Source organism: Lithobates pipiens, unplaced genomic scaffold (assembly GCF_037356315.1).
Source record: "Lithobates pipiens isolate NorthernLeopardFrog02 unplaced genomic scaffold, aLitPip1_a1.2 Scaffold_22, whole genome shotgun sequence".
Taxonomy (NCBI): domain Eukaryota; kingdom Metazoa; phylum Chordata; class Amphibia; order Anura; family Ranidae; genus Lithobates; species Lithobates pipiens.
Window position 1 is genome coordinate 124,967,891 of NW_027507784.1, and position 72,089 is coordinate 125,039,979.

Below are 72,089 nucleotides of genomic sequence, written 5' to 3' on the forward strand. Positions count from 1 at the left end.
CTGGTGAGTTGAGCTGGGATTTTTCTTTTGGTGTAGGATACATGCTCCCCCATACCAAGAAGCACCAGGTACTTTTTACAGATGAGACAGCGGAAGGAGCATTGTGAGCACCCGCTGGCATCAGCGTTGGTCACAGGTTTCTAAATAACGATTATTATTATTATTATTATACAGGATTTATATAGTGCCAACAGTTTACACAGCGCTTTACAATATAAAAGGGAGACAATACAGTTATACTACAATAAAATACAAGAGGATTAAGAGGGCCCTGATCAGAAGAGCTTACAATCTAATAGGGCGGGGCAGGTGGTACAAAAGGTTGTAACTGTGGGGAATGAGCTGATGGAAGTGGTAAAAGATTAGTTAGAGGCGTGATAGGCTTTCCTGAAGAGATGAGTTTTCAGGGATCGCCTGAAGGTAGCAAGAGTAGGGGATAGCCGGGCAGGTGGAGGTAGCGAGTTCCAGAGGATGGGAGAGGCTCTGGAGAAATCCTGCAGATGAGCATTAGAGGAGGAGGCGAGAGAGCTTGAGAGACAAGATTGGTGATGTAGCTCGGGGAGTTGTGAATGGCTTTGTATGTTGTGGTTAGTATTTTGAATTTAATTCGCTGGGTGATTGGGAGCCAGTGTAGGGATTGGAGGAGAGGGTTGGCAGACACTGAGCAGTTGGTTAAGGGGTATAAGTCTGGCAGCAGCATTCATGATAGACTGAAGAGGGGATAGCCTATGGAGAGGCAGGCCAATGAGAAGGGAGTTGCAATAATCAATGCGAGAGATAACAAGGAAGTGAATGAGGAGCTTGGTGGTTTCATTTGTTAAAAAGGGGAGAATTTTAGAGATGTTATGGAGGTGAATTCTACAAACTTTCGACAACGATTGGATTTGAGGCTGAAATGACAAGTCAGAGTCTAGGATTACACCTAGTACCCTGGCGTGAGGGGAGGGACTGATTGTTGCATTGTTGATTTTTATGGAAAAGTCATGGAGGGGGGCACGGGGGGGGGGGTATTAATAGCTCAGTTTTAGAGAGATTTAGTTTAAGAGAGTGGTGCGACATCGATGCTGATATGTCTGTTAGTAAGTTAGTAATGCGAGAGGAGACTGAAGGAGTGAGGTGAGGAGTAGACAGATACATTTGGCGTATAAGTGGTATTGGAAGCCGTGGGTGGTTATCAAATGACCAAGAGAGGAGGTGCAGATAGAGAAGAGAAAGGGTCCAAGAACAGAGCCTTGGGGGACCCCCACAGAAAGGGGCCAGGGAGAGGAGGAGATAGAGTTGTAAGTTACACTGAAGGAGCGCTGTGATAAATAGGCAGAGAACCAGGATAGAGCAGAATCTCGGAGGCCAAGGGAATGTAGTTTATTGAGAAGGAGCGGGTGGTCAACAGTATTAAAGGCCGCAGAGAGGTCAAGTAGTAGGAGTATGGAGTACTGGCTGTTGGTTTTAGCAGTTAGTAAATCGTTAGTGAGTTTTAGTAAGGCAGTTTCCGTGGAGTGCTGCGAGCGAAAGCCAGACTGTAAGGGGTCAAGAAGGTTATTTTCACTAAGGTAGGAGCTAAGACGATTGTAGACTAATGCCATGTACACACGATCAGACTATCCGGCCGACTTGGTCCGCCGGACAATCCGCCTGTGTGTGGCCTCCGGCAGACTTTTTTTGCCCAAAAGTCCGGCGGACTTAGAAAGTAGTTTTGACTCAAAAATTGTCCGCTGGACTGCGAGTCCGGAGGACAATCCGGCCGTCTGTACGCTAGTCCGCCGGACTTTTGAAATGAATGGACTTGCTCACACGGAGAAAAGTTCGTTCATTTTTAATGCGGCTCTAGGTAGACGGGACTAGCGCAGGAGGTCAATGTCGCTGCCTCCATGGGTGAGATTGACACCTCGCTGGCACCGTTACCTGGTATGGACTTAAAGGGGAAGCCCTACGCTGAAAAAAACAGCGTAGGGGTCCTCCCCCAAGGTCCATATCAGACCCTTAGCCAAGCACACAGCCCGGCCGGTCAGGAAAGGGGATGGAGACGAGCGAGCGCCCCCCCCCCCCCCCTGAGCCCCCACCCCAAAGCACCTTGTCCCCATGTTGATGAGGACAAGGGCCTCTTCCCGACAAATTTTGTGAAGAAAGTGTAGCGCTTATTTGTTTTTACAAAATTATGATGTGACCAATATAACCGGTGCATATATTAAACTGTGTGAACTGATAAGCACACCAAACACTCTTTGCTGTATGTGATGAACAAACAAAGCTGAAATGTCCAAAAAATGAAAACATTTTTAAAAATAAAACAATATGAAAACAAGTAAAAAAGTTATCCGAAATTTCTGTGTATGACACGATGAAGTGTAAATAATCCTACACCTTCTCCAAGAAACGATCATACAATCACCACGTGAGCCCTCCACCACACGAAATGGAGGCTTACCAGACTTAATGGATCCTGCTCAAAATTATATTTGGAGGATCATATACGCTTGTAGATATACATAAGCTTTTTCGGTGTTGCCCTTTTCTGGAAGACTTTCAAGTGTGGCTATTTCCTCTACAGAATGTCTCCATCCATATGGATCCACATAGGTAATTGGGCATATATAAAGAGAGGAAGCAGGGACCACAATAGTGTAACTCCATTTTTTCGTTTAAAATAATTTAATAAAAAATTATCAAACTCACGTGTACAAAGAACATAAGCGCTTTTTCAATAAAATCTCAGGCTGCAATGAAGTCACGACGCGTTTCGTCATGAGCAGACGTCATCTGGGGTACAACTTCAAAGCAGCCCTCCAGTTTATATAACCAGACCCCCAATCAGGCATAGATTCCGTCCATCAGTGTCACCACATTGCACTTCCGGTATCCCAATATGGCCGCCGGCGTGCGTTCCATGCCTCTTTTTGATATTTTAAATATAAAGGGTTAGTCAAACAACTGGTAAATCCCATATTCATATGTGTGTATGTCGAACCATTATAAAGGCCCGACATACATCATGTTGGCATTTTTCTTAAAAGTATACTATAATTCTGCATCTATAAACAGTATAAATCTTCCAGCCGATCCTCATACACCGGCGGAAGTGAAGTGGGCACCATAACGTCACTTCCGCGTGTCTCAAACACGGAAGCGAACGTCTTGGAGCGCGCCATCTGCGTCCAATGGAACGCAGGCGCAGACAATGTAAGTTATCCAGCCGATCCTCATACGTCGGCGGAAGTGAGGTGGACGCCGCAACGTCACCTCCGCGTATCTCACACACGGAAGTGAACGGCCTGGAGCGCACCATCTGCGTCCAATGGAACGCAGGCGCATACAGACATCCCGGCGCCGCAACGTCACTTCCGTGTCCCCGGACTAAAAAATAAGCATATAGCAAAAACGCAACCCCATACCTAGGGTAAGATACAAACCCGTACAGGGTAAAACGCATCACCTATGTATACTAATAAAGAAAATATAAACAAAGTGCATACTCTGCGCTGAAGGATACAGCCAATACGCATCACTCAAAAAAGTAAATAGCAAAAATAAGATAAAAAAGCATTGAATGCACTGACGCTACTTCAAATAAATAACACAGTGCCCGTAGCTGCACATTAGCTTATCTGACCATACTTAACAGGAATACTAAGTTAGAATACAAGTTTCCAAAAAATATTTCCAATAATTTTACCTGGCCAAATCATATAAAAATATTATTATAGATAATATAACTAAAAATACAAACCAAAAATTAAATGTAACCGAATCTACTCAAGTTGATAATTATTACATTATACCACCCTATATAAAGGATCACCCACGTAATATCAATCAAAAAAAATCCAAAGAATCGGAAGAAAATTTTTTTTTAAAAGATTCAGAGAATGAAAATCCAGAGAATAAAAGATATAATGATAAATTTTAAAATATATATAAAGAGACATAACCCAAAAAAATATATATATGCTCAAAAATAGAGCTCTGTTGGTATTATGGCCCAATCCAAAGGAGACCGGAAGTCATATGCACTGACATATTAGGTGGACCAAACCTTAATCACTTTTAATCACATTATAATACTAATAAAAGTACGCTCTCCCCACATATTACCACCATATATAGCCAAAAAAAAGAGGAAAAAGGAGGATGTATAAATATATATAGGTGTAAAAAGTGTCAAAGACCGACATCAACCATCATTAATGAATGCATTAATATCCCACTCCACGTTTAGGCCAAACGGGGAGTAGGATTTAATAGTGTATATCCAGTAGGTCTCTAGTCTGGATACGCCCCTGGTCATGGCACCCCCCCTCCAGGGTGGCGTATACTTATCAATAACCAAAAACTCCGTTCCAGTAGGGTCACTATTATGACACTGCTTATAGTGTCTTGGAACGGTGTGTTTTGAGTCCTTACTTTTGATAAGAGCTATATGTTCGCCTACCCTGATTGCAAATGTTCTAATTGTCCTCCCTACATATTGCTTGCCACATGGGCAGGTGATTAAATATACCACATGCTTAGTATCACAAGTACAAAAGGGCTTAATAGTATGTGTCTTGTTGGTAATTGTAGATGTACATTCAGTAGCTTTACGTCTCCCCAAGGTATTATATCTACATAAACTGCACTTTTTACAGGGATGAAATTCCATCATGTTATGAAAAAAGGATGGACGATTAGGTGGATCCAAGACATTGGGGGCTATACTGTTTTGTAAGGATGGAACTCCCCTAAAAAGTACTTTAGCTTGTTTCGGTAACCTGGGGCCTAAAACAGAATCATTCTTTAATATACCCCAATGTTTATTTATGATAGATTTAATCTGTCTATGTTGTAATGAGAATGTTGTTAACATAGACCATCTATAGGTATCGTCAGGTTCACTTTGTGCTCTCTCTACAATAAGGTCCTCTCTATTGATTTCCGCAACTCTACATACAGTGGTGTGAAAAAGTGTTTGCCCCCTTCCTCATTTCCTGTTCCTTTGCATGTTTGTCACACTTAAGTGTTTCGGAACATCAAACCAATTTAAACAATAGTCAAGGACAACACAAGTAAACACAAAATGCAATTTGTAAATGAAGGTGTTTATTATTAAAGGTGAAAAAAAATCCAAACCATCATGGCCCTGTGTGAAAAAGTGATTGCCCCCCTTGTTAAAACATACTATAACTGTGGTTGTCCACACCTGAGTTCAATTTCTATAGCCACACCCAGGCCTGATTATTGCCACACCTGTTCACAATCAAGGCATCACTTAAATAGGAGCTGCTTGACACAGTAAGGTCCACCAGAAGATCCTTAAAAGCTACACATCATGCCGAGACCCAAAGAAATTCAGGAACAATTGAGAAAGAAAGTAATTGAGATCTATCAGTCTGGAAAGGGTTATAAAGCCATTTCCAAAGCTTTGGGAATCCAGCGAACCACAGTGAGAGCCATTATCCACAAATGGCGAAGACATGGAACAGTGGTGAACCTTCCCAGGAGTGGCCGGCCGCCCAAAATTACCCCAAGAGCGCAGCGACGACTCATCCAAGAGGTCACAAAAGACCCCACAACAACGTCCAAGGAACTGCAGGCCTCACTTGCCTCAGTTAAGGTCAGCGTTCATGCCTCCACCATCAGGAAAAGACTGGGCAAAAATGGCCTGCATGGCAGAGTTCCAAGGAGAAAACCACTGCTGAGCAAAAAGAACATCAAAGCTCGTCTCAATTTCTCCACAACACATCTTGATGATCCCCAAGACTTTTGGGACAACATTCTGTGGACCGATGAGACAAAAGTGGAACTCTTTGGAAGGTGTGTGTCCAAGTATATCTGGCGTAGAAGGAACACTGCATTTCATAAAAAGAACATTATACCAACAGTAAAATATGGTGGTGGTAGTGTGATGGTCTGGGGCTGTTTTGCTGCTTCAGGACCTGGAAGACTTGCCGTGATAAAAGGAACTATGAATTCTGCTGTCTACCAAGAGATCCTGAAGGAGAATGTCCGACCATCTGTTCGTGTACTCAAGCTGAAACGAACTTGGGTTCTGCAGCAGGACAATGATCTTAAACACACCAGCAAGTCCACCACCGAATGGCTGAAGAAAAACAAAATGAAGACTTTGGAGTGGCCTAGCCAAAGTCCTGACCTGAATCCTATTGAGATGTTGTGGTATGACCTTAAAAAGGCCGTTCATGCTCGAAAACCCTCTAATGTAACTGAATTAGGACAATTCTGCAAAGATGAGTGGGCCAAAATTCCTCCAGGACGCTGTAAAAGCCTCATTGCACGTTATCGCAAACGCTTGGTTGCAGTTGTTGCTGCTAAGGGTGGCCCAACCAGTTATTAGGTTTAGGGGGCAATCACTTTTTCACACAGGGCCATGATGGTTTGGATTTTTTTTCACCTTTAATAATAAACACCTTCATTTACAAATTGCATTTTGTGTTTACTTGTGTTGTCCTTGACTATTGTTTAAATTGGTTTGATGTTCCGAAACACTTAAGTGTGACAAACATGCAAAGGAACAGGAAATGAGGAAGGGGGCAAACACTTTTTCACACCACTGTATTTCCCTATCCAAAACTACAACATCATACCCCTTATCTTCAAATTTCTGTTTAAGGTTTCCCGCTTGTACTTTAAATGTATCTAAGTCTGTACAATTCCTCCGAAGGCGTAGAAACTGACTTCGTGGAACCAAATTAAGCCAGGATCTATGGTGACAGCTATCGAGAGGGATAAAGCTGTTCCGATCCGTCTCTTTAAAGTGTGTTTTAAACACAAATTTATTATTCACTATTTCAATTTCTAGATCTAAAAAATTGATCTTAGAGTTACTCATCTCAAGTGATAATGAAATACCCCTATCATTGTGATTCAGGATGTCAAAGAATTCTCTTAGCGATTCAGGTGTGCCATTCCATAGGAGGAGGATGTCGTCTATATATCTTACCCACAAAACCAATGAAGGGCTATGGTGGGCATAGACGACATCCTCCTCCCACTTTGCCATGAATAAATTGGCAAGGCTGGGGGCGAATTTAGCCCCCATTGCAACACCTCTCTGCTGTAAATAATAATTCTCGTTAAACCAAAAATAATTATGCTCGGTTGCAAACTCGAGCAATTCAATAAGATAGTCACGTTGAAACGGCGCTAGAGAATCTTCTCGATCCAAAAAATATCGAACAGCTTCTATACGACAACCCTGGCCGTTGGTTGTGCGGCGACTTATATAGGGACAAGGAGCGGGGTCACCGGGTGATGTCCCCACCCCTTATGATGTCACAGCCCAGCATCCCCCGGGCCCGTGACATCATAAGGGGTGGGGTCACCATATGACATCATCCGGTGACCCCGCCCATTGTCCCTATATAAGTCACCGCACAACGCGCCCCTGTCAGTGCGGCCAGAGAGAGCATCGAGTCAACATCTCAAGGAAGAAGAAGAAGAGAAGAAGAACAGAAGAAGAGAAGGCGACGGCGGCGACAGAAGACCGGGCCACCGCTAGTAAAAGAGCTGGAAGAAGGAGCGGAGGCCCGGCAAGAAGAACTGGAGAGGGCGGCAAAACCCCCGAAGAGGGGGACAAGACCCCCGAAGTCGGAAGAAGACCCCCAGATGGCGGCAGCGACAAAGAAGAAAGCCGGGCTCCTCCGCTAGTAAAAGAGCTAGTAAGAGCTACTAAAAGAGCATAAGATAGCGGAGGAGGCCGGCAAGAAGACCCCCAAGACGGAAGAAGACCACCGGAGCTGTGCAATAAATTATTTTAAAAACATGTGTTGTGTTTTTTTTTTACCCTTTTTTTCACCAGGTGAATTTCACATAGGGTGGGGGGCCGGTATCTGGGGGCCCCCTTCTTAAAGGGGGCTCCCGGTTTCCGAGAAAGCCCCCACACGCAGACCCCGACAACCAATGGCCAGGGTTGTCCAGAAGAGGCCCTTGTCCTCATCAACATGGGGACAAGGTGCTTTGGGGTGAGAGGGCCGCAGGGCCCCCCCTTCCCCAAAGCACCCCCCCCATGTTGAGGGCACGCGCGGTCTGGTACAGCTCAGGAGGGGGGCGCTCGTTCGTCCCCACCCCCTTTCCTGACCGGCCGGGCTGCGTGCTCTGATAAGGGTCTGATATGAACCTTGGGGGGGACCAGTTTAGAGGTGAATGGGAGCAATGAGACGGGTCTTAATTTGTTCAGGTTGGTAGGGTCCAGTGAGGACTTTTTAAGTATGGGAGTGATCTGCGCATGTTTTAGAGGGGAGGGGAAGGTGCCACTAGAGAGGGAGCGATTGAAGATGTGAGTGAGGGAGCATAGGATAGAAGAAGAGGGTGGCCGTAGTAGTTGTGAGGGAACAGGATCCAAGGGACAATTGGTTAGGTGGGCATCTGAGAAAAGTTTTGTAACCTCTTCAGTAGTAGCCAATTCAAAAGAGGAGAGTATTGAATGTGCTGTTAGACCAGGTATGTTGGATGGGGAAGATGTACGCACAGTGGATGTGTCCTCACGAATTGCACCAATCTTGCCTTTGAAGTGATTGGCAAACTCTTGGGCAGTGAGTGAGTTAGTGGGTAGAGGGGGTGGGGGACGAAGCAGAGAGTTAAACAATGGTTACAACTGGCAACTGTTCCTGTTTGGCCTTGGGAACAAACAATGCAGCAACGCTGCAGACAACTCCAGCAATGGGATATCAGCAGTAAAAGAAAAGAAACATTTTTTTTTGCTATAACCCTCAGTGAGCCTCAGCAAATGGTGTCTGATGCCATAAACTGTCAAAACTGTCAAAATTAGGAGACTATCACCTCTAGGCACCTTTAATGCCGCGTACACACGACCAGACTTTTCGAGGGATTAAGTCTGACAGACTTTCGACGGAGTTCTGACGGAGTTCCGACAGAGTTCTGACGGACTTTTCGAATGAGCGGACTTGGCCACACACAATCACACTAAACTCAGATGGATTTGAACGTGATGACGTACGACTGGACTCGAATAAGGAAGTTCATAGCCAGTAGCCAATAGCTGCCCTAGCGTCGGTTTTAGTCCGTCGGAATAGCATACACACGAGCGAATTTCTCGGTAGGAACTGGGTCCGGCAGAGTTCTGGCGGAAAAATTTGAAGCATGTTTCATTTTTAAAGTCTGTCAGACTTTTGCGAATCAAAAGTCCGTTGCAGCCCACACACGATCGAATAGTCTCCTGGAATCATTCCGTCAGACTTTGGATGTTGAAAAGTCCGGTCGCGTGTACGGGGCTTTAGGCTTATGAACCGTATCAGGCTGTTCATACTGTTTGGGACATGTTAACGTTTTAAATTTGCTTCCCTTTATAAGTCATAATTCAAGAAGTTTTAATGCTCTCCTATAATTAGTATAAATAAACTTCATCTCCTTAACTGTAAATTCCTGCCCTTTCCCCAGGGCAGACGCCTCTTCGGGAATCCATCCCACTTGAATTTGTGCCACCACAAAACTGTTCCTCAGATTCTGCCCATTCATGCAGCAGGTAACGTGAATTTAACGAGCTTACATGCCAGGACATATGTAGTTTAAGGGCGAATACATCATAGAAATGGCACTTACAGGTACTGCTGTTGGCGTTGTAAATAATGTAAATAAGCAGTGACTCATGCCCCGAATTTAAGATATATTTTAGCGTTCTGAAATTTGTGTTAACCTCCAAAAGGTCATTTACTTGTATCAATATGGCACAGTGCCTAGGGAAGCAGTGTAAGGGGACAGCGAGCCTGAAAAGGTACAAAACTGTAATACGTTTTTCCTTATTATGTGCCTCTTTTGCCTACCTCTAGAAATTTATGGATACATTTAGCAAAAGAGATGTAGAGAAATGAAAGTTTAGGGAAAGATAAGAAGCAGGAGGGTCTTTAAAGTTCTGGACATGTGAAATCATCTTTCAATTAGGGGTACATGGTACCCCATACTCATTCACATAGGGTGGGGGGCCAGTATCTGGGGGCCCCATTATTAAAGGGGGCTCCCAGATTCCCGATAAGTCCCCGCCTGCAGACCCCAACAACCAAAGGCCAGGGTTGTCGGAAAGAGGCCCTTGTCCTCATCAACATGGGGACAAGGTGCTTTGGAGTCGGGGGCCCGCAAAGGCCCCCCTTCCCCAAAGCACTCCCCCATGTTGAGGGCACGTGGCCTGGTACGGCTCAGGAGGGGGCGCTCGCTCGTCCCCACCCCCTTTCCTGACTGGCCGGGCTATGTGCTCGTATAAGGGTCTGATATGGACTTTGGGGGGGGGACCCCACGCTGTTTTTTCAGCGTAGGGCTTCCCCTTTAAGTTCATACCAGGTGACGGGGCTAGCGATGTGTCAATCTTGCCGATAGAGGTGGCGACATTGACTTCCTTCGCTAGTCCCATCTACCTGGAGCCGCATTGAACAGACTTTTCTGTGGGCAAGTCCGTTCATTCCAAAAGTCTGGCGGACTCCTGCCATAGTCCGGCGGATTGTCCGCCGTACTTAGTCCGCTGGAAAGTCCGGTCGTGTGTGGGCAGGTCCGCTCGTTCAGAAAGTCCTGTGGATCTCCGCTCCAAAGTCCGGCGGTTTGTCCGCAAGACTAAGTCTGCCGGATAGTCTGATCGTGTGTACGCGGCATTAGACAACCATTTCAATCTGGCATATGTTCTTATCCCACTTTATTCAATGTAGCACCGGCTCCTGACAAGCATGCGCTATATGTTTTTGGAAATTAATATTCCTGAAACCACAGTTAGGTTTTAGGGCTAATTTTGCTAAATTATGGTTTCAGTACCAGTCTGGCTGGATTGCACTGAGTTCTCCTTAACCGCAGGTGTTGCTGTCACCACCGGCAAGTGGTAGAATGCAGTTTAGCTGGGTGTATTGAGTGCCACGTTTTCTTGGAACAAGCCCAGTGGGAGTGTTCTCCTGCTGTGCACTCTGGGAGGTCTCCCGACCAGCCCCCATGGCCCTCCTGGCCTGGGGTGCGGATCCATGCAATTCCAAGTCTCGGAGCTGGATAGCCCAAGGAGAAGTTACTGCAGGGACAGGTCTGAATGGATGTCGAGGCCTGAGGATTCAAAGGTGGTCCGGTGCTGTCTCATCTAAGGAGAGGCCCAGCAACTGGAGAAGCATCCGGGGGAGGACTCTTGAGGAGGTGGCCATGCACAAGGCTGGTTTCTCTGATGGAGCCTGGAGGCTCAGTTGAAGGACACTTCATGGACTCACATTCATACGGTATCACTGGTACCGTATGATAGTTTGCTAAATTTGTCTATGACCCTTGGTTACGCTCAAATCTGTGGCAGAGACTTTTCTCAAGTAATCCATACTCAAGTCTGTGGCAGAGACTTCGCTTTACTTAACACCCTACCTGCTGCTAGGCCTAGTGAGAGGAGGTCTATCCAGGGCCATTTTTAAGGCAGGGCAAAAGGGGCAGCTGCCCTGGGCCCTGTCATTGTTGTGGGGCCCAAAGCAGCTGCTTCATACTTGCCAACTATCCTGGTTTAAATTCCCTCATCTCTTGAGGTTTTAGTCCCATACTGTATCCCAATATCTCAGTGCGAAGTGCTGCTACTAATGCTGCCCGGCTCTGCCCTATTCTTGTGTACAGGTGACTCGCCTGTAGACCCTGTGTTTGCATCTAAATTAGCGGCATTCATATGTAAATAGTGGCAGCCGGCAGCATTGATATGTATATCATGCCCCCCCCCCCTGAGGTCATATCCACAGTAATCTCTAGAAACCAATCAACAAGCAGAAATCATGTGCTGTAACCTCTAGCAACTAATCAGTGAGCCCTGTGTGCTGTAACCTCTAGCAACCAGTCAGTGAGCGGTAATGATACACTGTAACCTCTGGCAACCAATTGCAATAGCTGCCTTATCTGATTCAGTAAACTGATTTTGAGTCTAGCTGCTATTTATTGTATGTCTCAGACCAGGTAGAGAGTAAAACGGCATGGGGGGGGGGGGGGGCCACGAAAAGTTTTGCCCAGGGTCCAATCAATATTAACCACTTCCATACAGGGCACTTAAACACCTTCCTGCCCAGACCAATTTTGAGCTTTCAGCGCTGTCGCACTTTGAATGACAATTGCGCGGTCATGCTACACTGTACCCAAATGAAATTTTTATCATTTTTTTCCCACAAATAGAGCTTTCTTTTGGTGGTATTTGATCACCTCTATGGTTTTAATTTTTTGCGCTACAAATAAAAAAATACCGAAAATGTTGAAAAAAAAAATGTTTTTTTTTGTTTCAGTTTCAAAACTTTGTAAATAAGTACGTTTTCTCCTTCACTGATGGGCACTGATGGGGCTACACTGATGGGCACTGATAAGGCGGCACTGATGGGCACCAATGAAGTGGCACTGATGAGGTGGCATTGATGGACACTGATAGGCGGCACGGATGGGCGGCACGGATGGGCGGCACGGATGGGCGGCACGGATGGGTGACACGAATGGGCGACATGGATGGACACTGATAGGTGGCACAAATTAGCACTGATAGCTGGCACGGATTGGCATGGATGGGCAGCAGAGATGGGCATGGATAGGCGGCACAGATGGGCATGGATAGGCGGCACAGATGGGCATGGATAGGCGGCACAGATGGGCATGGATAGGCGGCACAGATGGGCATGGGTGGGCACTGATAGGCGGCACAGGTGGGCACTCATAGGCGGCACAGGTGGGCACTCATAACAGGTGGGCACTCATAGGCGGCACAGGTGGGCACTCAGGCGGCATTGGTTTTATACTGTACTAATGGATCCCAATCAGTGCCAAACAATAATGCATGCCAATCAGTGATGCCCATTGTGGGCACTGATTGGCATCCATTATGGGCACTGATTGGCATCCATTGTGCTGACCATTGGCATCCCTGGTGGTCTAGGGAGGATTACCTTATCCCTGGTGGTCTGGTGGCGTCCCTGGTGGTCCAGTGTGGGCATCCTCGGGGGGGCTGTGCTGATAATCGATCAGCACAGACCCCCCCTGTCAGAGGAGCAGCCGATCGGCTCTCCTCTACTCGCGTCTGACAGACGCGAGTGAGGAAAAGCCGATCACCGGCTCTTCCCATTTACACTGTGATCAGCCGTGATTGGACACGGCTGATCACGTGGTAAAGAGTCTCCGTCGGAGACTCTTTACCGAGATCGTAGTTGCCGGGTGTCAGAGTGACACCCCGCAACAACGATCGCCGCGATGCGCGCCCCCGGGGGCGCGCAGCGGCTCATAATCCTGAGGACGTCATATGACATCCGGTCAGGATTATCAAACCACTTTGCCGCCGTCTTTTTGTAATAGGGCGGGCGGCAAGTGGTTAAAGACGGCCCTGGGTCTATCTGGAGGTTGTGAGAATCCATCTGTGAAACGGTTATTCTCTGGATTTCTTCAAGACTTTCTATTTTTGCAGTCCAAAAGTACCTGAACTTTCTCCTAACCCTCTACCCTTCATTAAGAGACTGTTATCTTTTAGATATATAACCCAAAAGAAGATCCAGTGTCAATTTCTGCATTTCTTTGGGCCATCTACCACAGGAAACCCTAGACAGAGACGAGGTCAAGAAGGTAACGGTAAGCCCAATCAAACCAGCAGCTCCTTCGGGGGGTCAGTGCTACATCAATATTTTAGGAAGATGTAAACCCTAACTGAATTACATTTAGGATAGCCATATACTAGGCTGAACTAGAAAAATCCATAGATTCCCCCACCCACGCTAAGCTGCATGGATGGACACATTTCCCGCTGTTGGCTATTGTATTCTGTCAGAATACCCAAACAGTGACTGCAGCTTATTGGATGCAGTCACTGTTCAGTCCACCTGTCTCTGCCTGGCTCCATTGATTTCTTAATCGATGTTTGCTGAGCTGGGTTGTGTCAGGGGAGTCAACTGTGACTTGATCAATTTACAAGCGTTGGACAAAATTTGAGCAGTGTATGGACAATTTTTTTTGCAAAAGTACAGTACATCATAAAAAATGCTATTTCCTGACCGACTCCATGGTAGCATATGTATGGGTTAACCCCGCCTCCACTCCTCCCCTATTACTCTGAGCCAAAGGCTGCATTTTTGGAACGGTTTGGTTATTCGACCACCTGAAGTTTTTTTGAAGACAGGACACGATACTCCGATAAGCCTTAGCCCAGCTATTAGCAGGGTATGAAGTGGGAAAATGGAAGAGGCACTGGAAGATCTGAAGCCTGGCCATTGGCAGGCAAGCATCGCAATGGACAGATAGCCCAGCTATTAGCGGGTAGTACAGCGTGATCAGCCTACCTGTCGCTGTTTGATTGTGGAAGCAGGATTGAAATGCAGATCTGTGTTCATGCAGAGTGCGGTAATGTATACTTTTATATTACATATTCCATGTCAGCAGTTTGTGTGTTTTTCTATTTGTCTGTTTTCCTCCCTGGCTCTAGTGTCATCCAGTCTATGGCAGCTGGAGTGCATTGGCGTTCCAAGCTGCTGCTTTCTCTTCTGGCTGGGCGTCCCTGGGTTTCTCCTGCCAATGGACTCAGCGTGCGGTGGCGTCATTTTAGTGGAGAAATTCAATCAGCGGTCAGTACTGTTGATATTGGGATTTCTCTGTGGGAAGCTTGTAACAGTTTCCCTAAATGCTGTGTACAATATGTTGCCTCTGTGTGATTCTGCTATGATCTGATCACCTGTGCAGGTTGTCTGTCCGTCTGTGCAGTTTCACAATGTGGATATTTCACTGCACCCCTTGTGGCCAGCCCTTGTGTAGAAGGAATGAGAGGGTGGGTTTAACCCTTTCCTTTATTTGATGGCCTGGGTACTCTGTTTTTTTTTAACCATTTCCTTTCTATCCTATTTTGCTTTTTTAAATCCTTCTAGGTCAGATTGACAATACACGGCATGAGATGATAAAGACCTCATTAGGTCACAACATTCCTCTTCCAGATGTATTTGGCATAGGTCATCGTCATGGTCCAGCCTTCATAGCAGAAGCTATGAATCCTCCTTTACGCACCCAACACTATGTCAGACACTCCAAGAAGAGAGTCTGCTGGGGATGCGGGACTCGGGTCTCAGAGGGCAAGTCTCTGTGTGAACTATGCACTAAGCCCAGGCGGTTGGAAAAAGGAGATAGTGATTTCCAGAAAATGGAATCTCTGGTGAGGCACATGGTGCAAGAATCCCTTAAAGAGTGAAATACAAGCCACATGCAATGTTCCACAGCTATTGTGGCGTGTTCTCCCACTAGGATGACCAGGAACAACTGAAACTGTCCCAACCAAGCCATCCATCTATGAAGACCTCAGACAGTGGGGCATAGGGAGATGAGTCTCTTTACCCTCGTAATGCCTTTTAGTCAAGGCAATGATGGGTGCATTTACATGAATAGAACCTGTAGAGTCTCCTGCAAAAAAGAGGAAGTTCTGTAAGCACCTTGGGCTTTGTTTCCCCTGGTGCGACTTGTCATGTGACTTTGGACACATTGGGTCACATGACAAATCACAGCCCATTGATTTCAATGGCACTTGTTCCAATCTATGCGACTTAAAGTTGTAGCGACTCTTGAAAGGTTCTTGCACTACTTTGGTGAGACTTTGGATGCAGCTTTGATCCAGAGACTGTAAAGTTGGTTTGGGGCTGCACTTAGAATCATATCAGGATCGCACTTCAAAGTCGCACTGTAAATCGTGCAACTTTGGGGTTGCAATAGAGGAGATGTAGCCCTAGAGAGAGTGTCCTATTTTCTCCATTCCTAATGGAACTAGAGGACATCATTTTGGATGAGTGGAGCAAGGTCACGAGATATACCTCCCTTCTGAGAAAACATGACGCTTTTTCTTGGAAGATGCAGTCAATAGCCCGAAAGTCGGCCTGGGCTCTTGTGGCCATGTTGAAAAGGATGAAAATGTGGATGGAGAATGTATTCAAGAGCATTTTCAGAAACGCTCCTGAATATTTCAGGAGCCGGAGCTGGTGTCGGTTTCCATAGTGAGGCTCCGTCAGTTAGTGAGCAAGTGAGTGCTATGGCTAGGACCTGGGCTCCAGTGGGGAGGGCTTCAGTGCGCAGTGAGCCACATGCGGCTAAGTCATTTCTGGCTGGATCACGCATATAAGGCGGCAGTAGTTGTTACTGCTTCGACGAGGCCAGGACGAGCTGCATTCAAGGCTGCTGCATCTACTTGTGTATGGTCCATCTTCCTTGAGGTGATTTTCTGTGGATTAGGTTGGTTGGAGGTCCTAGCAGTATATGCTGATTTGACCTACTAGGCTTTGGTATGTTTATGGGCTGACATGTTGAGGTAATCGTGTTACTGTATGAGGAAGGGTGACTGGTTGGCTACTTCTGGGATATAGGGCATCAAGGGGTGGTGCTGGTGATGGGGACCAGAGGTGAAGTGTATGGCCATATGGGCAGACTAGGATGTGGTTCTGTGAGCGTTATGGTAAGTCTGGGGATTTGGGAGAAGTGAGGGGCCAGTTTCCATTGCTTCTATGGACACTGGTAATGGGTTGGGACTATGGCAGCCTTTACCGGGTGATATCATTGACTGAAGCAGGCGGACATCTGCGTGGGTGCTGTTATATGCAATTTGTAAGTTATGGATGTGGATCATATGGTGGTGGTTTGGTTGGTTGCAAATCAGTAGCATGGGCATAGGATTGTGGATGTTTATGACTGCATGTTCTTCTAGTTGGACTGTGTTGTGTTCTGGTTAGTTTCCAGTATGATCATTTGTCAATGTTTGTGACATGCAGGTGTTTATGCCCATCTTGAATATCCTGGGGGATTAGCTGCCCTCTAAGTCATTCACACAGTGAGTGTTTAATGGATATATGTTATTGTAAGTTATCATAAATGACTAGAATCCATGATGATGGATCTCCTACATTTCGATATCCTAGATTTGTATTGTTTTATCATTTGATGCCTGCCCTAATTCGACTTGGTCATAATCCAATGTCCACCAGACTAGGCTAATAGCTCTGAAACTATTGACATTAGTCGTATGATGGTTTGTTTTCTCCGTGATGCCAGAAGTTATATACAGTTAATATTTTGTAATTGGTGAGCACTAATGTTATTATTATATACGCTTGTAAGAAATGTTAAAGATGTTTAGAATTGTGTAAATGAGATAATGATGTATTTTTGTAATTTGACTGACAAATTTAGATGCATGTAGCTTTGCCCTGAAGAAGCGGACTTGAGGCTCTGCAAAACATGCACAGGCACAGCACTCTTGAAGTTTTAATTGAGATCTAAGTACCTTACTGGCAACTGCCATATGTGGTTCATAGAACTATTTGTCAATCTTTTATGATATTATTTATGAATTTGTATTAAAATGTTATTTTGAACAATTATGTTTCCTTGTGCTTACCTCAGTAACAATGTTACATCCCTGAAAGTCCTACTACATTTATGGGAGAGGGATCTACATAACCTCAATAATGAGAGCAAGTCCCCTGGTGACTGCAATGGAGAAAACTTTTTTGCCATTCCATTGATCCATTTCCTGGTTCCCAATCATGTCCAATGCTAGCAATACGAAATGGGGAGGCTTGCTGCTTGTTGCGGATAGCTCAAGGCAGGCGGGGCTGTCAAATTCACAGATTGTGTTGAACATTCTGAAACTATGGGCAGCCTTCTGCACCCTACAGGCCTTTCACCATATAAAACATCAGTACTCTTATGCTGCATACACACGATCAAACAATCGGGTGGAAAAGTCCGGCAAACTCAAGTCCGCCGGACAATCCCCCCGTGTGTAGCCTACGGCTGACTTTTTTGACCCGAAAGTACGGCGGACTTAGAATGTAGTATTGCACTCCAATCTTCCCGCCAGACTTGCATTTCGGCGGACAATCCGGCCGTGCGTATGCCAGTCCGCCGTACTTTTGAAATGAACAGACTTTTCCCGCCCGGAGAAAAGTCCGCTCATTTTGAGCGCGTCTCCAGGTAGGCGGGGCCCGCGAAGGAGACGTCGCTGGCCCCACCACCTGGTATGGACATAAAGGGGAACCCCAGCGCTGAAAAAAATCGGCGTGGGGGTCCCCCCCAGGTCCACATTAGACCCTTGTCCGAGCACGCTACCCGGCCGGCCAGGAAAGGGGGGGGACGAGCGAGCGGGCCCCCCCCCTCCTGAGCCGCACCAGGCCACGTGCCCTCAACATGGGAGGGTGCTTTGGGGAAGGGGGGGCCACGCGGCCCCCCCACCCCAAAGCACCTTGTCCCCATGTTGATGAGGACAAGGGCCTCTTCCCGACAACCCTGGCCGTTGGTTGTCGGGGTCTGCGGGCAGGTAGATTATCGGAATCCGGGAGCCCCCTTTAATAAGGGGGCCCCCAGATACCGGCCCCCCACCCTATGTGAATGAGTTGAGGGCACGCAGCCTGGTACGGCTCAGGAGGGGGGGGGGGGGGGGGGCGCTCGCTCGTCCAAAATATTCTAGCAGATTTCTTTCCAGAGTCCAACAACAATGAATGGTCTCTATATGTGGAGGTTTTCAGGCACAGATGCCCTGATGGATAACTGGAAATGCAGTGGAACCTGAGCATTTCTTCCAGTCCTGGTCATCCTTGGGTTTCTACAAAGACTCCAAATAGAGGTTGTGGAGGTAGTGGCAGTGATGCCTTCCATGCTTCCCCTTGCTAGCACAGTTCAGCTTCCAGAACCCAGTGTACCTTCTCCTCAGGCCAGACCTTCTGTCACTGGGTGCAATTCTATATCCATGTCCAGCACGGTTGGGTCTGATGGTCTGGTTCTTGAGATTGGAGGTCCTCGGCTGCTCCTCCAGAGTTATCTCCGCTGTCTTGTCTACTAGAAGAATGAACACAAACAAAGTTTACGAGAGAATCTTGTCAAAGTTTGTTCAATACATGTCTGCTGCTGAAAGATCTTGTAGTAATCTAGAAGTTCTAAAATATTCTAGGCTCCCACCAATTGGCTCTAATGGTCAGCTCCCTTGGAGTTTAAGTGTCAGCTTTATCGTCCTCCACAGGTGTATCCCGGTCTCGGGGGCAGGGCCGATCCTGGATGTGTGGGTGTGCACACAGCCCGCCTCTGAAGCAAGCACCCACGTCTGCTCCCATAGCAAGAAGCTTGCTATGGGGGTCAGACACAGAGGAGGAGGAGCAGAGAGTGGCAGTGGGGTAACCCAAGAAGAGGAGGTTCAAGGGTGGTAAGTATAACATGTTTTTATTTTATGTATCCTTTAGAACCACTTTTATATATACAGTATCTTTATTAAACTTTACATTCAAAGAATGCTTAATTTGCAGCAATTACATCATTGCAGACCTGTTCTACCTGTCAGATTTTAAAGATATTAAGGGGAAATTCCAATCTACACCTTCTGTACCACTTCCTGGAGTGAAACTAGCTTCCAGGAAATTCTCTTTGACCTTACAGTAAATCTCCTTTCACAAGAACTTGATATGTTTTAGATCTTATTATTGTGCCATTAATGAGAGCACTATGAACTTCTATTTCTTAACATTCTACAGCCTCAGACTGGCACCTGGCACTCAGCACCGCTGCCTATCAGAATACAATGTTTCAGCAGGGAAGATTCTGATTCAGTTTTTTTTTTTCATTCGGGGCACTGGCTAAACAGAAAGAAAAATAGTCATGCGTAGCCAGTTATGTATAGCCAGCCTTAGTAGTACATTTATAGTTGTAGTCCTTCTGTATGATACAAAATACACCTGTAGCTCTTGCGCCTCCGAGAGCCTCTGGATTGACGAGTTCTTTTGCTCTTTCCAGTGGTGACTGGCCTTAGTGTACCCCGAAACTCACTGATTCACCTGTAGCGTTACGTGGGCCTCTTTTAAAAGGGGAAGAAGGTTCTGCAATGGAAATTTAGTTCAAACAATAGCAACAATTACAGTATTAAAGCGGGAGTAAACCCGCTGACATTTTTTTATTTTTTAGACCTGCAAGGGAAAAGGCATAATGAGCTAGTATGCATCGCATACTAGCTCATTATGAAATACTTACCTTAGAACGAGCCCCCGACATCTCTGCCGATCCACGCCGAGGGAGCTGACATGTTCCCTCAGCGTGTCTTCCGGGTATCGCGGCTCCGGCGCTGTGAGTGGCTGGAGCCGCGATATTGTGCATGTGCACGGGAGATTTCTTTCCGGCAAAGTCCAGCGTCTGCCGGGCTTTCAGCCGAAAATCCCCTGTGCACATGCGCCCCTGCAGTCAGCGGCTCATTGCGAGGGGAATATCTCCTAAACCATACAGGTTTTTTTTACCTACAGGTAAGCCTTATTATAGGCTTACCTGTAGGTAAAAGTAAAAAAAAACCCTATACAACCGCTTTAAATCTTATACTTGTATACTTGTAGCACCCTGATGTTTAGGCAGGGTTGCTCCTAAATTAACCTGCCAGGTGTAGTTACCTTGGCTCATCGTTAGGGATCAATTGATTCCACCCTATTGCCACATACACACGATCGGAAATTCGGCCAGCAAAAGGCCAATGAGAGCTTTTGGTCAGAAAATACGACCGTGTGTATGCTACATCAGAATTTTGCTGGCCGAATTCCCACCAGCAAAAGATTGAGAGCAGGTTCTCAATTTTTCTGTAGGAAAAATTTTCGAGCAGAAATTCCGATCATCTGTAGCAATTCCAACCTGAAAAATTCCTACACATGCTCAGAAACAATTTGACGCATCCTCGGAGGCATTGAACTTCATTTTCTCAACTCGCCGTATTGTTGTACGTCACCGCGTTCTTGACGGTTGAAAGTTCAGCGAACTTTTGTGTCACCATGTGTATGCTAGCCAAGCTTGAGCGGAATTCCGTCGAAAAAAACATCCAAAATTTTTCCCACGGAAAATCCGCTCACGTGCACGTGGCATTAGTCTAGAATTGCTGCACTTCTCTCTTCTTCCGCTAGGTGGCCAGGTACCTGGTGACATTAGATAAGACAAAGGCAAAGCAAGGACAGATTAGGAGTATATGGTGTATCTCAGCCAATGTGCTGGGGTTTTCCTAAATCCCTTGGCCTGCTGGTAGAACCTATATATTTTGGTGGAGTCAGGTGATCACTGTTCTATGCCACCTAGAAGGCTGTCTGGGTGGACGTGTGTTGTATTGCCCAGGCTGCTAGGCCGGAGTTTGGGCCTATCCCAGGCACATCTGGCTGCTAGGCTGTCTGATGGCCTATCCAGAAGCAAGAGAGCTGCATAGGGTTGGGATTGCGGCATGCAGTCCATCCAGAAGTGATGGTTCTGCCAGTGAACCTGTCGTGGTCAGAGGTAGAGGGGAAGCTGTCGCCACTAAAGGACCAACCACCTTATTACCAGAGACCACAGTGAGTAGCTGAAACAACTACCAGAGCAGTATTCTCACCAACTGGGGATGGTGAAAAATTGGGTGAGTCAAGCCAGATAAGGAGCAGGCTAGTGGGGTGAAGCTTGAGAAGTTTTTGGAGTGTCAAGCCAGGTACCCAGCAGAGAAGTGGGGGCGATACTTGAGGAAGATACTTAAGTGAAGTTTGGAAGAGGGATTCGGTGGCAGTTAATCAGCAAGTCTAGTGAGAGAGACTGCGAGCTCAGTGGGTTGAGAACCTGCAAGATGCGACTGTAGAGATAGTAAAGGAGTTTGTTACAACTTGTGTTAGGAACTGTTCTAAGACTGTTGCCATAGGAGACAGCATTCCTACATATGCAGATGTGGTGTCTTGCTGGATGCCTTTCCCTGCATGGCTGTCTACCTGTAGAAGTCTCAGAGTCTGCTAATTAACATTGCAACTACTTAAGGTTGTCCTGGCCCTAACCCTCTCTCCCAAAGTTCTGTTCAAGAGAAATAAAATCTCTTTGTATTCAAGAAGTGTCTGGCCCGCATGAATCTATCTTGCATTACACCCACTATGCCTTATAACCCACTCTATATGGATGGATGTCAGCAGATCTTGGCTCTGGAGGTTCTCATTACCATTAGACTAAAGGAGGCCTGGGTTTTTGCTACATACATACATTGACAAAAGAAATATCATTATGAAATGGGTAAAATAGAATATAAGAAAACACTGAGGGAGACAATCAACAGCATGGCCTGCCAACACTTTTAAAGCCCTAACTAAGCCACTGGCCTTATGGATGAGTCTGTCAGCAGTGGGCCCTTAGCTCTCTCAAGAGCACTCACTGCTAAGGGAAAAGTATTTGTAATTCACTATGTCAGGGCCTGGTCTTGAACCCAGAACTTCTGCTGTTTCTGACAGTAATTCTACTCCCTGGGCTACCTAAGATGCTGGACAGCTCCCTGTCTGATCCATTGGACAATCTTGCATTGTGCCTAGTTTTCTGCTAAACCTTAAACTCTTTGCTCCTACCATTATTTTAAGCCATGTCTCTGCACTTCCTGTTTGCCAGATGATTGTGCTCTCTCCAGCCAATATCCTGCTCTTGCGTTTCCTGCTGCCGTCCATATTTTTGCTACCACTCGCTACCGACCTTTGGCTGGTTTATTGACTACGCTTCTTTCTAATCCTTATCTGCTACTGGACCTCAGCTTACTCACCTCCTGGTGGGAGAATCCTGAAGACCACGACCTGGTACTAACATGCAGCCAAACACATTTTCACCATCATTAGCTCTGGTGAACACAAGTTATTACTTAGACTCTGCACCTCAGATGAGCTTGTATCATCCTCAATGGTAACCTGCTTGTATACCTATCTGCTAGTCAAGTTCCGTTACTGCTATAGCAACTGGGCTTTGCCCTGGTCATGACACACTATGATGGGGGAGTGTGGTTGAAGTGGTTGAAAACCCTTACATATAACCAGTAAAGTGACTAGACTAAGATGATACACAGAGATTAAACAAATCCTCCTACATACCTTGTATCTGTTTATCTGTCACCTGTTCTGTACAGCCTTCTACAACACACAGAATTTACACAGGATCAGTAAGCATCTCTCAGGAGCACAAAGCAGGGGACATGGATCTGAATTCACACACTGCACAGCTAAGTGTGCCCTGATTGGACACACCCCCTCCTCACACTGCACAGAGAACTAACACAGCTGTGGCTGTCAATCACAGGCTGTGTGTTGGTGCTCTCTCCCCCCACCCCATTTTTCTTTTGGCGTGGTGAAAAACCTGTCAGAAGTCAGTCCACACCAGTCCTCCCTGACAACCAGGTGAGAGGTTGAGCCACACTAAGAAGAGGCTCCCCTCTAATGCCTGTGCTTTTTTCCTCTATGGAGTTCTTAGCACAAGTCCCGAACAGGCTATTTGGGGTTCTCTTTTCTGCTTGCAGAACGTATTAAAGTACAGCAGCTCAGTTCTCTCCATCTTTCTGCAGCAGTCTCCTCCACGGCAGTCTCTACTTACAATTCCTCTGCCATGATTAACATAGGGCATCAAATACTCCTCCAAGGACCTTTTTTTTTTTGCTCTACATTTTTTCTCAAATAAATGATTTCTGCAGCATATTTGGCAAGTACAGAATCACAGTATATATAAAATAATATGCAAAGTGGTTGAAGGGAAGCTTCAGAATGGCAAAGATGTTCTTATTACAAATTATGTGAGCAGACTGCAGTTCCTCTTTAACCACTTGCCTACAAGGCACTTACACCCCCTTCCTGCCCAAGCCATTTTTCAGCATTCAGCGCTGTCGCACTTTGAATAACAATTGCGCGGTCGCGCTACACTCTACCCAAACACATTTTTTTTTATCATTTTCTTCACACAAATAGAGCTTTCTTTTGGTGGTATGTAATCACTGCTGGGTTTTTTTTTTTTTTTTTTTTTTAAAGACAACATTTTTGAAAGAAAAACGTTTTTTTTACTTTTTCTGTCAGTAACTTTTGTAACTATAAAGTAATTTTTCGCGTTCACTGATGTGCGCTGATGAGGCGGCACTGATGGGCAATGATAGGCTGAACTGGTGGGCATTGATGAGGTGGCACTTATGGGCACTTATGAGGTGGCACTCATGGGCACTGATTAGGTGGCACTGATGAGGAGCCACTAATATGCCGTGCTTATGGGCAGTGATAGGTGGCAGTGATGTATGGCACTGATGAGCACTGATAGGCGGCACTGATGGGCATTGTTAGATGGCACTGGTTGGCACTAATAGGCGGCACTGGTGGGCAATGATAGGTGACACTGGTGGGCACTGATAGGCAGCATAGATAGGCGGTACTGATGGGCATTGATGGGTGGCACTGATGGGCGACACTGATGGGCATTGATTGACAATAGTGATGAGCATTGATGGGCAGCACATAGGTGGCACTGATTACCAGCACTGACTGGCATCACTAATGGGCACTGATTGGTGGCACTTGTGGGCAGTGGTGGGCACTGATTGCTGCCACTGGTAAGCACTGATAGCTGGCATTGGTGGGCAATGGTGTGCACTGTTTTATGACACTGTATTGCACAATTGTAATGAGGGCACTGATGATCAGTGCCCTGATTACATTCCTACATGTCCCCCTGTGAGAAGATGCAGCTGATTGGCTTTCCTCTCCTCACACTTTCCCAGTGTGAGGCGAGGAGAGCCGTTTACCGGCACTTCCTTGTTTAACCATGTGATCGCCTGTGTCCAATCACAGCGGGTCACATGTAAAGAGCCGTGGACGCGGCTCTTTACAGAGATCAGGGTCGTGCCGTGTCCAAGCTACACGGTATGGGCACGATCGCCGGGCTGGGACGCCGCCATATAACGGTGTCCCAGAATGAGAGCTTCACCGCCTCGCTTTCATTTGATGGTGGGCGGGCAGCAAGCAGTTAAATTAATCTTTTCAATGTTGCAGATGAGGACACTGGTGTACCTGCTATGTCCTAAAATAAAACACAATAACAAATTTCTATACTAGAATTAGCTGCAGAACTGTGAAAGTTAGGCTGACCATACATTATACAATTTTCTTGTACAATTTTCCTTTAGATTTACCAAAACCAAATAATATGAGGTCAAGCCTAAACACTTTCAATTTGTATTTTATCAGGCAGACCTTTGCACTAGATAGTTGAAGGTAAATCTAAAAGAAATTGAATAAGAAAATTGTATAATGTATGGCCAGCTTAATCTTCCAAAAACAAATCTATACACTAAAAGGTGGCCGGAGCCTTTTACATACCTCCCAACTTTCTGAGATGGGAATGAGGGACACCTAGCAATAGTACAGTATGTAGGCATAGGACACACCCCCTGTCATACCCCCTTAAAGGAGAGTTGTACCAAAAAATATGATTGGTTAAACCCACAGGTGCTTTTTTTACCACTACTATTCCTTTATATTGGCTTTTAGAATTTACAAATGCAGCCATTTAGAAACTGGATGAAAGATTTAGCACTGTAAATCATTTTCTGATAGATAAGTAGTGCATTATATATACAACTATATAGATCAGACCAAAATGAGGGAGAAATGAGGAGGATAGGGGGACAGATTGACTTTGTTCCAACTGAGGGACATTCCCTTGAAATCAGGGACAGTTGGGAGCTATGCTTTAAGTTAATAGATTTGTAAAACTGTAAGAAACAACAGGCGCAAAAGTTGCTCTGGATTTAGCACAACATGTTTTGTTTGTTCATATGCATTCTGAAAATGCTAGTGGCCTTCTGAAACTGCTGGTTGCCTTTGTCTGACTTCAGTACTTGTCAAAATGAAGGTCAGCAATGCCAGCCTCTATTACTCTCCCATGACAGGTTCCAATTAACAAAGCTGCCAGCTACAAATTCTTATCTTGCGCAGTTTTACATCTGGATCATCTTTTTCTGCTCTGGACAGCTTTGTAAGAAATCTTCTGTTCTTGGCTGATTCCTTCTGATGTGTGGAATAACTTATACTTCATAAAAACAACTCTAGATACCTATGTTTCTTGAACAAAATGTTTAGTGTAGGCCATTTGTGAACCCAAAAAGGACTTTTGGAATACCAGCACCTTGCAAACTAAAGAAAGACACATTTTTGCTAAAGCAAATACCAAATTTCTGTTCTAACCAATTATATTTTTAAACATTTTTATCATTAAGATGCCAGAGAAATATTTGAGAAAAATTTGCATTGCAATACTGTGTAAAAAATACATTATAAATCTGTCTGTAGCACCCCCTAGTTGTGTTGCTAGAGTGCTAGAGTTTTTGTGTTAGTGCAGGTACATTTTCAGACTTGGTTGGCAGTCAAGCCTATGTGTGTTTTTCTGGGTTGGGCAGAGATCCAGGGAGAGCTGGATGACTTACAGGCAGCATCACTGAGATCTCCCCCCTACTTCTAGAATATACTGGAATCTTATCTTCTAGAAGAATGGGAAGGGAGGTAAGGTGGAGCTGCTGGGGTATTCTGATGGCCCTGACCAATCCCCAACAGAAGGGTTGACAGGGGGCATGCCCCCTCAAATACTCTGGGGCAGTGTGGAGTTCATTTGGAAGATGGAAATGGAGTGTTAGGCTGTTGGGGCCTTTGAGAGTATCTTATCTGATCTGCCTAGATGGGGGGGCATCCCCTTCGTTTTTGTTTTTTTAGTGGACTGGATCAGAATGGAGGTAGGCAGGTGTAAATGGACACAAGTCTGTTTACACCAGCCAGTCCATACAAGTGAATGGAGGATCTGATCAAGTCTAATGGAAAAACTGACAGGGGCACCTGATCGGATGCTTTGTATGAAAGGGGCCCTAGTGATTCAAAATCTTTTTTTTTATGATATAGGCAAGCAAAAATGCAGCTCAAACAGTATCTCCAGTAATTTATCATAACAATGTAATTTAATAGATAGTAAAGTTGACCTATACTTACTGTAAATGGTAAATTTTTACATAATTACATTGGTCCAGCTTGATGACACCACTCCACCTCATCCAATCAGAGAATGCTTTGGATTCATTCAGAAAGTGAAAAACATTCTCTGAATGGCAACCATGCCAAGCGGCTGCCCTCCTGTGTTTAGAAGGCATCAGGCCAGATGCTCAGCACAGGACCCAGAAGCTAGTAGAGATCACTGAAGTAGCGGTAACTACTTCAGTGATTTCCAGCTGTCAGGTGCGTTGGCCAGGTATGGTATATACAGTGCCTTGCAAAAGTATTCACCAACCTTGGCACTTTTTGTGTTTTGTTGCCTCACAACCTGGAATCAACATGGATGTTTGAGGATTTGCATCATTTAATTTACAGAACATGCCCACAAATTTGAAGGTGTTTTTTTTTTTTTTTTTTGTTTTTGTTTTATTGTGAAGCAAACAATAAATAGGACAAAATAACAGAAAAAGTCAATATGCATAACTATTCACCCACTAAAGTCAATACTTTGTAGAGCCACCTTTTGCAGCTATCACAGCTCCAAGTCAATTTGGATAAGTCTCTATGAGCTTGCCACATCTTACCACTGGAATTTTTTCCCATTGCTCCAGCTCCTTCAAGTTGTATGGTTTGCGCTTGTGAACAGCAATCTTTAAGTCTGACCACAGATTTTCTATTGGATTGCGGTCTGGGCTTTGACTAGGCCATTCCAACACATTTACATGTTTCCCCTTAAACCACTCAAGTGTTGCTTTAGCAGTGTGTTTGAGGTCATTGTCTTGCTGGAAGGCGAACCTCCGTCCTAGCCTCAAATCACACACAGAGTGGTACAGGTTTTGCTCGAGAATATCCCTGTATTTAGCACCATCCATCTTTCCCTCAACTCTGACCAGTTTCCTGTTTGCTGAAAAACATCCTCACAGCATGATGCTGCCCCCATAATGTTTCACTGATGGTGTTCTTTGGGTGATGTGATGTGTTGGGTTTGCACCAGACATTGCATTTTCTTTGATAGCCAAAAAGTTTAATTTTAGTCTCATCAGACCAGAGCACCTTCCTCCATACATTTTGGGAGTCTCCCACATGCCTTTTCGCAAACTCAAAAGGTGCCATTTTGTTTTTTGCTGAAAGTAATGGCTTTCTTCTGGCCACTCTGCCATAAAGCCCAACTCTATGGAGCGTTTGGCTTATTGTTGTCCTATGTACAGTCAATCCAGTCCCTGCTGTGGAACTCTGCAGCTCCTCTAGGGTTACCAGGTCTCTGTGCTGCCTCTCTGATTAATGCCCTCCTTGCCAATTCATGAGTTTTGGTGTGCGGCCGTCTCTTGGCAGGTTTTCTGTTGTGCCATGTTCTTTCCATTTGATTATGACAGATTTGATGGTGCTCCTAGGGATCGTCAAAGATCTGGATTTTTTTTATAACCTAACCCTGACTTGTACTTCTCAACAACATTGTCCCTTACTTGTTTAGAGAGTTCCTTGACCTTCATGGCAGTGTTTGGTTAGTGGTGCCTCTTGCTTGCAGCCTCTGGGGCCTTTTCAAAAAGGTGTGTATATGTAACGACAGATCATGTGACACTTAGATTGCACACAGTTGGCCATCATTTCACTAATTATGTGACTTCTGAAGGTAATTGGTTGCACCAGAAATTTTATGGGCTTCATAACAAATGGGGTGAATACATACACACATACCAATTATCCATTTTTTTTTTCTGAAAAATTGTTTTATGTATATATTTTTTTAATTTTACTTCACCAATTTAGACTATTGTGTTCTGACCCATCACATATAATTCAGATTAAAAAAACACTGAACTAAAGCTGAATGCAATTTTGTAAAACATTTCCATACTTGTAATTCCTCTTTAAATGTTAAGGTACCCTATGTTAATAGTCTTGCATGAATGAATGAATCAATCAATCAAGAGTCACATGACAAGCACTGAAGGCATTCTGGAGCAGTGTTTTCTTTCAGGAATGATACTTTAGCACTTTCATTACTCCACCAGTATGCCTTCCAACTGTTCCAAATTCCAGAGGACAGTCCTAGGATTTCAACAAAATCCCATCTTCCCACAGATCCAGGCTGCATCCCAGATTCCAATAGATCCACTAATTTATCTTGCAGGGACACACTATGCTGGGCATCCAGGGCACGTGCCTTGCATCTCTTGAAGGGTGCCCTGGGTCCCCAATGCCACACTGCAGCAGTCAACATCTCTCCCCACTGTCTGCCTGTCACAAGAGCTCAGAGCTCAAGAGAGCTTTTCCTAGGCTCCACCTCAGCTCTTATGTGTTATGTGACACACCATGAGGGGGAGACTGGTAGAAAGGACATCTCCCAGCATTGAGCCTTGCTGTATCTGAGGTCTGTAAGTTTCAGGGACAGATAGTGAAATTGCACTGGAAAGACATAACGACTTGGAGGGGTGACAAAGATTTGTGCATTCATACTCCTTGACATTTTCTACATCTTGTCATGTTACAACCAAAAACATAAATGTTTTTTATTGGGATTTTATGTGATAGACCAACACTAATAGGGAAAAAAAATGTGAAGTGGAAGGAATATGATAAATGGTTTTCAATTTTTTTTACAAATAAATATCTGAAAAGTACTTACCAGTACCAGAGAACTTAGTGGTTGTAAAGTAATTTTTTGACTTTTACCTACAGGAAAGCCTATAATAAGGCTTACCTGTAGGTAAAAAAAAATATCTCCTAAACCTGTATGGTTTAGGAGATATTCCCCTCGCAATGCGCCGCTGACTGCAGCGGCGCATGCGCACAGGGGATTCTCGGCTGTAAGCCCGGCAGACGCCGGACCCTGCTGGGAAGAAATCTCCCATGCGCACGCGCGGGAATGACGATATCGTGGCTCCGGCCACTCACAGCGCCGGAGCCACGATACCCAGAAGAAACGCAGAGGGAACATGTCAGCTCCCTCGGCGTGGATCGGGCCAGATGTTGGGGCCTCATTCTAAGGTAAGTATTTGCGGTGCATACTAGCTCATTATGCCTTTTCCTTTGCAGGTGAGAAAAAAAAATAACAAATTCAGCGGGTTTACAACCGCTTTAACAGAGCACCTTGAACAACTAGCACATGAGAGTCACCAATGAATTGTAAGAGCAAAACAAAGGCTACATGAACTATATTGGCGGGCAAGCATAGATACCCAAGTACTAAATCTTGCCTTACCTTACAGATTCATGGCAATTATACTGTAATACATTACACCACAATAACCAGTGCAGTTTCCTGATTCTGATTGGGAGCTGCTAGCTATTGTAATGGTAGGTTCTTTCACAGAAACATCTGTGGACTGTTAATTTGCCATAACAGGGATAGATCATTACAGTAATATTGTACTATTACAGTGATGGATTATTATAGTAAATTTCCAGAAATTGCATTTGTCCCAAATATAACATCTGCTACTGTAACTATATTTCTATCCACTGTCTTCACCGGGGAAAGGTAACCCAAAAAGGATCTTGGGCCTGACAACGGACAACAGTTTCTTTCATGTGCATAGGAAATCCTCAGTTTTCTTACCCCAAAGCAAATGGAGAGATTAAAAGATTCAGCAGAAGCCTTAAGAATTTCTTCAGGATGCAAATCTTACAGAGAAATCTTGGAAATTTTTATTACAGTCCCTACATGTCTACAGAATGCCCAGACATGCAACTACGCAACACATTACAGCTTAACTACTACACGGCAGACAAATGTGCACTAAACTACATATTGCAGACATACCATTCCCACAAAGTCCACCTCTGAGGTTAGCAGTTGCTAAGATTGCAAAAAAAAAAAAAGAGAAAAGTAAGTCATATACTGATCAGTAATGTGGTGTGAGAGAAGTACATTGTCAACCTGGACCTTGAGTTAGAGATAAAGTGGGAATAAACAAACATTTAATACCTTTAATACGGCTTACCTGTAGGTACTGTGAATGTCTCCATGCGAGATATTTACACTGCATGCAGCCACTGATGTCACCGGTGCATGCTCTCTGAAGGGACAGCATACCTGTGCCATCCCTTCAGAGCTCCGTGCCACGTTCTATGACTCCCACACATTATGTGCCCAATCAGACTGCCGGAGGACACAAACCCGGAAGGAAGACCGGGTGAAGATGGAAGCCCTGTTATGCAATTGTCTTGCATGGTTTAAAAAAAACAAAAAACGTGTGTTTTACTACCGCTTTAAGAAACCTGGTTTACTAAAACAGGTACAATTTAAATCTACCAATCCACTTAGAATGTCAAGCCAAGAGGACCTTACACCTATGAACGTTCTAATAGCCAATTATGGTATAAAAATCATCTTACACCTGTTAAGCAAGACTTTTCAGACGTTTAATTTGATGGATAGTTCCTTATTTCTACTGATAACAATCAAAATGGAGACCAAGGTCCATAAAGACAAGGGTGAGCAAGTTTGGAGGAACTTGACTGCCATGCACAGTCCTGACCTCAACCCAATAGAACACCTCTAGGATGAATTAGAGTGGAGACTGCGAGCCAGGCCTTCTTGTCCAACATCAGTGCCTGACCTCAAAAATGTGCTTCTGGAAGAATGGTCAAACATTCCCATAGACACACTCATAAACCTTGTGGACAGCCATCCCAGAAGAGTTGAAGCTGTTATAGCTGCAAAGGGTGGACCAACTCAATATTGACCCCTACAGACTAAGACTGGGATGCCATTAAAGTTCCTGTGCGTGTAAAGGCTGGTGTCCCAATACTTTTAACAATATAGTGTATTTCTGACAATCCAATATAAGATTACTTGAAAAATCCGCTTTCACATTGTGAGGGTTTCCTATCTGCTGGCCATGTCTTTCCATGACTTTCTGGATTCTGAGCATGCCCTGCTGCTTCTCCTCTGCTGTTTACGTTCAATTTATAAGGACTACATATCTCATGGTATCTGTCAAGTGTATACCCAAGTGTATCTACAGTCAAAACGTAAAACCATATATTAATTTCTACATCATAGTTCAATGATTTCTAGCCTACTCCTATTACTCTGAATGATCTTGAAGTTTGCAAGCTTACTTTGTGAAGTTCCCCACAAATTTACTTCTTTGAATTGTGTGAATGTATTCACTATGCCCATTGAGTAGGCACTGCTGTATCACACATTTCACAGAGCCTGCCTTCTGATCTACAGCGGGGCTGAGAAGAGGCGTTTCAGTAGGCAGAGTCAGTACAGGACTCACTGCTTGCAGGCAGCAAGGTACCATGCAGGGTTGCCAATTGTCCATAAATTTAGAGACAGTCTGTACATTTCAACTCATTTATAGGCTGCCCATAAATGTCTCTTATGAACAGTGGCCCTCCGTAAAAAATAATATGGCTGCGGGCTGACATTAGAACTGTGCATGCTCAGTTCCAAAGCCAACCAGGCTTGGGTAGGCTCATACAGTGCCTTGAAAATGTATTCAGACCCCTTGAAATTTTCCACATTTTGTCAGATTACAACCAAAAACGTAAATGTATTTTATTGGGATTTTATGTGATAGACCAACACAAAGTGGCACATAATTGTGAAGTGGAAGGAAAATGATAAATTGTTTTCAATTTTTTTTACAAATAAATATCTGAAAAGTGTTGCGTGCATTTGTATTCAGACTCCCTGAGTCAATACTATGTAGAACCTCCTTTCGCATTTTGGGTATATCTCTACCAGGGGTGGACTGACATGGGGCTCACGGGCAATAGGAGATTATGGGGCTCCCGGGCAATAGAAGATTATGCCCCCCCCGGGCAATAGGAGATTATGGGGCCCCAGGGCAATAGGAGATTACATGGCCCCCAGGCAATAGATTATGGGGCCACACAGTATACTCACACACACATACAGTATACACACAGACACACAATATACACACACAGTATACACACACAGAATACATGTACACACACTGAAAAGGTACTGGAGAGGCGGGGCAGCTATAATCTTGGGATTTTTTTAAAAACACTGATTTTTACATATTGTCCCTGGTTTTATTGAAGCTGGCAACCCTGATGGGGCCCCTTAGTGGCATGGGGCCCTCGGTGCCCGAGTGCCCAAATGGTCAGTCCGCCCCTCGTGTCTACCAGCTTTACACATCTAGAGAGTGACATTTTTGCCCATTCTTCTTTGCAAAATAGCTCAAGCTCTTTCAGATTAGATGGAAAGCGTCTGTGAACAGCAATTTTTAAGTCTTGCTATAGATTCTCAATTGGATTTAGGTCTGGACTTTGACTGGGCCATTCTAACACATGAAAATTATTTTATCTAAACCATCCCGTAGTAGCTCTGGCTGTATGTTTAGGGTCGTTGTCCTGCTGGAAGGTGAACCTCTGCCCCAGTCTCAAGTCTTTTGCAGACTGTAACAGGTTTTCTTCTAAAATTGCCCATCCATCTTCCTAACCAACATTAACCAGCTTCCCTGTCTCTGCTGAAGAAAAGCATCCCCACAACATGATGCTGCCACCACCATGTTTCACGGTGGGGATAGTGTGTTCAGGCTGATGTGCAGTGGTAGTTTTCCGCCACACGTAGCATTTTGCTTTTAGGCCAAAAAGTTCAACTTTGGTCTCATCTGGCCAGAGCACCTTCTTCCGCATGTTTGATGTGTCCACCACATGACTTCTCGCAAACTGCAAATGGGACTTCTTATGGATTTCTTTCAACAATGGCTTTCTTCTTGCCACTCTTCCATAAAGGCCAGATTTGTGGACTGCACCACTAATAGTTTTCCTGTGGACAGATTCTGTCACCTGAGCTATGGATCTCTGCAGCTCCTCCAGAGTTACCACGGGCCTCTTGGCTGCTTCTCTGATTAATGCTGTCCTTGGCCAGCCTGTCAGTTTAGGTGAACAGCCATGTCTTAGTAGGTTTACAGTTGTGCCATACTCTTTCCATTTTCGGATGATGGATTGAACAGTGTTCTCCGTGAGATGTTCAGAGCTTGGGATACTTTTTTGTATAACCTTCTTCTCCACAACTTTATCCCTGACCTATCTGGTGTCTTCCTTGGTCTTCATGATGCTGTTTGTTCACTAAGATTCTCTAACAAACCTCTAAGAGCTCCACAGAACAGCTGCATTTTTACTGAGATTAAATTGAGATGAAATTACACACAGGTGGATTCTATTTACTAATTAGGTGACTTCTCAAGGCAATTGATTCCATTAGATTTTAGCTAGGGTTATCAGAGTAAAGGGGGCTGAATACAACTGCACGCCACAAGTTTCAGATATTTATTTGTAAAAAAAAATTGAAAACCATTTATCATTTTCCTTCCACTTCACAATTTAGTGCCACTTTGTGTTGGTCTATCACATAAAATCCCAAAAAAATAAATTTTGGTTGTAACATGACAAAATTTGGAAAATTTCAAAGGGTATAAATATTTTTTCAAGCCACTGTACATTCGTCTGGATGGGTGCATGCGCACATCATGGCACCGCCTGGCTGCGTTTTTTAATGGACGGCATTTGGCACTCTGCAGAAAATCTGTGGGCGCGCCTCCTGCCATTGAGACTGGACCTGGCTTGCACCTTAAACCATGGCTGGAGACTGTGGGGACTCCCACCACCACGGTGCTGTAAGCACGGCCACACAGAGTCCTGGAGACCAGACCCCTGTACCATCCATTAATGGCTGCTGGAGATTCCAACCACTCCACTGTGAACACAGCCACACTAAGTCCCAGAGACCGGACCCCTGCACCATCCATCTATCCATGGCTGCTATGTAATGTCCACACTTAAGGACTGAGGAGGCACAGCAGTTACCAGACAAGAGCTGCAGTGCCTGATAAGAATTTAAAGAATCACAGATGTCCACAATTTTTGGCTATCTCCTGTATAATGTTCACAGCATTTAACCATTTCCTGTATCCTGTCCGCAGCCTCTGACCATCTCCTGTATCCTGTCTGCAGCCTCTAACCATCTCCTATATCCTGTCCACGGCCTCTATCCATTTCATGTATCCTGTCTGCAGCCTCTAACTACCTCCTGTACCATGTCCGCAGCTTCTAACTATCTTCTGTATCATGTCCACAGCTCTAACGATCACCTGTATCCAGTCTGCAGCCTCTAATCACCTCCTGTACCATGTCTGCAGCCTCTAAGCATCTCCTGTATCATGTCTGCAGCTCCTAACTAACTCCTGTATTATGTCCGCACCCTCTAACCATCTTGTATATACTGTCCGAAGTCTCTAACCATCTCCTGTACCATGTCTGCAGCCTCTAACCATCTTCTATATCCTGCCCACAGCCGCTAACCATCTTCTGTATCCTGTCTACAGCCTCTAACCACCTCCGTAGCCTCTAATCATCTCCTGTATACTGTTTCCAGCCTCTACCCCCTCCTGTACCATGTCTGCAGCCTCTAACCATCTTGTATATCCTGTCCACAGCCTCTAACCATCTCCTGTACCATTTCCACAGCCGCTTGCCATCTCCTATATCCTGCCTGCAGTTGCTAACTATCTCCTGTATCCTGTCCGCAGCTTCTAACCCCCTCCTGTATCATGTCCATAATCTATGACCATCTCTTGTCTTGTTTATTGTCTGAAGTCTCTGAGGGGGAGTCTGGATCAGAGTCACCACCGGGATGGGGGTCATGAGAGGAGTCAGCCGTGTGTGGGCTGTGAAGAGGAGAATACAGGATGAAACCAGAGCCGCCATGCTGGAGCCTGGAGAGGATTGTCTGACTAAGCCCTGCACGGTGCACCTGAGAGGAGGTCAGTGGCAGTGCCACAAGGCCTGTCTGACAGGGGGTCACTGATGTAAGGGGGGAGTGGATACAATAATTTAGTCCCCCCCACATCAAAGTTCCCAGTGTTCCCCTTTACATCAGAGTCTGCAGGATTCCCCCTTACAGTGCAAGGGGGAACTCTGCAGACCCCAATATAAAGGAGATCTCTGATGTAAAGGGCAATGCTGTAGACCCTGATGAAAAAGGGGTACGCAATGGACTCATATATAGGGTGGTCTCTGGTCACCAGAGCCCCCCTTTACATCAGAGTTCACCTTTACACCAAAGTCTGCAGTATTCCCCTTTACATCATAATCTGCAGCGTTCCCCTTGCAGACTCTGATGTAAGGGGTAACTCTGTGCTGGCTGGGTTATATTAACCTGACCTTCATGTAAATGGAAAAATGGTTTTTGACATTTGTTATAACTTAAAAACATTGCTAATAGCACTAGCTACGGGTTTGTAGCTTAAATATTGATATTTGCACAGTTTTGCACTTAAAATAGCCAGTTTATGTACTGTTTTGATGTGCCTGTAAAAAATGTGGCTCTGTCAGAAAATGTCACGTTTTTTGTCAGTAAAAAATTGGTGCTGTTTGTAAATTTTGGGTGTCCTGTCAGTAAATTTCACTTCATTAGTTGGCAACACTGGAACCATGGGATATGTTCTTAAAAATTGAAAATAAACAGCAGAGAAGTTGCAAAGCATACAGAGAATTCCAGAAGTTGTGGAAAGAAATGGTTAGACCGAACTCACAAACTGAAAGAAGAATTATCAAGTAAGCTTATATTGGAATGTGAAAATATAATACCGTAATTATTTGTATTGCTGTTAAAATGCTGATGTTATAAAATGAAAAAGAACGCTGTGACCATAGATTTGCTTTAACCACATGCTGACCGGCTCACACCGATAGAAGTCGGCAGAATGTTTTTTGTGTGCAAACTGACATACCTGTACATCAGTCTGTAAAAGCAGGATAGCGGGTGCCCGTGGGTCCCGCGGACTCGATGTCCGCTGGTGGCTTTGCGATCGTGGCGAGGAGAGGCAAAACAAGGAACTGTCTATGTAAACAAGGCATTTCTCCGTTCTGCCTAGTGACATGACAGAGATCTACTGCTCCTAGGGATCGGTAGCAGTGATTTCTGTCATGTTTCAGTAAGCCCCTACCCCCTACAGTTAGAACACTCTGAGGGAACACACATAATCCCTTGATCGCCCCCTAGTGTTAACCCCTTCCCTGACAGTCTCATTTTTACATTGATCAGTGCATTTTTTAGCACTGATCAATGTAATAATGTCACTGGTCCCCAAAAAGTATAATTTGGGGTCAGATTTCTCTGCCGCAATGTCGCAGTCCCACTAAAAATCACAGATCGCTGCCATTACCAGTAAAAACAATCAAAAATAAATAAAAGTCCCTAAATCAAGCCCGTAGTTTGTAGACGCAATAACTTTTGCACAAACCAATCAATATACGCCTATTGCGATTTTTTTTTTACCAAAAATATGCAGAAGAATATATATCGGCCTAAACTGATGAATACATATATATTTATATTTATATATATATATATATATATATATATATATATATATATATATATATATACACACATATATATTTTTTGGATATGTATTATAGCAGAAAGTAAAAAACATTTCTTTTTTTTTCAAATTGTTGCACTTTTTCTGTTTATAGCGCAAAAAATAAAAACTGCAGCAGTGATCAAATACCAACAAAAAAAAACTTTACTAGCAGCCAGTAAAAAATGGGCACTTTTCTCCTACCAGTAAATGCCAGTAAGAGGAGAGGTTGCAAGTAAAAAAATATGGCTGTGACGCTTGGCTCAGAGGTGGCCGAGACCGTCCAAGTGTCTGCTACAGTGTGTTTGGGCGGTACCAGCAGGTGGCAGGTCTGGCGGAGGTGGTGCCTGAGCGTGTCATATGATGTCATGGTGCAAGGGAGCCGAGCGGAGTGGCCAGAGCCTCGTGTGCAGGTCTGCGGAATGGGAGCAAAGCAAACAGAGAGTGGGACTGTCAGTGCTGTATGGACTGGAGGAGACTGAAGAGATCACCTGGCATGGAGAGAGACTATCACTGTGATTCAGGAGGGGATGTGTTGGTGATCTGTGCTGCTGCACACTGCTCAATTTCATGTGTGTGTGCCTGTCCATTCTAATTTCCTGCCCTCCTGAGTGCTGTCACTGAACCGCCTACTTACTAAATTGAAAATAAAATAAGAAATAAGCTTTTTGCTTTAATATCTACCTTAAATCACATTGCTAATTGCATATTGTACTTGTTTGTACCCTAAATTCGGAAATTTGCACTAAAAACTGTAACTTTTGGAAATGCCAGTAAATTTTGGGTGTCGTGTCAGTATATTTCAATCTGGTAGGTTGGCAACACTGGGGGTGACCTTTGGCCAGGGCACAAGTGCTGAAAGAATCCTGCCAAAACACATGGAGGAAGCCCTTCCTGGAGGCAAGGGGGCAAGAAGAGAGGACAGTAGGTGCAGGTCAGCACTACTGGGAGATCTGAGAGTCAATCGGGTGGGCTGTTGAGTTTCAGACTGGAGGACTGTGGGGAAAAGTTAGCCTGGAGGGGCTAGTAAAGGGGCAGCTGCAGCCAGGTGGGTTGGTAGTGCCTGAAAAGGTGGTGCTAAGGTCAGTAGTCACAGGAAGAAGAGTTCAAGCTGGACACTGTAATGTTTTTGTTACACAGCCAAGGGGCCTTGGGTTCCTGCCTGTAATGGGCCATTGCATCTAATTTCACTGAGTGACTGTCAGATTGTCACACAATGTTCCAGCTGGATTCTGCAAGTGTGTGCTGGAGGAAATAGTGGAGCTGTATATAGAGACTGTATATAGGAAGAGTGTCCCTGAGGTTCTGCTGAAGTTATGTTGGCATCCCATAAACTCCCATTCCTATCCAAGTTATTATCCTTCATAAATTAAAAAACAAAGTCTCAAACTGTTCTTTGTCTACGGAATGCCTGTGAAAATTCAGTGTGCCTGGCTGTGCAGGGTGGGTGATCCCAGTTTACCTGTGACTCCTTAGGGGTGCGCTACAATTATTTTGGCCTTGTTTACATCCATTTATTACGGTTATGTATTTATTAAAAATAAATACTTGTATTTTTAAATACAATTAGTTACTAAATATCAGCCACCTATAATTCCTTTGCACTTTAGTGCTCAGACTAGGGATTGGAGAGCCAGGACTAGGGCCAATAAGTGTGTAGTACATTGCACATGTGACAAAAGAAGAATGAAGACATCAGTGTGCCGCTGTCCCTTTATTCTCCAATCAGCAGTTGCAGACCTGGCTGTGGTGTCTAAAACGGGGGCCTTGGTCACATGAATGAATGCACAGGATTAAAAAAACACTTTTTTAAATGTTGTATTTTGCTGAATTTAGCCTTAGGCACACAATCTTAGCATGAATGATGCTGTTTGTAGTCACATGAAAAGAAAAAATGTTTACTCGTAAAAATATTTCTTCACATAAACTTCATCAGTGAGAAATCTTAAGACATCCATACATAATCGATTTACCCTGCTCCTTGGAATTCATACTTTATAGTGGTGAATGCAGCAACTGAAGGATATGTTAATGAATATGTTCTGAATATGGTGAATTTGATGTCTGAAGCTCTAGATCTATTAGTTACTATTCATGTTAATACTTGTTTTTGGACAATGACAGATGGCACTTTGAATGCTTCATCAGGTTCCTATTTTCAAAAATGCCATATCAGGCTTTTATTATTAAAATAAGCATCTGTTGGTGGCTTTCAATAGCATTTCATGAATGTTCATCTAGTGGATTCCTCCATCAGTGAAAGATATGATTTTTTTTATGTGTTGTCAGTTTTTTTTTATGATTAACCCTTTCCTGGCAGCGTGCTGCAGTCATTTACAGTAATTGGATCTTAAGGCAGATCAGGAAGGACTTCTTGATCATACGATCGCTGTGATTGGCTGTCACAGTGGTCTCATGATTGGGAGCACATCCTGCTGGCTCCTACTAATAACTAGAGACCGGGAGCTGTCTGTGACAGATCGGTCACTGTGTTCTGAGTATTAAGACCCACCCTTCCTGGCAGGGCCACTTTTAGGAATCACGGGGCCCCATAAGCCTACCTGACTAGTGGAATGCTCTTCTGATACAGGAGGGGGGAGCACAATACAACACATTTTCTTGCTGGGTGTTTTCTTTCTCTGCTCCAGCCTCTTTGTCCCAGCTGTGAGTGCGGGCAGGGATGGGGGGCAGTGGAAAGAGCTTAGTGGCGGCCTGCCACACTCAACTTCCAAGGAGCGGATGCCCTGGGCCCTCTGTAACTCTCACCCAGCAGCTAAAAGCCAGCGGGAAGGAGAGGGGGAGAAACCTGAGTGAGAGACACTGAGGGCATTGTTCTCCACTGATCCCCCTGCTGTCCGGGCCCCCTGTGTGCCGGGCCCTCTACAAGAGGACCGATGGTCCCCCCCCCCCCCCCCCCATCAGCAGCCCTACTCCCTGGTACTGCACATGTCAGTAAGAGGTTGAAATAGAGCTAAAGGCAAAACATTTTTTTCATTTTGGATAAAGTAAGGGAGGGTTATACCCCTTTCATATTTCTTTTTCTGTGTTGCATTGGGGAAATTTTCCTTCACTTTCTGCCCTATAGCCAAAACAGTAAGTGAGCATAAATCCCTCCAAAGTGAGAGAATTCCTGGTTATCACCATGGTCACATTGGAAGCGAGAATTTCTGGTAGTCACCAGGGTCATATTAAAAGAGTTCCACATTGGAAGAGTTCCCCTATATGGCTGTTTTGGGGACAACCTAAAATGTACAATTTTCTTTAACTTTCTTTTACATTGATAACAATAATGTTATCACTGAAATATACAAAAATAAAAACCTCACAGCTTCCTTCTATCTAAAACTAAAAAAAAGTTTTGCCTTTAGTTATTCTTTAAGTCTAAGCCCTTGTACACACGGTCGGACATTCTGACAACCAAATCCGTTGGATTTTGTCCGAAACTGTTGCATACACACAGTCGGACAAAGTTGTCGGAAAATCCGATTGTACATAATGTGATGACGTTATTTCGTTACGACGGGACTACGTTCAGGCTAGTAGCCAATAGCTTTGGTCTAGGAATTTGATCTGAGCATGCGTGGCACTTTGTCCGTCGGAGTAGGCTACACATGATCGGAGTATGTCCGATCGGAGCATTTTGTCTGAAAATTTTACGGACAAGTTGGAAAACTTGGTCCGTCGGATACTCCGACGGAAACAGTCCGATGGAGACCACACACAGTCGGATTATCAGACAAAACGGTCCGATAGGACACATTCCGTTCAAATCTCCGACCGTGTGTACAAGGGCTTAGGCAGCCCATAGATGGATCTGTTTTTTTTTTCAAATGATGGGTTGTACAAAAAATAAAACCCAACCTGCTCATCCACACACTCGAGGTGGATAGGGATCCCCACTAAACTGTTGTGTTCTGACAGCAGGGAAACTTCTAAACCCATCAAATTGTTTCCCAAAACACCTACAGTACGTTCAAGACATGCCACCATGTCAAGCCATCAACTGGCTGGTGTCATAACTGATCACATGTGCAGCGTCATGGCAATTGCAGATCAAACATAGGTTTAGAGTGCAGCTCACCTGAAGAAATACTTACCTTCGCCCTCGATTCATCAATCTTCACTGCGCAGTTCTGTCCAGACTGAATGAATGAAATGAATGAATGAAATACTTGTATAGCGCACAATGCGAACTGAATCGCCTCTAGGCGCTGTGGCGAGCTTTGATCATTTGCTAAAAGAGGAAGGTCTTGAGTTTTTTCCTAAAAGCCAGGTGATTTTCTTCCAGGCGGATGTTGATTGGTAGAGCATTCCATAGCCGAGGCCCTTGGACAGCGAATCTCCGATCCCCCTTGGATTTATTCCGGGCTTTGGGCAGGAGGAGGAGGTTTTTGTTGGCTGATCGAAGACTGCGGTTTGGTGTGTAATGATTTATTTTCTCCATTAGGTATTGCGGAGCTTCTCTATGCACGCATTTGTGGGTGAGGCAAAGGGTCTTGAACGTGATCCTATTTTTTACGGTTAGCCAATGTAAGCTCCTCAGCGAAGGAGAGATGGATTCCCAGGGTTTTTTTCCTTGCCGCTGTGTTTTGGATCAGTTGTAATCGCGCAAGTTGATATTGTGGTAATCCTATGTAAAGCGAATTTGCGTAGTCCAGTCGTGAATTAATGATTGTTCCAACTACCACTGCTTTGTCATTCTTTGGCTGGGCTAGACTGGGTTTCCTTCATCCTCTGCATGCAAGCCACAGCCCCATATATTCCTAGGAAAGAACTGTACTGCAGGAGACTACTGGAGGCCACTTTCAGTACAACTCAGCATAGGAATGAACAGATATGCACAAAATGACCTGATGGGGATGCTTTTAAGAGAAAGTGGTGTGATCTCTGGCACAGAATGTGAAGTAATGAACCGGGTAGACTTGACTCAGTGAGGAAGGGGCATGCCTAAAAGGACAACTTGACCCAAAGGAACAGTAGTCCTTAAATTATGGAATCTAGATGCAAAATATGTAAATGAATACAGCTCTGTTTTATTCACTTAACCACATTTATTAGTGGTGCTCCAAAATGAAAATCCCGGTGCCAAAACTAAAAATTCAGGATGCACTTGGCCAAAAATTGTTTAAAAAAATGTAAAATAAAAAATGTAATTTAATTAATGTTGCTGGTGTTTTTGCATTGAAGTCAATGGGACACAATTTTGCATTGAAGTCAATGGGGAGGGATTTTGAATTTAAGTCAATGGGACTCAATTTTGCATTGAAGTCACTAGGAGGCATTATTGCATTGAAGTCAATGGGACACAATTTTGCATTGAAGTCAATGGGACGCAATTCTGCATTGAAGTTACTAGTGGGCATTTTATCATTAAAGGCAATGGGACGCGATTTTGCATTGAAGCTAAAGGGATGTGATTTTGCATTGAAGTCGATGTGATGCAGCATGCCATGATAGGCATATTTTTTATTTTATTTTTTATCGACAAAATGTTGATAACCCTATTTTCAGTCGATAATTTTCGGTGCCCGATATATTCCTAACATTTATTTTTTATTGCTAGTAGTGTGATTACCTGACAGCTAGCTGGGTATCAGCCTTTTAAAAGCACCTATATGCCAGAGCTCAGATTGGGTGAGGTAGAAGTAGCACAGGAAGCCAATCAGTGAACCAGTCATGCCAACAAGCAACATTCTTTTATGATGAGAGAGCAGAATGACAGAGAGATTGGCTCATCAGTCTGCTGCTTCTCCTTTCACTGTGCAGTCACAGGCTGGTATATGGATAAGACCTGTGGTACTGAGTTGCAGAAGAGAAAATCAGGTCTCCTTCCCTGCCAAACATGACTGTGCTGTGTGGAAGAGCTGTTGAAATCTCTGGACTATATGAACAACAACTTTTAGGTGGGTACAATGGCTCCATTATATGTACTTTTATCAGTCTGTTCAGCTGGTTACTTGGACATCAACTTTAAATATTTTTCAAATGCAACCAGCATAAATACCTGAATTTAACTTGATATCACCCTTATGAAATCTGCTGTACAGGAGCACTCAATCCCTGTTAGGACATCTTATTAAACTTGTAAACCAACTTGTAATTTAGGTTCACTGACACTTTAATGCCTAAGTTTAGTCAGCACAAGGCAAGGGGCAATACTTATACTCAATATGATGTGCTCCTGTTGCTTCTATGAATGAAGGAGAGGAGCAGAAAGGACGAGCATAGTTGCCACTCTTGATGAGTGCCTCTTGCCTCTTAATAACACCAGTGGAGGTATTGGGGGGATATATATCTATATACCTATAAGGTGGCCATAGATGGGTTGAGATGGGTTGAAATGTGTCCAGTTCAGTAGCATACCTCCCAACTTTCTGAGATGGGAATGAGGGAGACATATTAGCAAAAGTACATAGGCATAGGGCACACCCCATGCCACGCCCCACTAATGGAGAATTGTACAAAATAAATTGATTGTTTAAACCCACAAGCATTTTTTTTTTTACCACTACTAATAATTGTTTTTTGGGATATACAAATGCAGAAATTTAGAAATTGGGCGAAATGTTTAGCACTGAAAACACTTTTTGATAGATAAATAGTGCATTTTGTATACAATTATATAGATCAGACCACAATGAGGGACAAATGAGGAGCTATGAGGGACAGAGGGACTCTGTTCCAAATCAGGAACAGTCCCTCAGACTGTTGGGAGTTATGCAGTAGTGCATGGCTATCCTTGTTCGACAGAAGTCAAATTTTAGATCAACTTCACTGAGTAACGTGGGAGGTTGGGGGGATTGGTTTTCCATCCACCTCATTTAAGTGGATGGAGGAATCTATAAAAAAAATATCAGCCCTAGTAGGCTGAACGTAAAAAAAACAAAAAAACAAACAAAAAACATCTATGGCAAGCATTAGGCTTTACCAAAAAGATATAGCTAAATCATGCTAACATAATATATATTACAGTAATTATGTAATATTGAGTATTATTTAATTGGCAGTGTAGGGATATGCTGCTCTCTACTGTCTATATTTGTAAATAGCTGTGCTTCTTAACACATAATTAAGTATAGCACTACCTGTTTCTGGGATGTCCGTTTGGAAACTCCAGAGAGAGAAGGTTTGAGACACCTGTCCTGTCCATGAAGGAGCTGTTGCTGAATCCAGACCAGAAGCAGTGATTATTAGGCAAGTGCCCCCATGTTTAATAGTTTACCATTGTTGCCTATAGCTTCTGGGTGTATATACAGTATATATATATATATATATATATACACAGCATTTACACACACACAATATGTATCTACAGACTGGTGACAGAAGTACCGTATATCTGTCCCCTTGTTATCTTACATGTAGTATACCAAGAATCTAAGTCTGTAATACAATGTGCATGTGTAGAAGTCACCTTGCTGTATGGTAGTAGGTGAACCTGTTATATGCAGCTCTTGTTATTTTAGCCAACCCTGAGGTTTCTGGTCTGGGATTCTATAGTTAGTTTTAGCTCAGAGCTCAATAATCAGCTTAGGCTAGCCATAGCATAGCCAGGTTAGGCACATGACCTCCACCTTCTTGTATTGAATTGTATTGTTGCTGCACTTTCTCCCTTTATATTGTAAAATGCTGTGCAAACTGTTGGCACTATATAAATCCTGTATGATAATAATAAAATAATATTAATAATAGAGGTCCGGTTGCATGATATATTAGATGCTACTAGGGACACATAGGCTTGACCTGAGTTCCAGTGCCACCCCATGGCTTCTGCTGGTACGAAGCTGACATCTAGGCTGGTTGTACGATGGCTGTTCTCCCATAATTACTGATCTTCAGGTCTCCGACACAAAGACGGATGCAACATCGTGAAAATCCTCAGCGACCCCTGCAACTGAACTTTGCTGCAACATTCATCTGGAGGTATCTTTATTAACCACTTGACCACTGGGCACTTAAACACCCTTAATAACCAGACCAATTTTCAGCTTTTGGTGCTCTCACATTTTGAATGACAATTACTCAGTCATGCAACACTGTACCCATATGACATTTTTGTCCTTTTTTTCACACAAATAGAGCTTTCTTTTGGTGGTATTTAATCACCTCTCAGTTTTTAATTTTTTGTGCTATAAAAGAAAAAAGACCGAAAATTCTGTGAAAAAATGAATTTTTCTTTGTTTCTGTTATAAAATTTAGCAGATTAGTAATTTTTTCTTCATAAATTTTGTCAAAATTTATACCACTACATATCTTTGGTAAAAATAAGTACAAATTGGTGGATATTATTTGGTCTTTGTGAAAGTTATAGAGTCCACAAGCTATGGTGCCAATATCTGAAAATTGATCACACCTGAAGTACTGACGGCCTATTTCAATTCTTGAGACCCTAACATGCCAGAAAAGTACAAATACCCCCCAAATGACCCCTTTTTGGAAAGAAGACATTCCAATGTATTTACGAGGCATGATGAGTTTTTTGAAGTTGTCATTTTTTCCCACAATTCTTTGCAAAATCAAGATTTTTTTTACTTTTTTTTTTCCCACAAAATTGTCATATTATCAGGTTATTTCTCACACACAGCATATGCATACCACAAATTACACCCCAAAACACATTCTGCTATTACTCCCGAGTACGGCGATACCACATATGTGAGACTTTTACACAGCGTGGTCACATACAGAGGCCCAGCATGCAGGGAGCGCCATCAGGCGTTCTGGAGCACCCAGGACAATTATGACATTTCTCTCCTACATGTAAAAATCATCATTTATTTGCTAGAAAATTACACAGAACCCCAAAACATTATATATTTTTTTTTTAGCAAAGACCCTGGAGAATACAATGGTGGTCGTTGCAAATTTTTATCTCACACGGTATTTGCGCAGCAATTTTTCGAACGCATTTTTTTGGGGGAAAAAACTGTTTTGTGCTTAAAAAAAAAAACTGTAAAGTTAGCCCAATTTTTGCATAAAGTGAAAGATGAAGTTATGCTGAGTAAATAGATATCGAACATGTCACTCTTCAAAATTGCACATGCCCGTGGAATGGCGCCAAACGTCGCTACTTAAAAATCCCCATAGGCGAAGCTTTACATTTTTTTTACTGGTTACGTGTTTTGAGTTACAGAGGAGGGCTAGAGCTAGAATTATTGCTCTTGCTCTAACGTTCACGGCGATACCTCACATGTGTGGTTTGAAGACCGTTTTCATATGTGGGCGGGGCTTACGTATGAGTTCGCTTCTGCATGCGAGCACATGGGGACAGGGGCGCTTTAAATTTATTTTATTTTTTTATTGTTCATTTTACTTTATTTATTTTAGTTTGACATTTTTTTCCCCAAAAATAATTTTTTGATCACTTTTATTCCTATTACAAGGAATGTAAACATCCCTTGTAATAGGAATATGGCATGACAGGTCCTCTTTACAGTGAAATCTGGGGGTCAATATGACCCCACATCTCACCTCTAGGCTGGGAAGCCTGAAATAAAAATAAAAAAAAAGATTCTGGCTTTGATCGTATTGGCGAGTTGGTAGAAGCAACCGGAGGGCGGTGAGGGGTGGGGGGGCGTCTATGGCTGGGTATTGCAGGGTATCACCGACTATGGCTGGGTATCTCCGAGTATGGCTGGGTATTGCAGGGTATCTCCAAGTATGGATGGGTATGGCAATTTATGGCAGGGTATTGCAGAGTATTGGCGGGGTATTGGCGGGGTATTGCAGAGTATTGGGGGGTATTGCAGAGTATTGGGGGTATTGCGGGGTATTGTCGGGTATTGGGGGGTATTGCAGAGTATTGGGGGGTATTGCAGAGTATTGGGGGTATTGCCGGGTATTGCAGAGTATTGGGGGGTATTGCAGAGTAATGGCAGGGTACTGCAGAGTATTGGGGGTACTGCAGAGTAATGGCAGGGTAGTGCAGAGTAATGGTAGGGTATTGCAGAGTAATGGCAGGGTACTGCAGAGTATTGCAGGGTATTGCAGAGTAATGGCAGGGTACTGCAGAGTAATGGGGGGTACTGCAGAGTAATGGCAGGGTATTGCAGAGTAATGGGGGGTACTGCAGAGTATTGGGGGGTACTGCAGTGTAATGGCAGGGTATTGCAGAGTAATGGGGGGTACTGCAAAGTAATGGCAGGGTATTGCAGAGTAATGGCAGGGAATTGAGGGGTTAAATTCGGTGAGCAGCGATGTGGGCACTGCAGATGCAGCCCACAGCGCTGCTAACACCGATCTCTTTCCCCTCCGCTGTACCGATCGGTACAGAGAGGGGGAGGGAGGAACCGGCGTCATAACATGACGCCGGTTTGTTTACAAGTGATAACTCCGTCATTTGACGGAGCGATCACGTGGTAAACGGCCGCGAAGTGATCCGTGATGCAGTGACCCGGCGGTCACGGATGATCTCGTGTGCGCGCCCCAGGGGGTGCGCGAGAGCAGAATTCTGGGAGGCCGTTAAGTAACGGCCTCTCAGAGTTAAACAACCGCCCTGAAGCCGTTAATCGGCAATGGGCGGTTGTTAAGTGGTTAATAACTATTATTATACAGGATTTATAAAGCGCCAACAGTTTACGAAGCAATTTACAATATAAAAGGGAGACAATACAGTTATAATACAATAAAATACAAAAGGATTAAGAAGGCCCTGCTCAGAAGAGCTTACAATTTAATAGGGTGGGGCAGGTGGTACAAAAGGTTGTAACTGTGGGGAATGAGCTGATGGAAGTGGTAAAAGATTAGTTAGATACGTGATAGGCTGTCCTGAAGAGATGAGTTTTCAGGGATCGCCTGAAGGTAGCAAGGGTAGGGGATAGCCGGACAGGTGGAGGTAGCGAGTTTCGGAGGATGGGAGAGGCTCTGGAGAAATTCTGGAGATGAGCATGAGAACTATAACTATACAGTATATACCCAGGCATATGTACACAATTCCACCAGGACTCTTGTTGGGTCTTTTGCTGATCATACCTGTTTGTACATTGGATGTATACAGTATTATTAACCTTTTTTTTTATATAAAACTCAAATTTTTTCCATATGGGTGTGCACTGCCAACCTTATTATCAAACCTACTCTTCCACTTAGCAAAGGTTCTGGTTCTCTTATTTACCTACAGGCTTAGTACAATACCCTGTTTGGGGAGGGCACTTTGTCACAACTTCCCTCCCAAAAGAGGGCTACAGGAGAATTTTTTTTAAATTTTTTTAAATTTTTTTAATTCTTTATTTAGTTTAAGGCCGCGTACACACGCGGGGACTGTTTGCCCAACTTTGTCCGTCAAACAGTTTCGGCAAACAGTCCGCTCAAAATTAGCATGGACGGACATGGCCACACACGACGAACGAACAGTTTGCTGAAACCGTGCGCGATGACGTGAACGACGGGACGAAAAATACGACGTCCTATACACTGCATTATAACTTTCGGCGTGTAAATCCTTTCTGAGCATGCGCGGAACTTAGTTTGACGAACAAGCCTACACACGGGCGGACTGTTCGCTCAAACAAGGTTTCAGCGGACAGTTTTACGGAATTTCCGAAAAACCTTGTTTGTCAAACTGTCCGCTGAAACTGTCCGCTGAAAGCCCACACACGAGCTGACTGTCCGCCCAAACACTGTTCAGCGGACAAAGTTGGGCGAACAGTCCGCGCGTGTGTACGCGGCCTTAGAAATTTTTGCAGCATACAAAAAAATATAAAGCAATTAAAATTACAAGCAATCTTTATTCAAACCTCCGCTTTTCCCTAATGTGGCCTAAGTGTGTATTACTCATAGTGTATTCTATATTGATCCATCTCTTATCTCTAATCTCTTTTGTCCATTTTATTAATCATGAGAGTGATACCGCATTGTAATATTTTTTATAGTCCGGCGCCGCTAAGCCTCCATGATTTTTTCCTAGGTTTAATACCGTGGCTGAAATTCAGGGTTTTTTGTTGCACCATATAAAACTAGATATTATACCCTTTAAGGTTCTAAAAAAGGAAGGTGGAATTCTTTTTATATTTTAAATCTCTACGCATTTTCTAACTAGATTCTGCCATTGAAAGATATACAGTTATATACAATAACTATTATTTTACACATGCATTGTCTGCTTGTTTACTTTTAACCACTTCGCGCCCACGCTATAGCCAAAAGACGGCTACAACGCGGATGCTATCTGCCGAGTGGACGTCGGTGGACGCCCTGTTTACTTCCCCTCTGCTTGCTGCTGTGGGCGCGCTTTGGGGAAGTTCTGTGTTGCCCGTGTCCCTTGGACACAGCCAATCACAGATGGTGCTAAATGGCCAATCACAGCGGCCATTTAGCACTCGATTGGTGTGTCCAATGAGAGGTGATCTCATATGTAAACATATGAGATCAGCTCTCATCACCAGCTCTCCCTCCTCACACAGAGACAGTGTGTGAGGAGGGAGAGCTTCCGCGCTGCAGCTGCAGCATCTGTGAAAAGAGTGAAACACACACACACAAACACACACATGCCCACCTGTCCCCAGTGCCACCTATCAGTGCCATCTGTCCCCTGTCTGCCACCTATCAGTGCCATCTGTCCCCAGTGCCACCTTTCAGTGTCATCTGTTCCCTGTGCCACCTGCCAGTGCCATCTGTTCCCAGAGCCACCTGTCAGTGTCATCTGTCCCCTGTGCCATCTGCCAGTGCCATCTGTCCCCAGTGCCATCAGTGGCATCTGTCCCCAGAGCCACCTATCAGTGTCATCTGTCCCCAGTACCACCTGTCCCCAGTGCCACGTGTCCCCAGTGCCATGTGTCCCCAGTGCCACCTGTCCCCAATGCCACGTTTCATCAGTGCCACCTGTCAGTGTCACGTGTAATCAGTGCCACGTATTAGTGCCATCTGTCATCAGTACCATGTATTAGTGCCATCTGTCATCAGTGCCACATCAGTGCCACGTGTCATCAGTGCCACATATTAGTTCCATCTGTCATCAGTGTCATGTGTCATCAGTGCCACCTGTCAGTGTCACGTGTCATCAGTTCCACATATCAGTGCCACCTGTCATCAGTGTCAGTTGTCATCAGTGCCACGTATTAGTGCCATCTGTCATCAGTGCCATGTATTAGTGCCATCTTTCATCAGTGTCACATCAGTGTCACGTGCCATCAGTGCCATGTATCAGTGCCATCTGCCATCAGTGCCACGTCAGTGTCACGTGTCATTTTCCTGGTGCTCCAGGGCCTTAAATAGTGTAATAGGTAGTCAACAAATTAGATGTGTAATTTATGCTCCTAGAACGCGTGACGGTGCTCCTTGCATGTTGGCTCTCTCTAAGTGGTCAGGCTGTGAAAAAGTCCCATGCGCATATCGTAATACTCAGGAGGAGTAGCAGAATGTATTTTGGGACATTATTTGTGGTATACACATTTCATGTGAGAGAAATAACCTATTACATTGACAATTTTGTGGAAAATATTCATTTTGTAAACACCAAAAAGCTCACCATGCCTCTTACTAAATACATTGGAATGTCTACTTTCCAAAAAGGGATCATTTGGGGGGTATTTGTACTTCCCTGGCTTGTTCAGGTCGCAAGAAATGAGATAGGCCACCAGTACATCAGGTGTGATCATTTTTTTATGATTTGCACCACAGCTTTTAGACTGTAACTTTCACAAAGACCAAATAATGTTCACAAATTTGGGTTATTTGTACCAAAGTTATGTAGCAGTATAAATTGTGGCCAAAATTCATGAAAAAAAAATAATTTGCAAAATGTTATCCCAGAAACAAAGAAAAATTCATTTTTTTTCAAAATTTTCAGTCTTTTTTCATTTATAGCGCAAAAAATAAAAAACCCAGAGGTGATCAAATACCACCAAAGGAAAGTTCTATTTGTACGAAAAAAAGGACAAAAAATTCATTTGGGTACAGTGTTACATGACTGAGTAATTGTCATTCAAAATGTGAGAGCACCGAAAGCTGAAAATTGGTCTGGACAGGAGGGGGGTTTAAGTGCCCAGTAGGCAAGTGGTTAATAATTTTGTCCCTACCTCACTCCGTAGCTAGGGAATGCTTTATGCAAACCTCACAACTTTTTAAGATGGGAATGAGGGACACCTATCAGCAAAAGTATGCAGGCATAGGACACACCCCTTGCCACGCCCCCTAAAGGAGAATTGTACAAAAAAAAAAAACAAGATTGGTAAACCCACAAGTGCTTTTTTACCACTACTATTCCTTGTATATTGGCTTTCGGAATTTACAAATGCAGCAATTTAGAAATAAGATGAAAGGTTAGCGCTGGAAAATACTTTTTGATAGATAAAAAGTGCATTTTATATACAACTATATAGATCAGACCAAAATGAGGGACAAATGAGGAGGAAAGAGGGACATCGGGACATTGCTCCAAATCCAGGACAGTCCCTCGAAATCAGGGACAGTTGGAAGCTATGCTTTATGTAGTTAGTTCCACCCTAAGGCCGCGTACACACGGGCGGATTGTCTGGCCAACTAAGTTCGTCAGACAATCCGACAGACAATCCGTCCTACTTTTGAATGAACGGACTTGACCACACACGATGAGCAGACAGTCCGCCGAAAGCTTGCGCGATGACGTGTACGGCACGTACGACGGGACTAGAAATTCGACGTCCAATACACTGCAATGCAACCTTCGGCCGTGTAAATCCTTTCTGAGCATGCGCCATACTTAGTCCGTCGAACTAGCCTACTCACGAGCGGATTGTCCGCTGAAACCAAGTTTGGACGGACAATATTACGGAAATTCCTAAAGACTTAGTCCGCCAGACTGTCCGCTGAAAAAGTCCGCTGAAGCCCACACACGAGCGGATTGTCCGCTGAAACACGTTTCAGCGGACTAAGTTGGACGGACAATCCTCTCGTGTGTACGCGGCCTTACCCTTCATGCTCTAGCCTCCATTCATCACGTGTACTGTATTTCACTGGAGCTAGGCACATTATGATTTTTTGATCTATATGATGTTCATCTCTTATGATCTGCAAACGTTTTAGGATTAAAACTTTCTACGATCTGCAAGATGCCATTTACTGTCTCGGTAATTTGGCAGACAGTGACTCAAAGATAAGTTATCTCACCACAAGTGAATCAGTTCTACAGATCACACTTACAGTGTTTAGATTGGAGAAGCAGAATAATAACTGTATTCAATAAAGAATAAAATGTTCTAGACAGTAGCAGCCGCAGAGAATAGCAAACATGGCAAAAAAAGTATAGACTTCACAATTGTGTTATAAGTATACAAGAGCCTCAGTCAGGGCCAGATTAAGAACATCATGGGCCTGGTGCTGAGGATTTTGGTGGGGCCTTTTATAAACAATAAATAAATAAAAATGCAAACTATTTTTTGTTATAACAAATTAAATTAAAGAGAGAGAGGGAGGATGTGAGAGAGAGAGAGAGAGAGGGGATGAAAGAAGTGTGAGGGGTAAGGGAGGGAGGATGAGAGAGAAAGAGGATGCACATGAGCATGTGTGGGAATGACATCAACGCAGCCTGGCCAAGGCAAGTGACCGAAGGCACAGAACCCAGAAGGAAGACCGGGTGAAGATGGAAGTGCCCGGGCCCCCGCTGGATTGATCACAGCACAGCACTGGAGGGCTCAGTCTAACAATTTAAGTGTACCCTAATGTGCTAATATGCTGGGCATACTTGTACATTATGGCATAACCTACCCCAGGGCCTCTAAAAAGTAGTAATGTTAGAAAAGTTTACTACCGCTTTAATATCACAGGAGCCTCTCATGGGGCCCCCTACTGACCCTGTGGCCCTTGGGCAGTGCCTAAGTGCATAGTTGTCATTTCAAAAAATATTTTCAGGGGTGCTTTTTTTACAAGTTTTATATTTAGAGTAGCTGACATCCCCTATGTTCCTCTATACATCACAATAGTCATTACAAAATGAAATAAGTACTAATAATGGGGCAGAACAAATATGAGGACTGTGAGATTTCCTTTAGTTGAACTAACAAAAGTGCCCATTCTAGAGCTGGTAACGTTGGGGATATTCAGTATAATTTTAAAGAACAGTTTTTGTGGGTAAGAGGCATAGGGGAGGAGTATGGATGGTATAAAAGTGGGAAGTATGTGCAGGTGAGGGAGAGGAATGTGGAGGGTCTAACAGTGGGTACTATGTACATGAGAGGAGTGCAGAGGGTATGGCAGAAGGCACTATGTACAGGAGAGGAGTGTGAAGGTTATGACAGCGGGCAGTATGCATAGCAGAAGAGTGTAGAGGGTATGACATTGGGCACTGTGTATAAGAGAAGAGTGTGGAGGGTATGACAGTGAGCAATATGTACAGGAGTGTGAAGGGTATGACAGTGGGCACTATGTACAGGAGAGAAGTGTGGAGAGTAGGACAGTAAGCAGTAATTACAGGAGAGGAGTGTGGAGGGTATGACAGTGGGCACTATGTATAGGAGAGGAGTATGAAGGGTATGACAGTGAGTAGTATGTACAGGAGAGGAGTGTGGAGGGTATGACAGTGGGCACTATGTATAGGAGAGAAGTGTTGGAGGTATGACAGTTGGCACTATGTATATGAGAGGAGTATGGAGGGTATGACAGTGAGTAGTATGTACAGGAGAGGAGTGTGGAGGGTATGACAGTGGGCACTATGTATAGGAGAGAAGTGTTGGAGGTATGGCAGTGGGCACTATGTATAGGAGAGGAGTGTGGAGGGTATGACAGTGAGTAGTATGTGCAGTAGAGGAGTGTGGAGGGTACGACAGTGGACACTATGTACAGGAGTGAAGTGTATGACAGCGGGCACTATATAAAGGAGAGGAGTGTGTAGGACATGACAGCGGGTGTTATGTATAGGAGAGAAGTGTGGAGGGTATGACAGTGAGCAGTATGTACAGGAGGGAAGTGTGGAGAGTATGACAGTGGGCACTATGTATAGGAGAGAAGTGTGGAGAGTATGACAGTGGGCACTATGTATAGGAGAGGAGGATGAAGTAATCTGGGAAGAAAAAAAAATGTAAAGGTTTGTGGAAGGATGGTTAGGGACTGCGTAGTGGTTAAGCGGGCCATACATGGATTGAAACAACACCAATTAAGCAGAGACCAGCCATAGTCGATCTATGTATGGGCTAGCTGGTTTTACAGAAGTCAACCTATTAACCGACTTGAGTACAACCAGCCTGTCAGGTTTTCCCCAAAACAATCAGTGCTGCCAGCTATAGTTAGGAACACTAATCATTGTATTTACTGGCAGAACACAATAGCACTGCGGGAGTGATTGCCCCATTCACAGGTCAGCAGGTGAGAGGGTGTGTGGGGACAGGCTGGGGAGAGATACTAGTCAGTCCCTGGGTAGGCACTGGTTAGTATCAGAGCCAGATACACACAGGTTACATACGCCACGATCGTTAGAGCGAGAGCAATAATTCTAGCAGTAGACCTCCTCTGTAACTCTAAACATGTAACCTGTAAAAAATTTTAAAGCATTGCTTAGTACACAACAAAAAATCGTGCTAACTTTAGTGTTTTTTTTATGAATGGAACAGTTTCTTTCCAAAAAAAAGTTTGAAAAATTTCTGCGCAAATATCATGTAACATAAAAAGTTGCAAAGACCATTTTATTCCATAGGGTGTCTGCTAAAACAATATATAATGCTTGAGGGTTCTGAGTAATTTTCTAGCATAAACAAAATGATGATTTTTACATGTAGGAGAGAAGTCTCAGAACGGGCCTGGGTGGCAAGGGGTTAATTATCATAAGTAATATACAAATAATTATTATAAGCACTGTGAGGTCATCCTCTCAGTCTGCTGCAGAGTGTTCCAGCTTGTATTTAACCAGTTGCCGACCGCCGCACGCCGATGTACGTCGGTACAATGGCACGGGCAGGCATAAGGACATACATGTACGTCCCTTGCCTCCCGCGGGTCGGGGGCCCGATCGGGCCCCCGCCCGGTGCCTGCGGCGGTCGGTATTCGTACGGGAGCGATCCCGGACGAGGGGACGGCCATTCATTCATGGCCACCCCCTCGCGATCGCTCCCGACAAATAGAAATCCCCGGTGACATCACTTCCTCTCCTGTAATGTAAACACAGGAGAGGAAGTGATGTATTCTCTCCTCCGTGTCGGTATTTTTCGTTCCGACACGGAGGAGAGCGGATCAGTAAGTTGCACCAACACTCACACACACAGTAGAACATGCCAGGCACACTCACACCCCCCCTTTACCCCCCGATCACCCCCCCAATTACCCCTGCCCCCCAGTCACAGTGACACCAATGTCATTTTTTTTTTTTTTTTTTTTTTTTTTTTGCATTGGTGTCATTTGTGACTGTAATAACTGTTAGGGCAGTTAGAGTTAGCCCCCTTTAGTTCTAATGTACCCCCCTAACCCCCCCAATAAAGGTTTAACCCCGTGATCACCCCCCGTCGCCAGTGTCACTAAGGCTGGGTTCACATTGCAGCGGTTTATGAGAACGAATGTGATTCGCACCGCACTGCAGTGCAAATCACATCCGATCTCTGTGCGATTCGAGTTCAGCCATTCGCCGCACCCGCCGCACCCGCCACACCCGCCGCACCCGCCGCAAATTCGCACGGGACCCTTTTTTTGGCCCGCAGCAGAATCGGATCGCATGGGTGTTCACACCATGCGATCCGAGTTTGCAGATCGCACTGCGATATGCGAACTGATCTGGGGGTGTCAGTAACATTTCACTGACACTCCCAGCAGTTCGCATAGGGCAGTGTGAACTGCCGCCGGGAGGCATGCGATGCGGGAACCCGCCGCGCATTCGTGGCGTTCCCGCATCGCTCCAGTGTGAACCCAGCCTAATAAGCGATCGTTTTTCTGATCGCCGTATTAGTGTCACAGGTGACGCTAGTTAGGCAGGTAGGTATTTAGGTTCGCTGCAGCTTTTTATAGCGCCAGGGACCCCCATATACTACCGCATAAAGCCCCCTAATTGCCCCCTAGTTAACCCTTTCACCAGTGATCACCATATAACTGTTACAGGTGACGCTGGTTGGTTAGTTATTTTTTTATAGTTTCAGGGCACCCGCCATTTATTACCTAGTCTCACTAGTGTACCCCTAAATTTAGGGGTGTCTACTTTCCAAAATGGGGTCATTTGGGGGGGGTTTGTGCCATCTTGGCATTTTATGGCCTTCAAAACTGTAACGCCCTTAGAAAGCCTGAAGGCGGTGCTTGGTTTTCGGGGCCCCGTACGCGGCTAGGCTCCCAAAAAGTCCCACATATGTGGTATCCCCATACTCAGGAGAAGCAGCAGAATTTATTTTGGGGTGTCATTTCACATATGCCCATGGCATGCGTGAGCAATATATCATTTAGTGACAACTTTGTGAAAAAAAAAAAAAAAAAAAAAAGTTTGTAATTTTCCCGCAACTTGTGGCAAAATATAAAATATTCCATGAACTCAACATGCCTCTCAGCAAATAGCTTGGGGTGTCTACTTTCTAAAATGGGGTCATTTGTGGGGGTTTTGTGCCATCTTGGCATTTTATGGCCTTCAAAACTGTAATAGGTAGTGAGAAGTGAACTCAAAAATTTACGCCCTTAGAAAGCCTGAAGGCGGTGCTTGGTTTTCGGGGCCCCGTACGCGGCTAGGCTCCCAAAAAGTCCCACATATGTGGTATCCCCATACTCAGGAGAAGCAGCAGAATTTATTTTGGGGTGTCATTTCACATACGCCCATAGCATGTGTGAGCAATATATCATTTAGTGACAACTTTGTGTAAAAAAAAAAAAAAAATTTTTTTTTTGTCATTATTCAATCGCTTGAGGCAAAAAAATAAAATATTCAATGGGCTCAACATGCCTCTTATCAATTTCCTTAGGGGGTCTACTTTCCAAAATGGGGTCATTTGGGGGGGTTTTGTACTGCCCTGCCATTTTAGCACCTCAAGAAATGAGATAGGCAGTCGTAAACTAAAAGCTGCGTAAATTCCAGAAAACGTACCTTAGTTTGTAGATGTGACAACTTTTGCGCAAACCAATAAATATACAATTATTGACTTTTTTTTTACCAAAGACATGTGGCTGAATACATTTTGGCCTAAATGTATGACTAAAATTGAGTTTATTGGATTTTTCTAATAACAAAAAGTAGAAAATATCATTTTTTTTCAAAATTTGCGGTCTTTTTACGTTTATATCGCAAAAAATAAAAATCGCAGAGGCAATCAAATACCATCAAAAGAAAGCTCTATTTGTGGGAAGAAAAGGACGCAAATTTTGTTTGGGTACAACATTGCATGACCGCGCAATTACCAGTTAAAGCAGCGCAGTGCCAAAGTGTAAAAAGACCTCTGGTCATTTACCAGCAAAATGGTCCGGTCTGAAAGTGGTTAAACTGGCCGCTCTGTATGTAGCTTCTGACAGGCTTTGCAAGGAGCCCCGTATCTCCGGAACCATAGATGATAGCAGCCCCATATTTTAACCAGTGCTGGAGTGGGGTCTCTGTGACTCCTGATCGCCGAGCTACAATCCTCGAAGTCGATCTTTTTTTATTTTTTATTTTTTATTTTTTTTGGCAAATGGGCCTATCTTGAGAAAGGGGCCTGGAGCTGCAGCTCCAATAGCCCCTATGTTAATCCGGCCCTGGCCTCAGTGACCTGAACTCAGATTCACCAGAAACAATTTGTTAACCAAAAAAGTTATTTTTCTCCCTTTCTGCTTTCTCTGTGAAAGCTTCTCAGCTCAGTTGGAATGATCCTGAGGGCAGAGAAGGATTATGGGAGTGTGCGTTGTGCTGAGTGCTGTTTTGTTTAAACAAGTGAGCTTTCAGAATAATGATTTATTTGCCATTACAAGAAGTCATGAGACACTCATATTGTAGATACACTGACTACAGGACCACAACAAAACTGATGCCCTGTACACACAGTCGGACATTCTGACAACAAAATCAGATTTTTTCAGACGGATTTTGTGCCAAACTTGTCTTGCATACACGCGGTCGGACAAAGTTGTCGGAAAATCCGATCGTTGCGAATGAGGTGACGTACAAAACGTATGATAGGACTATGTAGAGGCCAGTAGCCAGTAGCTTTCCTCCCCAAATTTATTCTGAGCATGCGTGGCACTTTGTGCGTCGGAATTCTATACACACGATCGGAAAAAGTCTGATCGGATTTTGTTGTCGGAAAAATTTTAGGTCCTGCTCTTGAATTTTTTCTGGCGGAAATTCCAACGGAAAAGGCCCACTAGAGCCCACACATGATCGGATTTTCCGACAACATAATCTGATCAGACAGTTCCCGTGTGTACAAGGCATAATCGGTCAGTACTGGCGGTGCTCTGTGGTGTTTGGATTATGACTGCAGAACTCCTGTTCCTCCCATTCTTCCATCATGTTTTTTTTTATACATACTCAAAGAAAAAATTGTCCTTTAAACCCGGGTTCCCATCCGCATGGTAACACGCTGTATATGTGAATTACCATTCATTTTAAATAACACCCCGATGCACATATACAGTAAATAAAACTGCACCACAGCAAACAAATGTGAATGCCGGGTAAGTTGTGGTGTGTTGCATTGCCATTCTTAGTGTAGGTGCATTATTTCATGCATTAAAACGGAGTTACAACCAATTCAATGTGAATGGATTGCCTTAATGCAGTGGTCTCCAAACTGAGGCCCTTTGTTTGCTTTTATCTGGCCTTTGGGACACTATTTTATTCACTGACACCAATGAAAGGCACAATTCCAACCAATGACACCAACTATGGGGCTCAATTCCTACTAATGACATCAATGGTGGGGCACAGTTCCTCCCGATGATACCAACAATTGGTCCCAATGACACCAATTATTATGGGGCACAATCAGGGCCATCTTTCATATTGATTGGACCCTGGACAAACATTTCCTTTGGGCCCCCCCAGCTTCCCCTCCCCACTCTGAGACATACAATAAATTGCAGCTAGACTCAAAATCAGGTCAGGCAGCAATTACGATGGGTTTCCAGAGGTCATGGCACACCATTTCTGCTAACCGATTGGTTGCTAGAGGTTACTGTGCAATATTGGTTGCTAGAGGTTATATGCTTACCGCTCACCCATTGGTTGCTAGAGGTTACATGCTTACCGCTCACTCATTGGATGCTAGAGGTTACATGCTTACTGCTCACTGATTGGTTGTTAGAGGTTACTGCACATTATTACAGCTCAGTGACTGGTTTCTAGAGGTTACTGCACATTATTACCACTTATTTATTGGTTACTAGAGGTCACAACACATCAATACATCTCACTGATTGGTTACTGAAGGATACAGCACATCATCTCCTCAATGCCTGCACACCATGGACTGGGGAGGTGAGGGGACCCGCCAGTAGACAGAAAACTCCTAGAACTTGCTATTAGCAGTGAGCAGAGCAAAGCACACAGCTATGAAGGTTAACATAGCCTTTTCTTCGCTGGCTCCTGTGTCAGGTAAGTGACACATAATGGACTACTATGCGATGCATAGTAGTCCATAATGCTTTACCTTTGCAGGGAATCAAAGAGGAAGTAAACCCATCAGGGTTTACTTCCTCTTTAAGACAAAGCACTGGAAAGTACTAAACTGGCCAGCAATTAGTCCAGATCTAAATCCCATAGAGAACCTGTGGAGTGATCTCAAAACAGAAGTTGGGAAAAGGAACCCTTCCAATCTGGGAGACCTGGAGCAGTTGGTGAAAGAAGAGTGGTCCAAAACTCCAGTAGAGAGGTGTAAGAAACTGAGGCCGCGTACACACGCGGGGACTGTTCGCCCAACTTTGTCCGCTGAACAGTGTTTCGGCAAACAGTCCGCTCGTGTGTGGGCTTTCAGCGGACAGTTTCAGCGAACAGTCCGCTGAACAAGGTTTTTCGGAATTTCCGAAAAACTGTCCGCTGAAACCTTGTTTCTGCGAACAGTTCCCTCGTGTGTAGGCTTGTTCGACAAACTAAGTTCGCGCATGTTTAGAAAGGCTTTACACGCCGAAAGTTATAATGCAGTGTATAGGACGTCGTATTTTTCGTCCCGTCGTACGTGCCGTTCACGTCATCGCGCACGGTTTCAGCAAACTGTTCGTACGTCGTGTGTGGCCATGTCCGTCCATGCTAATTTTGAGCGGACTGTTTGCCGAAACTGTTTGACGGACAAAGTTGGGCGAACAGTCCCCGCGTGTGTACGCGGCCTCACTGATGCAGGAAGCGATTGATTTCAGTTCTTTTTTCCAAGGGATGGGTTACCAAATATTAAATTGAGGGTGCCAATAGTTTTGTCCCGTCCATTTTTGGATTTTGCATGGAATGTGTTCGATTTGCCTTTTTGTTTCTCCTCTTTTTTTATGTCATATCAATACAAACATAAGAAATAAACATGAGAATGCCTAAAAAATTGTAATTGCAACAATTTCCTGAGTGAAGTGGTGCATTATCTGACTGAAATGTAGGAGTGACAATATTTTTGACCATGACTGTAGTTGCATTGGTCCAAGCTGAACCAATGCAACATTGTAAGAATATACCATGCCTGTGACTCATCCTTAAATGATAGATTTCATGGAATAGCATTCATTTTTGCCATATAAATAATAAATATTGCAAATAAATGTTTCACATTTAAATTTCCACCAACAAGGTTGAGCTCTGGGCTACTTTTACATAGTTGGTGAGGTTGAAAAAAGACACAAGTCCATCAAGTCCAACCGGTGTGTGTGCTTTTGTGTTTATATTACATTGTACATCCCTGTATGTTGTGGTCGTTAAGGTGATCTAATAGTTTTTTTAAATTATACACAAAACGGAGAGAGTCAGGGGAGTGTGTTATCCCCTCTCTATCTCAACCCCATCTGTGTTCAGAAGCAGATATACAGTAGGACGTTTTAATTACAGAAAGATAGTTTGAAAACAAACAGCTTCTGCTGTGCTTTCCCTTTAGGCTGGGTTCACACTGCTGCGGGGGGAGATCCGGATGTGATTCGCACCGCAAATCACATCCGATCTCCGTAGCGATGCGCGTTCAGCCATACAGATAGTATGGCTGAATTCGCATTGGTCCCGCAGCAAACTCGCACGGGACCCTTTTTTTGGTCCGCAACAGAATCGGATCGCATGGGGGTTCACACCATGCGATCCGATTCCTGTGCGAGTCGGCAGATCGCACTGCGATATGCGGACGGATCTGGGGGTGTCATTAACATATCATTGACACTCCCAGCCGTCCGCATAGGGCAGTGTGAACTGCCGGCGGGAGTAATGCGATGAGGGAAAACGCCGCGGATTCGCGGCGTTCCCGCATCGCAGCGGTGTGAACCCGGCCTTAGGGCCGGTTCACACTGCAGGCGAGGCGAGGCGACTCCGACTTGCCTCGCCGCGACCTGCCGCGACCTCAGCGGCAACTTGCAGATGACTTCTGTATAGAAGTCAATGCAAGTCGCCCCGAGGTCGCCCAAAAGTAGTACAGGAACCTTTTTTCTGAGTCGGAGCGACTCGAGTCGCTCCTCTCAGAACGGTTCCATTGTACAGAACGGGGGCGACTTGCGAGAGCGAGGCGAGGCGAGTTGTGTCGCCTCACATCGCCCGCTGTGTGAACCGGCCCTTAGAAAACACATAATGCTCTGTGACACCAGTCTCGTGGGAAGACATTGTAATTGTAACAGAGAGATTTAATGAAGCAAGTAAACACTACAAGACAGCAGTGCTATACTTCACAATATTTTAGTGGAGAGCTTTGCTGATTATAAAGCCTTATAGTAGATTATAGAATTGATACAAAAAGGTGTTACATAACTCTCTATAACACAAGACTTTTGGTGACTAATTGCTAAAACTGCCACCTTCTATATGAAAGCCAAATGTGGTTCGGGTGCACAAACATTGATTTGTGTAATTATGTGGTTAAATTAATTATGGCTTTACAGGGGATCATTAGGATTGAACAAAGATAAAAAAAAAAATACATTTGCTTGGATGTCAGTGATATTCCCACCACAAATGGCTAAATATTTGATGCTAAACGGGCAATTGCCATGTGATATTACTGCAAATGTGGATAGGCGTTACCATTTAGCCGAGGGAATAGCTTTGTCTGCGAAACTGCTACAAGAAAAACTATGACACAATAGTGGTGGTGTTCAGAAGGAATTTGAAATATGAAATAGATTACAAAGTGCACAGGGGAGGATTAATGAGCAATTAAGTGAATTCTGGTTTTGTGTTACATGCATACCCTTATAACCTGCACCCCCCTGTCCAAGATATAAGGCACTATTTATGCAGCGTTATCGACATTCTTTATTGTGTGTGACTTCTAAAGCCCAATGAACATTACCAGGTTATTAGGTTTGTTTCTCTCTCAGGAATCAATCTACATGGAGTGTGTAAAATCTCCCTGTCATTGTATGGCTATTATCCAGGTATGACAATACAAAAATATATTGATAGGGTAACTGGCTTCTCACTAATTGCCATTACACTTTATGACTGGGGCAGGGACATTAAATGTGAATGTATGGTATACTATTTGTAATATGTTGCCTATTATGTACATGCAATATAAATACAGGGAACTGATAATACTCTCGACTCACCATACTCAGTTCCACCCCTCTGTATTGGTTAAAACTTGATTCTTCTGCAACAAAATTTTCTTGTAAATGTATCCCTTAAAAAATAAAGAACTATATATATATATTATTAACATTAAAGAGACATTGGCTTACTTAAAGTAGCATAGCACAGAGCAGTGAACGTAATGTGAGCCTAACAGCAACCAATCACAATGCTGAATCTGTTTACTCTAGGAATATAAAATATGATTGGCTCATATGGCCTTCTACACTCTGCACTAGGGATGAGCCGAACACCCCCCGGTTCGGTTCGCACCAGAACTTGCGAACGACCCCCGCGTTCGGTACGAACGTTAGAACCCCATTGAAGTCTATGGGACTCGAACGTTCGAATTGGAAAGTGATAATTTTAACGGCTAATATGCAAGATAGTGTCCTAAAAAGGGTTTGGGGACCTGCCTCCTGCCTCAGGGGACATGGGTCACTGCAAAAAAAAGTTTTAAAAACGGCCGTTTTGGCGGGAGCACTGATTTTAATGACGATTAAAGTGAAAAAAAAAAAGTGAAATATTCCTTTAACCACTTGCTTACTGGGCACTTAAACCCCCCTCAGTCCCAGACCAATTTTCAGCTTCAGCGCTGATGCACTTTGAATGACAATTGCGCGGGCATACAACACTGTACCCAAATGAAATTTTTATCATTTTTTTTCCACAAATAGAGCGTTCTTTTGGTGGTATTTAGTTACAGCTCGGAGTTTTATTTTTTGCTAAACAAACAAAAAAAGATGCAAAAAAAAAAAAAAAAAAAATCATGTTTTAATAGTTTGTTATAAAATTTTGCAAACGGGTCATTTTTCTCCTTCATTGAAGTGCGCTGATAAGGCGGCACTGATAGGCTGCATTGGTGGGCACTGATGGGCTGCATTGGTGGGCACTGATAGGCTGCACTGGTGGGCACTGATAGGCTGCACTGGTGGGCACTGATAGGCATAGTTAAGGCGGCACTAATAGGCACAGATAAGGCGGCACCGATGGGCACAGATAAGGCGGCACTGATGGGCAAAGATGGGCACAGATAAGATGGCACGGATGGGTGGCACGGATAAGTGGCACGGATGGGCACTGATAGGTACCACAGATAGATGGGACTGATGGGCACTGATAGGTGGCACTGATAGGTGGCTCTGATAGGTGGCACTGCTGGGCACTGATGGGCGGCACTGCTGGGCACTGATGGGCGGCACTGCTGGGCACTGATGGGCGGCACTGGGGTGCAGCACCTTTGAGGCAGATTGGGTGGCACTGTGGGTGGCACTGTGGGTGGCACTGTGGGTGGCACTGTGGGCACTATGGGCACAGACGGGGGGCACTTACTTTTACTTTTAGTTATAGTTCAGGATGGCACTGCGGGAGGCAGGTGGGCACTGGCAGGTGGCATGTGGTGCCTTGCATTGCTGGCCGTGATCGGGACTGATGTCCCGATCACGGCCGCCGGTGATCGGCTTTTTTTTTTTCTCCTCGCGCTGTCAGCGCGAGGAGGAATAATAGCCGATTACCGGCTCCGTTCTATCACATGATCAGCTGTCATTGGCTGACAGCTGATCACGTGATAAGGGGTCGGGATCGACCCCTTACACGGATCGGTGATCAGGCGAGTCTCACGGACTCGCCGATCACAGAGCGCGCCGCGCGCGCCCCTCAGGGGGCGCGCAGGCCGCTCGTAACCGGGACGACGTCAATAGACGTAGTCCCGGAAATCTAGGTCCGCGCTAATGCCGTCATTCGGCAATAGCGCGGTACCCAAGTGGTTAAATATGGTGCCTGGGGGGTGTCTGTAGTATGCCTGTGAAGTGCCACGTGTTTCCCGTGTTTAGAACAGTCCCTGCACAAAATGACATTAAACGGAAATAACACCATTTAAAACTGCTTGCGGTTTTAATGTTATATCTGGTTCCTGCAATATGGTTGAAAATCATTGAGAAACATGGCATGGGTAGCCCTCCCTGCCCATTACCAGCCTATTTGGGTCTTGTACGCATATTAAGGGGAACCCCGTACCCATATTAAAAAAAGGAAATGCGTGTGGCCCCCAGGCCCTATATACTCAGAACAGCAGTATACAGGCGGTGCAAACAAGACAGGGACTGTGTAGGTTTGTTGTGTTAAGTTGAATCTGTTTGTCATTTTCAACCGGTACATTTTTAAAGTGTAGCTCCAGTCAAAAAAACTATCTTTAAGCTTTTTGGAAAACATAGGGAAGGGTTATCACCCCTGTATAATTTGTTTTGTCGTCCATCTTTTTTCATCTCACTTGCTGCTGTCTCCTTGCGTTTGCAAGTAGGAGATGTTTGTAAGTTGGATGTTTGAAAGTAGGGGCCTGCCCTATATTATAGCGGTATGTACTGGGTACAGAGCACGCAGACAGCACGCACTATCTCCTAACACTACTGACTGCAAGCTCTATTATTAACCACTTGTTAGCCCAATGTTTGCATAAAGTGAAAGATGAAGTTATGCTGAGTAAATAGATATCAAACATGTCACTCTTCAAAATTGCACATGCCCGTGGAATGGCGCCAAACGTCGCTACTTAAAAAATCCCCATAGGCGACGCTTTAATTTTTTTTTTACTGGTTACATGTTTTGAGTTGCAGAGGAGGTCTAGAACTAGAATTATTGCTCTCGCTCTAACATTCTCGGCGATACCTCACATGTGTGGCACATGCGAGCACATGGGGACATGGGCGCTTTAATTTTTATTTTATTTTTTTATTGTTCATTTTACTTTATTTATTTTAGTTTGACATTTTTTCCCCCAAAAATATATTTTTGATCACTTTTATTCCTATTACAAGAAATGTAAACATCCCTTGTAATAGGAATATGGGGTGACAGGTCCTCTTTACAGTGAAATCTGGGGGGTCAATATGACCCCACATCTCACCTCTAGGCTGGGAAGCCTGAAATAAAAAAAAAAAAAAAGATTCTGGCTTTGATCGTACTGGCGAGTTGGTAGAAGCACCGGAGGGCGGTGAGGGGTGGGGGGCGTCTATGGCTGGGTATTTCAGGGTATCACCGAGTATGGCTGGGTATCTCCGAGTATGGCTGGGTATGGCAATTTATGGCAGGGTATTACAGAGTATTGGCGGGGTATTGGCGGGGTACTACAGAGTAATAGCAGGGTACTGCAGAGTATTGGGGGGTACTACAGAGTAATGGCAGGGTACTGCAGAGTATTGGGGGTACTGCAGAGTAATGGGGGTTACTGCAGAGTAATGGGGGGTACTGCAGAGTAATGGCAGGGTACTGCACTGCAGAGTAATGGCAGGGTACTGCAGAGTATTGGGGGTACTGCAGAGTATTGGGGGTACTGCAGAGTAATGGGGGGTACTGCAGAGTAATGGCGGGTACTGCAGAGTATTGGGGGGTACTGCAGAGTAATGGGGGTTACTGCAGAGTAATGGGGGGTACTGCAGAGTAATGTCAGGGTACTGCAGAGTATGCACTGGTATTGCAGAGTATTGGCAGGGAATTGAGGGGTTAAATTCGGTGAGCAGCGATGTGGGCACTGCAGATGCAGCCCACATCGCTGCTGACACCGATCTCTTTCCCCTCCGCTGTACCGATCGGTACAGAGAGGGGAGGGAGGAACAGGCGTCATAACATGACGCCGGTTTGTTTCCAAGTGATCACTCCGTCATTTGACGGAGCAATCACGTGGTAAACGGCCGCTATGAGCGGCCGTTTACCGTGATCCGTGATGCGACCCGGCGGTCACGGATGCTCTCGAGTGCGCACACCTCGGGGCACGCGAGAGCAGAATTCTGGGAGGCCGTTAATTAACGGCCTCTCAGAGTTAAACAACCCCCCTGAAGCCGTTAATCGGCAATGGGCAGTTGTTAAGTGGTTAAAGCTAGATCACTAGCTATATAGGTGAGGTGAATATAGTGGTGTATACTGCAGTCAGGGAACAGACAACAACCACTACACAGCAGCAAGATAGGAAATCAGCCAAAAACGATTGGTGTGTACTGTGTTGAAGGTACACAGAACACCCACTGCTTCAGATGCTAAGTAACACACTACACGAGGCCGCCTCAAAGGCGGCCTTATATAGTGTGGGGCGTGCACTACACAGCCTGAGCTATGATTGGCCACAGGCAGGATGCCTGTGGCCAATCATGGCTCTCCTCGCTGCCGGCGCTGCGATTGGCCAAGCATGCGGGGTCACAGTGCATGCTTGGCCAATCATCGGGCAGCAATGCACTGCGCCAACGCAGTGCATTATGGTCCGCGCGCGCGTCACTCGAATTTTGACGCGAACGGCCAAAACGTTCGGAATTCGCCGAACGCACGAACAGCCAATGTTCGAGTCGAACGTACGTTCGACTCGAACACGAAGCTCATCCCTACTCTGCACATAGTGACTGCATTTACTTGATAAGCTCGGCTGGTATCACGTCTAATGACAGCGTGTCAACATTTAATTTCCAAACACGGATGTTTAAGATCTAAGAGGAAAACCCATTAATTTGTGTGATACATACATGAGTCTATTTAATTTAAAAATAGACTAGAAGTCGAGTTAGGATGATCCCTCTAACCATTCAGTAAATGTAAACTTAAATTAAAGGAGGGCAATTAGCACGACCTTTGATTATAGATCAATAGGTCACATAACCTCAGGTGTCTTCCTATTTATTTGCTTGCCATTCAATTACGAACAGGCATTTTCAATAAGGCAGAGGACAGAGCAATCAGGATGTGACAAGGACAGTAATATTTGGCAACCCATCAGAATTAATCTTTTTGAAATAAGTGAACACCAGGCAGAGCTGGTCCAAGACACTGTGCTGCCTGGGTCCAAGAATAAAATACTGCCCCCTACCACCCCAACAAAAAAAATCACGTCCACCAAAAGGCCCCCACATACATTATTTTATATCATGACATGACACAGGCAGCGGTGGTGGTCACTGGGGAGAGTTCAGACACAGGCGGCGGTGGTGGGGGGTGGTTCAGACACAGACAGGAGTGGTGGGGGGTTTAGACACAGGCAGGGGTCGAAGGGAAAGTCACGACGATAAGGGCTCGATCGTAGCAGATAAATGGCAAGCGTGGAAAAACTTCAAAAAAACATGGAGCTATGCTGAGCAAATAAGAATATAAGAAGGTAAAACAGAGGTATACCTAAACCGCCCGCACAGATAGGCAGGTAGGAGGGGAGGGGGAGGGGGGAGGGCAAGAAATGAAGAAATAGAGTGAGGTTTACATGAGTAAACCTGATAGTGTGTCTTATATCTTGTCTTGGGTAAATAAAGGATTTTTTTGTATTACAAATTAAAACACAAATGCTACAATGATGTGAAGGCGAGGACAATTTTAATGAACGTAAAGTTGATTGGACCTCACGAAAAATTCGCTGATGTAGCAAAAAAAAAAAAAAAAAAAAAAAAAAAAATAGACACAGGCAGGGGTGGTGGGTGATTCAGAAACAGGCAGGGGTGATGGGGAGGGTTCAGACATAGGCAGCGGTAGTGGAGGGGTGGGGTTCAGACACAGGCAGCAGTGGCGGGGAGATTCAGACACAGGCAGGGGTGGTGGGGGGTTTACACACAGGCAATGGTAGTTGGGGGGTTCAGACACAGGCAGCGGTGTTGGGGGGTGGTTCAGACACAGATAGGAGTGGTGGGGGGGTTTAGACACAGGCAGGGGTGGTGGGGGATTCAGAAACAGGCAGGGGTCGTGGGGAGGGTTCAGACACAGGTAGCGGTAGTGGGGGGGTGAGGTTCAGACACAAACAGTGGTGGCGGGGAGATTCAGACACAGGCAGGGGTTGTGGGGGGGTTTAGACCCAGGCAATGGTAGTTGGGGGGTTGAAACACAGGCAGTGGCAGTGGGGGGGGGGGGGGGGGTTGAGACACAGGCAGGGGTGGTGGGGGGGGGTTCAGACACAGGCAGTGGCAGTGGGGGGTTGAGACACAGGCAGGGGTGATGGGGGGGTTTAGACACAGGCAGTGGCAGTGGGGGGGGGGGGGGGTTGAGACACAGGCAGGGGTGGTGGGGGGGGGGGGTTCAGACACAGGCAGCAGTCGCGGGGAGGATTAAGACACATGTATAGAAATATGTGCAGCGCTCACAATTGTGTTCAGAAATATAAAACCATGGTGAAATTGGTTAGTGAATAGTCTCATCCAAATAGTAACATAAATCACGTGATAATGTAAAAAAAAAAAACATGTAAATGTGAACATAAGAAAACAAATAATGTGAATGGTGCTAATAAAACACAGTGAATTATAGGACTGAGTCCATATAGTGGCACCAACAATACACAGGAAAAGTTCTTATAATTCCGCTTCCAGATGTATTTAACTGGAGTGATTGGTATGCTAGTGGACTCTTCGCAAGAAAAAAAACAATAAGGTACTCTTACCAACTTGGATGGATGCACGTACCATATGGTAGTGGGTCTAACAAGCTTGTCGCTCCAAAGGAGTATGGTGATTGGCAATCCCAAAAGGATCCGACCAGATGAAACCAGTGACCCGTGATGGATGATGTCACCTAAGATGCAATGGTGGACAGCTCCAAACGTGGGTCCTAACGTAACCAAGAGCCAATGGCAGGTGACCGAGGAAGTCACGTAACGATGGCAGTAGGGTGGTCAAAGACAGAAGAATGTACAATATGGAGGAAAAGAAAAGTGCTCCACATGGTGCAAATCAAACAATTAGGGTTTTTAATGGGCATAAAAAAATCTTACAATAAACTTGCAAGACAATAAAAGTGATCACAAATGTAAAAAATAGATAAAAAGCAATGTGGGTGGCATAAAAGTGCAACCCCTACGCGTTTTGACAACAGGGTCTTCAACATGGGCATGCTCACTGCTTCCTGTAATTGGGAGCTGTGATCAGTGTCGTGTAACACACAGCCCCTCCACCCACAGTTAGAATCACTCCCTAGGACACACTTAACCCCTATAGTGCCCCCTAGTGGTTAACTCCTTCACTGCCAGTCACATTTACACAGTAATCAATGCATTTTTAATTGCACTGATCGCTGTATAAATGTGAATGGTGCCAAAATAGCACCAAAAGTGTCCAATCTGTCCGCCATAATGTCGCAATCACGATAAAAATCGCTGATTGCTGCCATTACTAGTAAAAAATAAAAAATATTAACAAAAATGACATAAAACTATCCCCTATTTTGTAGACGCTATAACTTTTGTGCAAATCAATAACCGCTTATTGCGTTTTTTTTACCAAAATATGTAGAATACGTATCAGCCTAAACTGAGGGGGAAACTTTTTTTATATATATTTTTTGGGGATATTTATTATAGCAAAAAGTAAAAATAATGCATTTTTTTCTAAATTGTCACTATTTGTTTGTTTATAGCACAAAAAAATAAAAACCGCAGAGGTGATCAAATACCACCAAAATAAAGCTCTATTTGTCGGGAAAAAAGATGTCAATTTTTTGGGGAGCCACATCACTCAACCGCCCAATTGTCAGTTAAAGCGACGCAGTGCCGAATTGCAAAAAGTGCTCTGGTCTTTGGACAGCCAAATGGTCTGAGGCTTAAGTATTTAAAGGGACAATGTTCAATAAAAAAAAATTATAAAATGAGTAGAATTTTTTTTATTTTAACGTGCCCCCATCCCTGCGAGCTCATGTACAAAAGAAATCGCATATGTAAGTCGCACCTGCAAATGTAAACGGTGTTCACATCACACATGTGAGGTATCGCTGTGATCATTAGAATGAGAGCAATAATTCTAGCAAAATACCTCCTCTGTAAATCTAAACAGGTATCCGGTCAAATTTTTTTAAAAGCGTCCCCCATGGAGATTTTAGGTACTGAAGTTTGTCGCCACTACCACGAGTTTGTGCAATTTTACAGCATAACATGTTAGGTATCTATTTACTCAGCGTAACATCACCTTTCACAATGTGCAAAACAATTGGGCTAACTTTACTGTTTTCATTTAAAAAAGCGTTTGAAAGACGACTGCGCAAATACCGTGGGACAAAATATTGCAACGACCGCCGTGTTATTCTCTAGGGGTTCTTATTCCTTTTCTAGCAAAAAAATTCTTCTGTTTTTAACTTGTAAACAACAAGTGTCATAAATAGGCTTGGTGCAGGAGTGGTTAGCTCAGGATTGTCTGTGCTACCCATAATACCTGAAGGATTATGCCAGTGTCCTGTCAAATTCTCCAACCCGTCAAAAACTCCAACCACATCACCACTGGTTTATTTAAACCATCAGTAATTGGAGATTTTGACAAATTGCTGTTTGGACATAACACCGGCAACCCAATACAGCCCGGTACAGGAAGATATAGCTGTTTTGACAGCACAGTGGCTAACGAGGACAAAGTTGTTGCCGCCTTGGAGGCGACCATTTTGTTGGCTAGTATCAGTGCGAAGTAACAATCTCCGCTCATAAAACATTGTGCACTGGACTGTATTGGGTTGCCGGTGTTGTGTCCAAACAGCAATTCATCAAAAGCTCCAATTACTGATGGTTTAAAGAAACCGGAAATTAAATAGTTGGAGTTTCTGACGAGTTGGAGATTTTGACAGAACACCGGCTATACATGGATAGAATACAAGAAAAAGAACCGCTGCTCCAGGTGTATAAAGATAAGGCTAATTGAAGTATCTTGCAGAGTGCTAGCCCCGGCCCACCTCTGTGGGAAACTTGGAAAGAAGAAAGAATTGGCTGCACATCCACAACTTCCGATTGCCTTTTATTTTGTTTCACAAAGATAACACCAAAGACACCAAACTGTGGACATGTAGACGTGTTTCACACATACATCTTGTGCTTAATCATTACCAACTTTAATTATTAAGCTCAAGATGTATGTGTGAAACATGTCTACGTGACCACAGTTTGGGGTCTTTGGTGTTATCTTTGTGAAACAAAATAAAAGGCAATCAGAAGTTCTGGATGTGCAGCCAATTCTTTCTTCTTTCCAAGTTATACATGGATATAAATTGAGCCGGTCAGCAGGGACCGGATGAATTTTCGATCCATGTATGAGCACTGTGGTTGTCCAGAAGTAGATCTACTGATTAACTGTACAACCCTGATCAGTGTATTCTGATGGCCGGGAAGTCTCCCCAATATCACAATACAATGACTCAGAGGGGAGGATTGCCCCATCCACATCGAGTGTGTCCATGGGGAAATTGAGACAGTTTTCTATATCATCAGCTTAATAGTGGGCTAGTAATTAAAACAAGCACTCAAATAGGGAAATTGTCAGCAATATCAAATCACATTATCATTTTAAACAAAAAAGTAGGTTTTATTTGCAGTGATTTTAAAGTAAAGAAACTCTGCTCTCTCTCATGTGACCTAAAGTCTAGGCAAAAGACCAAATGGCCTCTGGCTGTCAGGAGGACTGTATGCTTTTTAAATCATTAGGGACTACAGACAGAGAAAGCCTGTGTTGTAGATTTATG